We start from the raw sequence: 72,089 nt of genomic DNA on the forward strand, positions 1-72,089 counted from the left end.
ACTCTAAAACTTTTTGGATTAAATAAAATAAATTATATGTTTTTTTCATGATACTATTAGTCAAGTCATTTTTTGCTCCTCTCATCTCTCCACTTATAATTATTCGTCATCACCGAGAAAAACTCTTCCCACAAATAATGCTGAAGTGGCAGGGATAGAGAGTAAATATTATGAAACCACTTTATACAAATTCTTGAACTCATCAGCATCACATGCACTGAAAAAATGTAGCCAATATTCAGTTTAAATCTGACAGTCTCCGCCACTCTACTAACCTAAAATGTTTTGATTTCCTCGTATCTTATTATATAGTACCACGGAATAAGCATAAAGTGTGTAGTGTTTAAGTAGTGTTTCTTTCCTCTGTGATAGTACTTTATTGAGCAAAATAAAGTACTTTTGCGTACTTTATCTTGCTTACAATGTTGACGTCACGATGGGGCGATATGGCAGTAGATGTTGGCTTTATTGACTTTCAGTATTGGGGTGTGTCTATTCCATAACTGGTCTAAGGTTTGATTGGTATTTTCCATTCTGTATCTATTCTGTGATGTGGTCTTGTGTCTTGTCTCATCTGTCAAAAAATAGTACAGTAGGCCTACGGGTGCAAAATTCATATTTAAATCTAAAACTAGTTTCAAAGAAAAACATTCCATTTTTTCATTATCTACGGTATATTCATATATTATTAAATTCTTATCCTGACATCAGGGCTAGAGGTACGCTTATGTATTATGGAATTAATTATTAGCAAAATTGATACACTTTTTAGGTTATGTTTATCATTTAGCTTATCGTAAAAAAATATTCTTTTTCAATAATATTATTCATCTCTATATAATGACACATATTATATGCTGTATATCTTGTTACCTAAAATTGAAACTTTTCTTATTTTTTGAAAATTTCTCTTCCTACAAAAATTGTTCGGAATCAGTTGAAAAAATTGTACGTTATGATTCATTTTCTATTTTTGGTATAATAGGCCTATTAGTTTCTTATCAGTTTGCGGTGCTTCATCGTAGTTTCTTGTAAAAGTTTTCAATTACAAATTACTATAACAAATTCGTAGCACAATAGGTAGTTTATCAACAAATTATTTACCGTAAGTATCTCCTTTTACAATAACAGCTTATTTTTCTAACAGCCCATTTTAAGGTTTCTATTTACATATATTTATTAATAAATAAGAGTTTTTTCTTATATTAGATGAGAATTATTCAAATCTTCCTCTCTATTTTTATATATTATGTTTTATATATTACATATATTTATTAATAAAAAAGAGTTTTTTACATCATCATCATCCACGGCTCTACAATCCAAAACGGATCTTGGCCTCCTCCAGCAATCGCCTCCATTCTACTCTGTCCATGGCAGCTCGTCTCCAATTTCTTACACCAAGCCTCCTTGCATCTTCAGTGACTGAGTCCATCCATCTCAGTCTTGGTCGACCAGGGCGTCTTCTTTCTTCCATGTTATGCTATGCTATTATATAATAGGCATATAATAGCTATTATATGCCTCCATCATATAGGGGACTGATCTGGCTGCAATGTCAATGTCATCAGCATAAGCCAGTAATTGAATTGTCTTATTGAGCAGGATTCCTCTAGTGTCAATTTTGGAGTCTCGTATCACTTTCTCCTATGCGACATTGAAAAGCAGACATGCTAAAGCATCACCCTGCCTAAGACCATTGTAAGACTGAAATGGATCCGATAGAAGATTCTGTACTCTTACCTGGCATTGGACTGCACTCATAGTCATTTTAACAAGCCTTATACGTTTATGAGGTATTTCAAGCTCATACATGGCATCATACAGTTTCTTCCTTTTTACACTGTCATATGCAGCCTTAAAATCCACAAACATATGGAAAGAGTTGACATTGTAGGCTACTCTAACATCTTCTCCATAAGAAGTCGCAAGCAGAATATTTGGTCCACTGTGGATCTTCCTGCACGAAACCCTGCCTGGTAGTTTCCTATTTTCCCATCAGTATGAGGTTTCAGTTTCTCATAGAGGACATTTGAGAAGATCTTGTAGCCAACATTCAATAGAGTAATGCCTCTGAAATTCTTACAATCCATGGGATCACCTTTCTTCAACAGGGGGCATAGTATTCCCTGATTCCATGTATGAGGCATGGTCTCTTCTCTCCACGATTTGATGACTATTTGGTGCATAAGGTGCCACAGAGTATCTCCACCATGTTTGAAAAGCTCTGCCACTACTCCATCCTTCCCTGGAGATCTGTTGTTGTTGAGTTTATTTATAGCTGTGACAACATCCTCCAGTGTTGGCTCCTCCATTTCTTGTTGGTCAGTAACTGGATTTATTTGCTCCATGGATTCAGGCTGCGGCTTCTCGGTTCCATTTAGAAGCTCTTCAAAGTGCTGCTTCCACCTTTTCATCACTGCTCCTTGCTCACTCAGCAGAGTGCCATTCTTGCTTCTGCACACTACAGGTCTTGGCATGAACTCCTTTCTTTGATCATTCACCATGGCATAAAATTTCCTTGTCTCAGTTTGCCCTGCCAGTCTCTCAATATTGTCAAATTTAGCATTTTCAAATTCCCGCCTTTTTCTTCTGTGCATTTTCTTCTCCTCCCTTCTCAATCCCTTGTACCTTTCTATAGCACTTCTTGTCCTTCGCTGCTGCAATATTTTGTAGGCCTCGTTCTTCTTCTTAGAAATCTCATGACATTCATCATCAACACCATGTTTCTCTACTTTGTCTAGAAACATGTCCAAGAATCTCATTTGCTGCACCATCCAGTGCTTGGACACATGCTCCCCAACAATCATATCCTTCATTCTCCTCCATTCCCAGCCTCAGTTGTGCACTCACTTTTTCCTGGAACTTTTGTGCTGTGTTAGGATTATTAAGTAGTGCTACATTATATTTAGTAGTTGGAGACCCCTTTATTGTCCTTACTCTTGATATGCGTGCTCTTACTTCTGCTCCAACAAGATAGTGATCAGAATCAATGTTTGCTCCCCTTACATTTCCTCGGTCCTTACATTGATTAAGCTGGAAAGGTGTCGCCCATCAATTAAGAAATGATCGATCTGATTGAAAGTCTCTCCATTGGGAGAGACCCATGTAGCCTTGTAGATGTTTTTGCGAGGATGAAGTGTACTTCCTATAACCATCCTTTTAGATGCAGCAAAATTGATCAACCTTGTGCCATTCTCATTACTCTCTGTATGAAGACTGTTTTTTCCAGCTATTCTACTATAGACCTCCTCCTTACCAACTTTGGCATTCATGTCCCCAGTTATAATTTTCATATCATGTCTTGGGCATTCATCATAGGTTCTCTCCAGCAAGTCATAAAAATCCTCCTTTTCATCTTCTGTTTTATCTTCTGTTGGTGCATGTACATTGATAACACTCATGTTGAAAAACTTCCCTATGAGTCTTATCACACATAACTTACTACTGACAGCTTTAAAGTCCAATACCAAATTCTTGAGTCTCTTTCCAACAAGAAAACCTACTCCAAAGGTATGATCTCTCTCATTACAGCTATAATACATATCATCATTACCTTTCCTCATCATTCCTTGCCCTGTCCATCTCATTTCCTGAATAGCTATCAAATCTGCTGTATAATCATTCATTATGTCCATCAATTGTTTCATTGCACCAGCCCGGTAGAGAGTTCGTACATTCCATGTGAATATTCTCAAATCCTTTTCCATTCTTTTCCTTTTTTGTCTGCCAGGTACTTTATTCCATAAATCCAGTCCATTCCGAGGCTCATTGTGAGGTTCTGAAACTGTGTTTTTCTTTAAAGGACTCGCCACACCAAGCTCGCCAGTACCGCCGAGGTAGTACCGCTGGTGGTAGTTTTCTCGGCTGAGCACGCCACACCGAAAAACGTCCGCTAGCGGTAGTCTCCGAGTAGTGAGTCTAGTAGTGGGGGGAGGGCGTGACTACAGCACTCAGCACTGCGCTACCTCTTCGAATCGCCTGCCATGTATTCAGGTTGAGCGCGCCACACTGAGCTCGCTTTGTCCGCCGTACTACCTCTCAGCGAACTTTTGTTGAATCGCCTAGCAGGCGGTCGTAGGTGGTAGTGCGCCGTACTACCGCCGCGGTAGCGAACTCGGTGTGGCGCGCTCAACCTGAATACATGGCTAGCGATTTTTAAAACTTCGCTACCGTCGCGGTAGCGAGCTTGGTGTGGCGTGCCCTTAAAGGGAGGGGTTGTTGGCCCCTCGCCCGACCCCCAACCTGGAGGACCAGGTAGTTTTTTCGGGTTTCCTTCCCTAGCCTTTGACAATCCAATGCCGAGCTACAAGGCAGCAGCCAATTTCCTTTCAGGGTTTTGTTGCCTTATCCTTTGAGTATCCACTGATACCCGTCTGCAAGGCAGCAGTTGTGTTTGCTGGTTTTGATCCGCCCCGGGTATTTCATTTCCCCGGTACCACCTATATCTAGGAGGCATCCCCTATCCGCCACCAGGGGGGGCGCCCGTTAGGAGACCAGCAACTCCCACGAGGAGTTTTTTACACATTATATAAAATGAGAATTATTCAAATCTTCCTCTCTATTTTTATGTATTATGTTTAATGTACTTTTATCTTGCGTTCTCCATGCCAAAGTTCGTTTACACAGTTACATAAACGAGAGTAAGACAAGATTAGATAATTGATTCATTCAAGCCCGCATATTCAGTGAAAGCAGGTCAACGACTTGAAGCAATAAGAGAAAGACATAACATAGATTGAGAGAGAGAGAGAGGGAGAGAGAGAGAGAGACTGAAAAAGAAATAAACAGAGCTTCTGAGTCAGTGAGTGATAAAAAAGATAAATATTAAGGAAGACAAAGTGAGAGAGGGCAGTGCTTGCTTGAGCTCATGTTCAGAAGGTGAAAGTGGAGAGAGAGAGAGAGAGAGTCAGAGAGGGAGTATCGTAAGAGAATGAGTAGATCAAATTGAGTACAAGTCATTAGATGAAACAGTTTGTGTGTTCTTAGAGTGTTTACGATTAAGTTGCCTACAATAATTATTTACAGTGAATATACTCGTACTAGGCTACATTCTGCTTTTTTTAAATAATCCGTTTGTTGAGGTAACATTACTTTACTATTATTTTGACAAAGCCACGAACAATCGCTTATTAATCAACATAATCTTTCTCAAAAGACATACGGTACAAATCAATATAAAATACTATTCATTCATAAAAGGCTACATAAGCATATAATTTATATATGCTTCTATGAATAATTGAATTGACAACACAAAAGAAAGAAACACACACATTAATAAATATCTAGAATCAACAAAAACTTACAATATTGTACGACCTTTAAATGTAATGCTACTTAACACAATTTTACTGAATAAAAGCGTAAATCACATTAACACATGATATACAAAAATAATAATAATAGTAATTTACAAAATTTAATATAGCCTAATAATAATAATTGACATAATTTACACATAATATATCGTCATTGTATCCTGTACAAATATAAACCAACTCACACATTACAAGAAATTCTAAACTTATACTTACAGTACCTATCATCATAAAATACATTGAAAATTCATTATTATTATCTAAATTCACATCAACTTTACACATCTCAAACACTAAACAAAATATCTGCTGTAGATTAATAGAGATTACAATACTTCTTATAAATGGAGTCGAATTCATTTGTTGCAGAATTTTTAGAAATGCGATTAGTTATTTTGGATAAACCCAACGATGTAGCTGAATGGGCAGCCAAGTATGTGATGAAAAGAATCAAAGATTTCAATCCCGGTCCTGAAAAATTCTTCACGCTTGGTTTACCCACTGGTAAGTCCATTTTCTCCAAAAAAGAAATATAAATAATGATGGTTTCATGCTTTGCTGCTTCATGTGAATAATGAATGATACATTTTGATAGCGATCTATCTCAAATTACTACTATCCAATAACAGGATAATAATTATAGTATATAGTCTGTCAGCATTTTATATAGACAACATTCAACGATTGCTGGCAGTATAAAGTGAGTCCCAATCCATAGCTGAGTTGATAGCAGATTATAAGCTCAGTATTACTGTAATTCACAATCTTAATCAATTTTTTAGATTTTTTTTGTTCTTCCAACAACCATTACACTAGTTATTAGACTAGAATCCCATCTGTCATCTTAGATAACGCCTGGAAAATCTCTTGTCACAACGAAAATGCCTTAGGCTACCTATTCTATTCGATATAAAACTCACTATTTATCGTAAATCTATTAAGGCTATATGCCATAAATATTATTGTTTCAATGAAATAATGTGGTTGGACTTCTCAATCACCTGCCTGTAAAATAAGAACGTGTTTTTATCCTAAATTCTGTGAAATGCAGATTTGTTCTAAGTTTTTAGAGTACTGTATTGAAGTATATTTTATTGACTGAGCGAAGTGAGGTCTAAGATTCAAGTCGACAGTTTGGCATTTCTCTTAATGTTTAAATGTTTATATGTTGCGCATTTACGGCGAAACGCGGTAATAGATTTTCATGAAATTTGACAGGTATGTTCCTTTTTTAATTGCGCGTCGACGTATATACAAGGTTTTTGGAAATTTTGCATTTCAAGGATAATATAAAAGGAAAAAGGAGCCTCCTTCATATGCCAATATTAGAGTAAAAATCAGACTATAGAATTATTCATCATAAATCAGCTGACAAGTGATTACACAGATGTGTGGAGAAGCCAGTCTATTGCTGTATTTCCGTAAGGTCTATAGTTTCAATCAGGTACTTGTGGATGAGAATAATGCGTGAGGTCTACTGTTCACAGAACTACTAGTTATCATACTAGCGGCTCATAGGCAGGTAAAGTAGAGACAGCATGTCACTGGCTGCCATTGGGTCACTTTTCACCATTTTCTAAACATCTGTCTCTATGGAAAGTGACATAATGAACGCCGCCGCTGACATCCAGTAACTTTCCTTTTTCACTTTCTCTGTTCAGGTTATCAACATTTTAAATTGATAGCTTCTTATCATGCAATTTCAAGATTAATCATTCGGCGTGAGTATACCAGACGCACATAACTCGAATATTTAGACTATTTATGAGACACGATTAAGAAATAGTAGAAGTTTTTGGAAAGTGTCTGTTTTTAAATGCTGAATAATTTACCTGTTTGCTTCATTCAGTAAATAAATAGAGCCTTGCTAATCGTTTATGAATGAAATTAAAAATTAAAGTTTTTTGTGTGAGTCTAGTAATGATCAATCTGTGATTGTCTCAATTCTAGGTGGAACCCCTCTGGGCATGTACAAAAAATTGGCCGAATATTACAAAAATGGAAAAATTTCATTCAAGTATGTGAAGACCTTCAATATGGATGAGTATGTGGGTTAGTTCATTTTATTTTATATCAAATAATTTTCTATTTAGAATTATCTATTTCAGAAATAATATAATTATACAACTTGGATTCAGCAATACATCAACAAAAGCAGCTATTCATTCGATTGGCGTTTTAGTTCTAAAAGCAAAAGTAGTTTGATGATAGGAGTAGTTCTCATTAGGAATTGATCAGCAATTTTATCACAGAAGAACATTAGTAATATAGTTTCATGTTCCAAAATTATAGAATTCTTTATAGTAAGTACCTTAGGCTATTCCTTATAGCTTTGAATAAATATTTCAGATGGCTAGGATAATTTTGGGACATGACACATTATAATATCAAGAACAACCCAGCAGTACACAGTACAGTATTTATTTGTTCAAACCACGGTATATAGAAGAAGTTATATTTTTCATCTAAATACCGTGGTTCACACAACCTGTCTATTCTATCTATGTTTATATCACACTGAATTTAAGGTTATTTTTTATTTATTTATTTATGATACAAATAAAATTGATGTTTATCTCTTTTCTGTATAGTGCTAATTTTATAGAAATAGAAATAAAAATAAAAATCTTAGTACCCTTTTTGAAATATTTAGTGATATCACTTGAAAATGGCATCACTGTCCGAAACATGTTGTGATTAAATATTTCATAAAGGGTACGTAGATTTTTATTCTTCTTTCTAAAATTGATGTTATTTATAACATTTGTGGATAAAATAATAAGGTAGCCCTTGTGCTATTTTTCTTCCAAATTTATAGGTGATGACACAGTCCAAAATAGGGTTAGAATTTCAATTTGAAATTCTATTATAAATTTGTAATTCAAACAGTTTAGTGTGGAGCCACAGTATGTGGTATGAAATATGTTGAATATTCTATTATGAATTTGTGGTGGTAAAAATCACAAGGCAGCTCTAATCACAAGTAGGAACAGTGAATGTTTTGATTAGAGAGGCAGAGAGGTGTCTTGCTGAATTAGATTCGCGGTTTGTTCAGAATAGTCTTAGTTTAAACTACAAAAAACTAGAGTAATTGCTTTTAGTAGAGAGTATAAAAGTTTTGGAATAAACTTGAATACTCAGAGTAGAGTTGAAACTTCTGTTTCCACGACATTCTTGGAAGTAAAGTAAAATTTCTGGCGAGAGCTCGTATATTTTTAATTTCTTCCTCATAATTACTACATAGGAGTTGTGTTCCTACTAAGATAAGTATTGGACTAAGGGCCGTTTGCACAGTGTAAGTTTAAGCTGAAGCTTAAACCAAATCTGATTTTTTTTTGGTTTAAACTAAAATTCCGTTTTACAGTATCAATTTAAACTCTGTATTGAGTTTAAACTCTGGGAAAGTTTAAACCTCCAAAGCAGGAGGTTTAAACCAAATTATTTGGATTAACTTGACATCTGTAAAGATTTGATGAGGGAACAGCTAATAGTAAATTATTTCTTGATGTTTGTTTTTAATGCTTCTATAGACGATAATAATTGTTTAGGTTATAGTGAATCATTATTGATAGAATTGACAGAAGTTTTTAATTCGATTGATAAAGATGACTACGAAGAAATTTTGAAACTGAGATTGGGCAAAAAACAAATAATTTAAATTTCTGCGATGATAAAGAATTTTTAACGGTTTCGCTCAAGTACAGCAACTGCCAATTTAGTATTTTGATTGAATAAACCACTTGATAGAAATTAAGACAATTTTTAACAGTGGTCTTTCTTTGATTAGAAAAGATGTTTTTAATAACACATAACTGAGATATATTGCTTTCGAGAGATTTATAATAAACGAGGAAGACCGAAGTAAATTCAAGCGTAACAAAATAACTTTTTTATCTTACATTCTAAAATATATTTTCTGGTGCCAACTAAACATAAGTTTTTTGAGAATTTCTTGATCGCTTTTCACTTTTATTACCGTACAGCTTACAGCTCTGTGGATTTTGAACAAGAACAAGAAAATACTAAAATAGTAGCTACATAACCTCAATTTACTGATGGTTTGTAAACAAATAACAAATTCCCTGTATAAAATCAGCCTTCCTGATATTATAAACGATGACATTCTATTACAAACTTAACGCTAAACTAGTTTAACTTAAACTGGATTAGAAAATGCACTGAGAAAACCAATTCAAGTTTAAACTTTCAGATTAACTTAATCGAGTTTAGCAACCTATACTGTGAAAACGGCCCTAAGTAGACTATTCACGGTATACACTCATAATATATCACTATTGTGCATAATACAGCTTTTTGCGAGTACAATTTATAAATGTGAAAGTCTGATTTGAATGATTTTTATTTAAAAAATCCCAATTTTTTGCAGGTCTGCCACCCGATCACGTTCAAAGCTACCACTACTACATGTTTCATAATTTCTTCAAACACATTGACATAGACCCCAACAACGTTCATATACTTGATGGCAATGCCAGCGACCTGGAGAAAGAGTGTGATGATTATGAACACAAGATCAAAGAGGCTGGAGGAATTAGGCTTTTTATTGGAGGTAAAAACCTTAAGTATATATGAAAAACTAGAGATAAGAACCCAAAAGACTGTATACCTAAAAGTAAACCCAGTAAAGTACACCTGTAGAGAGTTCCACGCTATAAAGTGAGCAACATTGGTTTGCGGTTCTTTTCTGTTATTAGACTTAGCGGATAGCTCTTTACTTTTCTAACTCGTTTAGTTTTATTAATGAGTTTTTATGTTGCATGAGACTTGCAATTTTAATAAAATATGTATTCAGAGATGATTAGTCTATGAAAAAATAAAACATTCTCAGTAAAAACCACAACAAAATATTGTGTTTTTTATTTCATAACTAGCAGGTAACCTCTGCTCCGCAAGGGTATAATTAGAAACTTGACAAACTGAAATCTTGAAGAATTTAAAATAGGTAGGTCTTTATCCATTCTCGGTAAATAAAGAATCACTGAAATCTTGAAGTATTAAAAATAGGTCTTTAACCATTCTCGATAAATAAAGAATCAATATGCAAAATTTCAAGTTAATCAGTCCAGTAGTTCAGACGTGATTATGGGTCATTCGTGAATATCCTATCTCATGAATGTATTAGCCGATTCTTTCCTTTATTATACAGGGTGATTCTTAATTATGGTAAACCTATGAGTTATTAGTTCTCTCCTCATAAAACAGCAAATTTTTGTGGTGTAATGTACTACATAAGAATTCATTTCATTTAACTTTTATTTAAATTTAGTTTACACAGCTTACATCATTCTTTTCAGGATTAATTTATCTACAACTTTTATTCCGAAAAAATATTTGTTTACTGGTCATTAAAGAAAGTTATTGAGCATCAAACGTAGAAGTCTGTGTTTTTCTACTTAGATTTTTTTCATATTTCAACTTCTTTCTCAAAAACTACTCACACTACAGCTTCCAGAATAGTTTTATTCAATTTTTCAGATATTTTTCCATATAAATCCAGCATAAGTTTTTCAAAAACTAGTCCCCAAACAATTCAGCATCGGTGTATTTCATCAGAGAAACTGAATTCCGGGCGAAATCTTTCACTCTGTACAGCTCGCTAATGAAGCGTTTATGGATATATGTTTATAAGAACTTTTTTTCTTACTTTTACCTCTACTATCACGTATTAAATTATTTTACCATAATTAAGAATCACCCTGTATTATAGATGAGTTCTCAATGTTAATTTTCAACGAAATAACGAAGCTTTTATTATATTTTTTTTTAACAGGTATTGGCCCAGACGGTCATATAGCCTTCAACGAGCCTGGATCTTCACTGGTATCTAGGACTCGGGTGAAAACGCTGGCTCACGAGACACTGGAAGCCAATTGTCGTTTCTTCGATAATGACATCACAAAAGTGCCCACTCAAGCACTCACTGTTGGAGTGCAGACTGTTCTCGATGCAGATGATGTAAGTTATAAAACACTAAAATATATGCTTGAAACTAGTGAGTCGCCCGGGCAGGAGAACTCGCTCAAAATGCCGATAATTCTGTTAGCTGTTCTATCTATATCTCTGGTTGGAATAGATTTAAAATATCGCATTTGACTTTCAAAGGGAAAGATTCTCCTCTCGTGGTTATTTATTCTATCTGTACAAACAAGCATGCATGATATGCGGAGTGTTTCCAAACTCCCTACCAATATTCTGGGGCATTGTTCCTGGGTACGAAACATGTCTAAATATAATTTTCAAACTGTCCGAAAGTCCATACTCACACAGCCGCCATTTCTTTTTTTTTCTCTTAACAATGGCTGAACATCATGACAACTAGTCAGAACTACAAAAAATATGACAATTTTTCTAATTCATGAACAAAATGGCGGGCGTTTCAAATTATATTTCTTGAGTAAGTCGGTCAATCTTATTATTTTTTAGCCAAATCGATCTTTTTGATGGTTCAAAGGATGTGTTTCCATTGAATATTTGAAGTTGATTGATTTGATTAAGTTTTCTTTCTGGAGACTCTTTAAAGAGTATAGAAAATCGTCAAGGACTATTTGTCAAAAAATGAAAGAATACATATAAACATATATTATATACATCACATTCCACAAAGTACATTACAATTTAATCCTCCCAAAAGCCTCATTCTCCATCCATAAATTCTTGAATACTGTAGTAAACCCCGTTTGCCAAATTTTTTCACAATAGCTTTTTGAAAATATCCTTATTCTCATTTTCTCTCAAAGCTGACGGCAGTTTACTCATAAATTTCATACCCATATAAGAAGGCTTATTTTCATACTGAGCTGTCCTGTAGTATTGTGCAGAAAATTTATCAAACGTATGAAAATGTATGTCACAGTTTCTTATAAATTTTTTATCTCTTATATACATAATCACTACGAAAATGTACGGTGCAGGCAAAGTTAGTTAGTAGTCCTAGATCTTTAAAATACTCTCTGAAGGACTCTAATGGCTTAAGACCTTTAATCGCTCTCACAGCTCTTTTTTGCATTCTAAAGATTCTATCTAAATTTTTGAGACTGGAGCCCCCCAAACCAATATTGCATACCGAATATGCGACATTATGAGGGCATGATATACTGTACATGTTAAGATAGTGTTCCCAGTACTTAATCTTGAAATCTGCCTGAGTGCAACCACTCCAGATGATATTTTACAGCACAAATGATCAATATAGTTATCCCAATGGAGGCAATCGAAAGCTATCGTCCAACATACAAGCAAACTCACAAACGGGCAATTTACATATTTGTATTCTTTTGTTAAAATTTGATTATGTTTGAAGTAATAACATTTTAATTTTACTGAAATAATACGACAACTGAATATAAAGATGTGTACGGATTCATGCGCCACGAACATGCGCATTTCGATTTTCATTCGCTTATATAATTTTTTTTTGTATCTTACGCCGCATCTACATGTTGGGCCAGTCACTGGCCCAGCCTGCAATGTGACCAGTGCCCAATGAAGACCAGCGGTAGCCAGCGCTGGCAAACCACCCTTCCACACACTGGCGCTGGTCGACATTGGTCTTCATTGGGCCAACATGTATATGCGGCATTACTGTTTATTTACAAATACATATATATATATATATATATATATATATATAATATATATATATATATATATATATATATATAATAAGCTTAAAAACATCTGATAAAAAGTGATAAATGCGCGAGTTCGTGCGGCATATGTCTGTATGCAGCTTTAGAGGTAATAGTGGAATGATAATAGTTCGATTTTCAATCATGAACAACATTGAGGTTCTTGTAATAGTACATATATTAAATTATTTTTTGTATTTAATATGTATATGTATTATATAGATCATAATATATAACCTATTACTTATAGGTCTAGGTATAGGTTTGACTGTGATAGTTAAGTTCTTCAACTTGTATTTTCATTTTTCAACGAATAATGACGATTGTCTTAACATATTGTATATTTTATGACAATAAACGATGATTTGATTTGATATAAATACGTAACCCCAAACTAAAGGAGATGGTTCTTCCAATTTGTGACACACCATTTCAATTTTGTCAGTTTACAATATTCAATTTTGATAACAATAGTTTCAATAAAATAGCAAATATATTCATTCGTGAGTTTAGAAGTGGATTTTGATCCAGGAACTCACTTTAGAATATGTCTAGACTGACTGTAGTAGGCAGTGCATAGAATACTTTGAAATTTAGAAAGGCTGATTTCATGAGTAATGTATTATGTATTTATACAGAGTGGGTGAAAAGTCCGAGAACGGCTTAATATCTCTTACACAAAGGTTATTTGACGGTGGGTGTGATTGGGGATCTTACTCAAATTGAAAATACTACTTTACTATGACTTTAAAAATCTGGTCCACCATCTTGGATCCGCCATATTGAATGCAACTTTATTTTTTTAAATGAGAAGGTTGTCATGCAATACATGATTTAGATGCCGAATTTCGAGAAAAAATGAATGGCGAAAACCGCATATCGATATCTCAAACCGTTAATCAATATCATGCATATCAGAAATGAAATACATAAGTGGTATTGATTAATAGGCGTAATATGAATATCTTCTGAACGGTTTGAGTTATCGATGTGCGGTTTTCGCCATTTCATTTTTTCTTGAAATTCGGCATCGAAATCATGTGTCGCATGACAACCTTCTCATTTAAAAAAATAAAGTTTCATTCAATATGGCAGATTAAAGATGGCGGACCAGATTTTTAAAGTCATTGTAATGTAGTATTTATATGTATTCATATATATGAGTAGGATCCCCAATCACACCCACCATCAAATTACCTTTGTGTATGAGATATTAAGCCGCTCTTGGACTTTTCACCCACTCTGTATAGATCATGAATATGTAACCCCAAAGCAAATGAGATGATTCTTCCAATTTGTGACACACCATTTCTGTAATTTTATAAGCTTAAAATATTCAATCTTGATAGGTACCGTAGCAATATTTTTAATAGAATAGCGAATAGCACCGTTTATGAGTTTAGAAGTGGATTTTGGTCGAGGAACTTGGGTATTGAATATAAAGTAGGAATGCGGGTGCATAGAATACTTTGAAATTTAGAAAAACTGATTTCATGAGTTACGTTCCAGGTGCTAATCCTGATAACGGGCTCAGGCAAGGCATTGGCACTCCACCACTGCATCGAGCAGGGCGTCAACCACATGTGGACTGCATCAGCCTTCCAGCAACACAAGCACACCATCATGATTTGTGACGAGGACGCCACTCAAGAGCTCAAGGTCAAAACTGTCAAGTATTTCAAGGTCAGTTCATTCATTCATCTACTACTGTTTTATTTACTACTAGGAGGCAACCCATGCTCCGCAAGGGTCTACAATAGAAAAATGAATATTACTTGTTGGCACAGCCGGCAAGGAAAACCTGAGCACCTGCTGCGATTTCAGAACTAAAAATAAACCTTCACATTTGTGGAGACAAATAAAGAAAAGAAAAACGTTATAATACTAACTTCGGTTTTACCAAAGAGTACAATAAATATCTTACTATACATACTATATCTATAGTCATACTATAGTCATACTATATAGCCTATTCTGTGGTTCTACATAATTGTAGTTGTTATAATAAGAACATTGTTTATTACAATAATTTAGGTAATGAGAAGTAAATGTGCTGTTTAGTCAAGTGATTTATCTTCTTTAAGTTAGTTTTTGTGACTCTTATACTGATGAATTGGAAAGGAATTTTATTAGAGAGTAGATTACAGTAGTAGTGGACTGGTGTCTACTGACATATAGTCTAATTAAAAATTTGACAAACTGAAAACTTGACCTACTGAAATCTTGAAGAATTTAAAATAAATTACCATGACAATCCTCGGTAAATCAATAATATCTTTTTGGCAATAAATATGCAAAATTTCAAGTTGATCAGTTCAGTAGTTCAGACGTGATGATGCGTCATTCGTGAATTCCTATCCCGTACGTGTATAAGGCAGTTATTTCCTTTATTATATTATAGATTAACACTTCACTAATTTTTTTTCAGCTATGATAATATTTTGTATCATTCACATTTATTGCTAAATGAGTTTTGTTTCAATAGGCTAAAGCCTGGAAACCATTGTCACATTATCAAATATAAATTAAATCGACTAAAGTGAACCGCACGAAAATAGTCTGATGGAAATTGGGACAAATGAGTGCAACGTTGCCAAATAAGATTTGATCAACGTTGTCCACAGCTGATTATAAATGAGAATTAATCATTTTATAATACACCTGACGAATTGGCAACGTCTATGAGTGCGGGGGAATGAGTGGGAACTTATAGCCAGTTACGCACATCGATTTTTGAACGTTCGATTTTTTGCCGTTCTTTGCAGATCATGGTTGTCAAGTTTCGTTTAATCCGATAGAATTAATAGGGACGGCGAAAAAACCCCTACTATACTATTGTATATAAGATGAATGCATATTTTCAAAATAATCCTGTAGTGAATATTCTTCACTAATAATCTTTTCATAATCATCCTTGTTATACGTTCAAGTTGTAAGGTATTTAAAAGTCTTATGAAACATTATTTTAACAGATAAAATGTAACAAAATCGAGGGGTAGGTACTAAATGTCGTCTTTGATCAATTCCAGTCTTCTCCCCAGTGGCGCCATTTCACCAAACTGCTAGGAGGGGGCAAAAACCATAGGTATGAGGGGGGGGGAAGGAATACGCCCAAAGGATAGAGGGTCCTGGGTTTCCCCATAAATGTTACATTCAAAGATGTTATTATATGCTTCACTTTCTCCAGTTTTATACAAATGTGGTTGAAGTATCAATACAAGCATATAGGCCTACATTATTAGTTAATCATAAAGTATTTATTAGAAATATAGGCCTACAGAGAGGCCCTAAAGTTGGAATACACTGAAACAGATTTCTTAAAAATCATGGAAAAAGATAAATTTTTCTTTTACAATGACAATTTCAACAATTTCATTGGGGATCATATTCTAATTGGAAAATAACTTTCAGTTAGAAAGCTAAAGAAACATTAAGCTGTTCCCATAATTCTCACCAACTCTGTACATAAATTATTGATTGTCCGATTGTGCCCTTTCTTTTGCTTTCACTGTGACATCTTGCAACTTGTTCATTCTCACGTTGAAATTTATGCAATAGCTCACTTATTGTGCCCTCATCAATAATAATTGTACCCATTCTATATTTAAGCTTCAACTATACCACAGAGAAAAATATAACTTATTCTTTATTACTCCGTACGGTCATACTTTCAAGGCAATTGTGCTACATTGTTGATTCTGTAGAAGGAATTATACTACTACTGTTTAAAAAAGTATTAAATCAGTATGAGATTCTAAGGATTCGTGTAGATAGACCCGCATTTTCATTATTCATCTGATCCTTGAGGGGGGCCTAGGCCCCGTCATGCCCCCCCCCCTAAATGGCGCCCCTGCTTCTCCCTCCAATTATTGTGATCACTTATATTCAATTATTGTTTTTCTAAAAAAATTATTGTTTTTCTTTTATGCAGAACTTGAACAAGATACATGAGAAACTCATTGAGGAATATGAGAGTAAGAGAAAATCATCAATTATGCTCGATAACTGTGCAAAATGAACTGTGTGAGAATGCTGACTTTGTGGGATCTAACAATTTTTCATCCATTTTCATGTAACAATACGTGTACTTATCAATATTCTGCAAATCGTTGCACATTCACCACATATTTTTCATCTTAGTTTAATATTTCATTCATAGATTACTTTATTTTGAAGTTTATTCATGTTTTACAATATGTGTGCCTAATTTTTCTGTTTGCAAGCGTTTTTTTGTGATTTGTTGCATAATTTTCTTTCCCTTCACAGCTCGTTATTTCATTCATCTTACTCTTTTTTCCAAAGTACAATCATAAATTTGACCACCTTTCCAGTAACTTGTATGTTTTTGTGATGTGTTCGTTTGAAATTGCTTGTATTTTGTTCTTAGAATGTTTGCTTCTATTGTTTGTTATCACTGGACTTCTAAAGCTTATTTGAGAGAGTAGAGTGTTCAAAACATTCATAGATTGTTTAATATCATTTTAATACTGTTATTCATTGAATTCATAAATCTCAAATTCCATTTATATAATAATAACAATATTTATTTTGCCAAATACAAGAAAAATACACAAATAGAAATTATCGTTAAAATACAATAGTTTTTGGCGTGACTGGAAAAAGAAGCCTTGAGCTCCAGCCACGAGTTCTAAAAATAAGAAATAGTTTGCTACTCTTGAAAAAGATTGCTTTTGTTTATAATTGAAGCTTATTCACGAATGAAAAATATTTTGTATTTTTCGTCCATTTTGCTTTTTATGTTGTCAACCAATATGCATTCATTTATCATGAAAAATGCATTCACTTTTAGAATCTTTTTGCTGTTTTTATGTGTTCGACTTAGTTCTTAGCTCTGATGCATGCTCGTAGCCTACTTAGATGTTTGATTTCATGGTCTGCTTGTTATTATAATTCTTCAATAACAATAATAGATTAATTACTTGCTTCAATTGTTATTTGAAAAAAAATCTTTCTAAAAGTATACTCCATTGATTAAATAAAAATATCCTATACCATATAATGGGATAATTACTTGCTTATTGTATGAAAAATTGCTCTTGTTTTAGTATAGCCTATTGATTAAATAATAATAATAATAGCCTATTACACCCTATAATTTTACTTTTTTTTGGTAATATTACTTATCAATTGAATAGCTTATATTGGAAAACTATTAATTTCCATTGTACTGTATTAAATTATTTGTTCTACTGTGAATTTGATTGGAATATAATAAATTCTGGAAATTATGTTCACAAAATAAGGATGTGATGAAGTGTTTTTATGATACTTATTAATTAAATGAGTTGAGGGTGAAGTCACCCTTACAATGAGAGAATAGAGAGCATTCATATCAAATCTTGTACTTATATATCGTAGAAAGATTAAATTAATATGGAAATGATAAATCAAAAACATAAAATATACAAGGATCTATTATATTTATGTTTGGATTTGAAATTTCCCTAAACTATTTTTTTTTTGAAATTGAAATTGAAATTTATTCATAACACTGACAATTTACAAACAAAAGTAAATGAACTTAACAAATCAGTACAATAATTTTGAAAAAATAAAAAAAAACTAAAATACATAATATAATATTATCTTCTATTCCTATTTATATAAATGAAAATAATTAAAAACTAACAAAGACATTATGTAGCGTCAGAGTTATGATTAAGGTACTTCGTAAGCTATTAGCTGAGTTGAAGTTACCTACTCTGAAAATTAAACTATTTGACCTTTGCAAGAGACAGAAGCCTCGAAAAAAAATTAACAGAAAATCTTTGTCTATTCACAGAAAATGAATTGAAAGGAGTGAACATTACAGAAGTTATTTATAGAAACCAAAAGGTATAATACAATCCTAGGAAAATAAATTAAGAAGAATTTGAGGACATATACATTTTTATATCAATATATGAACTAAAGTCATAATATATCAATGAAAAAATAGATAAATAAAAATCCTGAGACAGAAAAATCGTTAGAAGCCTAGGAAGCAATAGTAGAAATTCCCAAAAGAATGTAAAAAAAATAATTCATGTGAAAAAGAACTCCTCAATCTCATCAAAATCAAAATTGAATAAAAAGTGCTTCAATTTCTTCAAAAATGTTATCAGTGAGCCTGTGGATGTAATATGTAGAGGTAACTTATTAAAGGAATTTGGAGCACTGTAATCGTAAAACCGTTTAAAGGCTTCACATGAAGGGTTTGCAAGAACAACCAAATTTCTGTCTCTCAATCTGTTTGAGAAAACTAAGGCATTCCCTGTAATCTGACCACTTCTTAAAAAGAATATTCTCAAGACCCTGAAAATATATAAATGCCTTAAAGGCAATATATCCAAGGCCTGGAAGTAGGGAAATGAATGAGCTCTCCTATGTAATGATGTCATCATTCTAATCAATCTTTTTTGTGCAATAAGTATAGAGTTTAAATTAGTTTTATATGCACCCCCCCAACAGCTTAGCCCATATTGAAGCTTGCTATTTGCAATAGCGAAATAAACATAAAAATTAAACACAAAATACATAAGTATTTTGAGAATAATATTTGATATAATTTTCTAATTGTTTTCAAACTTGGTATTTTTCAGGAGTCTGAGAAAGCCCTGACCTCTCACAAAAACTGAGACTGCAAGACAATAATATCACAATTTATTTTTCTTCATCAAGGACAACATATATATATATTTTCTATCTGTGATTTGAACCAAAATTCGACTAACCAAAATACTTGAATCAAATAATTTTCGCATCATATGATCTATCAAATGTTATTTATATTTAATCGAGTACAGTATAATTATTATATATTTTATATTTTAATCAAGTACAAGATATTGTATTGAGAAGGAACATTATATTTTCATATTATAACTTTATAAGTAAAATTTAGCTTTATGTGGGGAGAATGAGAGATTCATCTATATCAAAAAATTGATATTTTTATAAAAAAATTTCAATCAATATCTGATAATACTTATGGATATTTTATAAATTGTTGTTTTAATAAAATTACATTATCCACTTTAAGCGTATCAGACTATCATTATTCATCTCAATATTGTTTTATTATTTAAGTTAATCAATGAATGAAAATAGTATTAGTTAAAAAAGGGTACTATGGGATTATTTTTAAAACTTGTTTTCATATTTTAACAGATCAAGTAGCCCTAATCTAATGAAATACGTTATTAGAAAATAGTATTATGTAATTTTTATTGTATGTGAAGCTATGTAACAGTTTATTCCATTAGAAGCTCATATCACATAAACAATTACATGTTCTATTCATATTTATGAAATAAATAGGTATTATAACATTTTCAAATGAAATATCTTCATAGATATTGAGCTAAACAAAACTTCATAAAGATCAATACAATAAAAATTAAAAAAAGTTCAAATTCAATATTTTTTTATCTTTGCCTTCTTTGGTAGGATTGAATAGCCTATGATGTGATGTGTATTAAATGCAATGAGTAATAATAAAATGACTGAGTAATCTGGGTCCATTAGGAAAGTATCATTTCTTATAAAGGAAAAAAGTCCGAAATTAATTCATTTAAATGCAGTTGATATATAAGAATTCACTACTAATAATATATTGAGTAACCTCCTAAATTAACCTCATTTTGGATAATAAATAAACGTGACTTAACAATTCTTGACAAAGTGCATTTTTTTATCTATTATGGACATCTTGTATGTTACATTTTATATAGGTCTATTAACAGTCCAGGCTCAAAAAAGGGTAACCTATAATATGAATGCTCAAAAAAGGGTACAGAGGGAAAAGTTTTGAAGACAATTTTTGACCTCGCAGTTCTGTTCAGGGTAGTAAGGAGGTAAACATATCAAAAGTCCCCACCCCTCAGTGGCGGCTCGTGCAAATACTAATGGGGGGTTCACATTTAACATGAGCAACAAGATCTAGATCTTTAATAATTTGTTAAACCCCATGTTTCAAGTGAATTTTGTTCGTTTCATGTAGTAGAATGTAATTTTTTATTCCTAGAAGAGTACTAGGCCTATCATATTATTACGTAGGTAACAAAATATTCTAATGGGTTGTATTATATTAAGTACCTATATAATAATTTGGATTTTCGTTTAATAATAATAAGTATTTAGATATACTCAGGATTCTCAACCTAGAAGATGTACTCCCATACTCCATTGAATAATTCATGTACAAATCATAAATTATACAGAAAACAGCATTAATTTTTCCTCGATGTAAGATAATTTCCAATCAAAGAAATAAGGATTAACATGCTTTTAGAGACTTTGTTAACACTCACCCTCCTTCTAGTTGGCATTTACAGAGCATTTTTTGAAAATAAAATCAATCCTCCTCTCCTTCCTTGCTGCGAAAACATCGATCACCTTCTCATTGAAGTTAATGATATTTACTATCATTTCCTTCTCAATAGTCAGCATTGCTAATGCTGATAGCCTGTCCTGGTTCATTGTGGAGCGCAAAAACGTCTTGATTCGTTTTAGTGTAGAAAAACACCTCTCAGCTTCAGCTGTTGTCATTGGGATGGTTGAAATTATCAACAAAAGTTTATAGGTTTCGGAAAATGACGAAGTTAAGTTATTTTCAATGAAAAATTGTAGCAAACTGACAGCACCAAGCAAATTTCTGAAGTCTACTCTTCTAAAAATTATTTCAAGTTCTGTTTTTAGGCGATTTTTCTCAAGAAATGAGTAAACCTTAACAGTATCTTCAAGCAAGGTATCTGGGAAATCCTTATTGAAATGTTCAAATTTTTGTGAGTCCAATAAACAGATTGCTGAATAGAATGTTGTGAATGAGAACCGGGTTTTGATTTGAGTGGTGATGATGTCACAGGTTTCCTTGGCAGCCACTGTTCTACTGAGGTAGGTGTCCTCTTCGCGCCTTGAACGTTTGGGCACACTTCCTGCACAGTCTGCTACCATCTCCATCAAATCATTCATTTTAGTTCTTTCCTCTTCAACAGCTTTGATAAAATGTTCAACATTTGATTTGATTTTCATAGCATCTGTCTTAACTGTTTGCAGCTGATTATATAAAATGTCAACATGAGGCATTAGCCTGTGAAAAACCGAGAGCCAAAAATGAATCTATTATCTTTGAGAAGACGAGCAATAGCACCTGCTTTTATAATACTAGAAGGTTGTTTTGATGTGGATTGAATCTCCTCCATACACTCGATTAGCTCTTCTCTATATTCAAAAACTGTATTCACAGTTCTACTTTTAAAATTCCACCTTGTTGCTGACGCCCTAGGTACACGTTTGCCGACTACTCTGTCTAAAACATCTATTCTTTGAGGAGAATTTGAAAAAAAATTAGTAATATCACTCAAATCTGAGAAAAAAATTCTTACATCTTGATTTTGACTCGCTGCTTGTGCTACAATTAAATTGAGTTGATGTGCATAGCAATGCACAAAAAAAGCATGCTTATAGGTTTGTTGCACAATTGTCTGCACACCAGCATGTTGTCCACTCATCACATTCGCACCATCATAACTTTGAGAAATGAGTTTTTCTGGAATTGTTATGACAGTATCCAAACTTGAAAAAATACATTTTGCAATCGATTGTGAATCATGACCCTCAGGATTATCGAACTTCCAAAATCTCTCTACTGGTTGACCATTTGATAAAATATACCGAAAAACTAAAACTAACTGAAATGCAGACGAAATGTCAGTTGTCTCATCTGCTATTAGAGAAACATATTGAGCATTTTTAATCTCCTGTTTGATATTTTCTTGGCACACAGAAAGCATGCAGTCCAGCAATTCATTTTGAATGTCTTTGGAGGTGCCTTTGAAAACTGTAGCACTATTTAAATGTTCTTTCAAAGCCGAATCAAGCTCTGCAGTAAAATTCACAAGGCCTTTGAAAATTCCCGGATTTAAAGCATTGTCGTCCTCTCGATGACCCCTAAGAGCTAACTCAAATGCACCACAAAATTTAATGCAGTCTATAAGTTTGGAAAGCACATACCTATTTTTGGTGACTTGCTCATTATGTTTTCTGATGCTCAAACGATAAGCACTATCAAGCTGTTGACGAACATCAATTTTACCAAGTAAATTGAAATCCAATGAAGCACTAATATGCGCATGTGAGTTTTCATGCTTTTTAATTTTTTGAGTCAAATGAGCTAAATCACACACACCGTTCTTAATCCATGCTGGATCGCATTTTTCGCGAGCAAACAACAAGCACAGAAAACAATAAAGTTTGTTAGTTTCTTCACAACCACACAGCCAAGATGTCTTTTCATATTGTTGGTCTTTAAAATCTCTCTTGTATGTCCTGGATTTCGATGTAGAAGTCTGGTGTATATCAATTGTCGGTGTAGGCCTACCACTTTCCTTAATCGATATTTTTTCCTCAATTGATAAATTAGAGAACACTATCTCTTTTAAATAGCTAACTGAAACCTTTCTTGAACCCTCCATTCTCACTTTTCAAAACACAAGAAAGAAGAAACAAGAATTAACCTCAAAATCGACAACACATGTAGCGCGAACGCGAAACTGCAAACAGTAAACAAAGTAGTAGCCAGTGCCAGCTAGAACAGTTCATAAGTGGAAACGGTTCTAGAAGGCAATGGCGCCAATGCAAAGCACACAATCACAGCTATGAGCTGCTTGGAAAGCAGCTCACCGTAAAGCTAATGTAAATAGTCTCCCACCCCCCACGGGGAGGGAATTGAACTCGCCCAGCTACCATTTGAACCCATACTAACGCTTGGAGCAGTGATCCTGCTTGCTGTAGCGCGTAATTCAAAAGGTTATCTCAATGCGTGTACCTTGCTTGGTGCGCTCCTTATTGTTTTAATATTACAAGAAATTTGAGTATTACTATTACTTCAATCAATTTTCTATTGATTTGAACTTTAATTTATTGTAGCAATTTCATAGGGGGTTCACGTGCTCTTGTGCTCTCATGGACACGCCGCCACTGCCACCCCTACCCACTTGCTAAGGGGGTGGGGTGGTTCAAAGGTACCATTTTTTGGTTTCTCGCATAAAACTCGAAAATTATGCATTTAAGGACATGACTATTCTATAATAAATCGAAGCTTACATAATTTCCTACAATATTGATCTCTCAACTTTTTCTTTATCTCTTTCACTTTTCGAGATATCCGCTCTTAAAGATGTGACATTTTCGAAAAAACACATTTTCCTTAAATTTTTTGCTATTTTTGCACTTATACCTTTTGAATTCCGATGGGAAAAATCTATGCTGATCATGAGCTTTTAGAGCATCGAATTCTCTTCAATTTGATGTATAATTTCACAAGTTTACACACATCCCCACGACTGTTGCAGCAGCTTCAGTTTTGAGTGTGAGATCTTCAGTTTTACAAAAATAGACCAATATTGACAAAGGAATTTGGAGAGAATGTTTTGAACACAATTTTTGACTTTGCAGCTTTTTTGGGACCAGTTAGGGGATGAACATTTCAAAAGTCCCCATCCCTACTCCTTGTGCTAAAGGGATGGAGGGTGGTTTGAAAGTTGCATTTTTCAATGTTTTGCTTACACGCTATCTTGAGAAAAATGCGTTCAACCGACATGACCAACTATTCAGAAATGAAGCTTGATAAATTCTCAAAAATATTTGTTCTGAGGTGGTTTGTGATATTTCCAACAGTTTTCGAGGTATACGCTCTTAAAAGTGAAATTGTTAAAACAACAGCTTTTAATCCTATTTTTTGCTCTTTCAGGGCCTAAACTCTCCAACAATGCATCGCAAAAATGAATGCTCATCGTAGATTTGTAGTCTAATTTGTTTCTCTTTAGTTTGATGTATTATTTCACTATTTCATGTTTTCCTTCCATTGTTATAGCAGATTCAATGTGGGAGGTGAAATATTGTAGGAAATTATGTAAGCTTTAAATTCTTATAGAGTAGTCATGTCCGTAAAATGCATAATTTCGAGTTATATGCGAGAAACAAAAAAATGGTACCTTTGAACCTCCCCCACCCCCTTAGCACAGTGGGTAGGGGTGGGGACTTTTGATATGTTTACCTCCTTACTACCCTGAACAGAACTGCGGGGTAAAAATTGTCTTCCAAACTTTTCCCTCTATAACACTTTGTTAACTGGGCTATTACCTCATGAGATTAAATATATTTTGAATTCGGCTTACATGAGCTCACAGTTTGATTTTATATTAGAATATTATTATGATTCTTTCAAACAAGTTTGAAGAGTTCTTATAGAAAGTTTAATATAATCGACATGTGTGTTACTGTCAACTACATAATAAGCAATCTCCTCTTTTGTAAAATAAGAGTTGGCAGGACAGGTCAACAATCTTACCCGACGATTGTAAAATTTCATTTCATTTTTAATCACCAGAATAATTAAAAAATATAATTTCTTATCAAATGAACTACTCGTAATATTGACCTGCAAATTAAAGTTATTCATCTTATCAGAACACGGAAGGCGTGTTGTATTAATTTATTCAATGCAATAAGTTCATTATCAAGACGTATTTTGATAATTCTTGCCCATTTTGATAGCGGGTTAATGCTCTGTATAGTTATCTCTTGTTGCAACAAACAGCTATTAAAAACCTACTAGAACATTACTGTGATTTATTATTCGAGTTTTTCCGAAAATTAAATTGTACCTATTTAGTAGGTCTACTCTGATTAAGAGATTCAGTTACATTAAAAGTTATTTAGTTTATTGTTCATCAAATATTAGAAAAGAGAGAAGTTTTCGAAAGTGAAATTGCTATAATTATAGTAAGTGTGCAAAATAGTAGTACTTTTATACCGTGTCACGGTTGATGTTAAATACGCTATCTTGATCATGTTCCGTTTCATCGAGTTATATTAGGAAATTAAGAACAAACATTAATAGGAGTGACAGTGTGTAAGACATTTCAGGCCTCTAAATAATTGAATATTTTTGAATGAATGGTAAAAGCATTTTTCTGTCCATCTGTAGAAAAGCATTTTTGTTGTAGTCAGCTCTTGCTGCTTCACGCCTATCTCTCAAGTTGAAATGATCAAAATAGATTGGTAATCAAACTAATAACTTCACAGTTTGTGATAAAATCTATCAAGTATTTTCAAATGCTGTGAATTTAGTTCTTACTGATTTTGATACAACTGTACAATGGCTACGAATGAACTTGATCATTCAGTTCTGGAAATAAGTGAAAGGATCATTTCTGAGAGACTTGACAATTTGAAAGTGGTTTCAGGAAAGTATACCGCACTTGATACAGATGGACATTTTACATCTACTGTAAAGGCTTTAGAAATATGTGTTGTGAATGCTAATGGTTGTGGAGATAAGAGATCAATTAACCTCATAGCGAAGGTTCTGGAGAATCAAAAGGATGACTATTTGAAGGTAAGCTCCAATTTTACATTATTTATTTGGTAATTACAAGCTTTTCATGAATGGAATACCGTAATAGAAGTTTATTGATTTTGTCGAATAATATTCAGTGTTCTCTTCCTAATCGCTTCAACATTCCTAAGTAGTTCTCTGTGTGTAGTTCTCTGCAATATGGAGGATTTCCAAATATTGAAATCTCATAGAATGTACCTTTATGTTTTTGTTTGATAGATTTAATATTATCCCAGTATGCATTAACTACAACTTACATCCACAAACGTAATGTAGCCTATATGAATAAATTAATACATGAAATCCTTAATGCCTTGCTTTTATTTATGTGAAAGTGGAATATTTATTGCGTTGCTCTCTATAATATATTCCAGAGACTAATGTATTTTTCCACCTTTCTCATCTTCATTCACTCATCATCATACTATTTTTTCCAAAACAATAATATCTGGCAGGTGAAGTTGGAAGAAGAATTGTTGAGAACTATTTAAGAATAAGTTGAGAAATTATCACTCATGAATAAGAAGATTTCAATCATGTTTACTGTGTTTGATGTTATTCATTCATTGTTCCTATATTTTTCAGTTCATTTTATTATGGTAGGTACTCATATTGTTTATTTTATATTAGGCTGGTATAATTTTGTTCATTCATTGTAAATTGATATACCGTAGGCTAAGTAAGTTACCGTTCAAAGATTAATAAATAAGAAATTAATCCCCCTCATACAAAAATAAACACCTTGAAAGAATGACATGGAATATTTGAATGAATAAGTTTAAAAAATGAATTTAGTATGATTAAAATAATGGATAATAATAAAATTATTTCCAGTTGGCATTCAGGAAGGAGAATGAATTCTACTGTTCTCTAATACCCATGTACAATAGCATCAGTTTGAGCAGAAATATGGATGACACCTTGACTCCAAATTATTTTGGGAGCAATATTTCATCAACAGAGAATGAACCAAGTATAATTCTTCTAGATAATTTGCAATATTCTGGCTACAAGGTATTCCCTAACAGGTAAATACCTCGATTAAAATAATATAATTTCGAATGAGAAATAAGAATATGAAATTAATTACAATATTATCTAGTAAGATACATATTAGAAATCAATAGTTTTTGTGAATTCAGAATCGGAATAGTTATTTGTGCAACTAGTGCGCAAAGTGACAGTTTGCTGCACCGAAAGAAACGTTTACGCACGAGCCGTAGGCGAGTGCGGAATGGTTTCTTGAGTGCAGCAAAAGAACTTTGCACACATATTTCCCATTAAATTTTTCCTACAGTTACCATTGAATATGAAAAGTGAGTAATTATGGATAGAATGTCCTGAAATCCATCAAATGTTTGTCTGTATGACTTTGTGATTAATAACAAATTAACTAGTTTTAAAATTGATAATTCAATAAAAAAATGTTCAATTTGTGAATTCTCAAATTTCCCAATCTTTGAATTTACAATTTTTTCAATTTTTAAATTTACAAATTTTTGTTTCAAATTTTTAATTTTCTTGATTTTCCTATTTTTAAAGTTTTTGTTTTAATTTTTCAATTTTCAAATTTTTATATTTTTTAATTTCGAATGTTTAATTTTTTAAAGTTTGAAATATTAATTTTTTCAAAATTACATGAATAATTTCAATTGAAGTAGAGAATTCTTAGCCAAAAAAGAGACTGTGAATGGATTCGAACTGCCAACCTCATCATCCTTGACAATATTCCATTTACCAGTCCAGTACTACGCTCTTAACTGAGCTACTGAGCCAATCTCTGATGATTGACTGCTTGAAGGGTGTTTATCTCATGTAAGCATTGAAATGACTATAGTGAGGTCCACGTTATAATGACAGTATTTGATAAACTTTGATGTGGCTATCCTTGTCTATCATTCAACAAAGCAGGTAGTACTATCCTATTCTAGCTCCACAATGAAGCAAAATCTGTTTTTGACAATGTAGAAATATAATTAATCAAGGCAAATAATAAATAGGCAACGCTGTTCTCTACTGCCATTATAACGTGGACCTCACTATACCGAAGTCAGTGTTACCAACTTAATTTTGATTTTGCTGCACTGGTGCTCCCTATAACCTACTAACTATTTTGCATTGTCATGTTGCAAATCTGGAGTACGTAAAGTACTCACTTTGCACACTAGAGCGGAAAAGTGATTCTTTGCGGCCTGCAATCAGTGCAGAAATTGTAACTTTTCAAGGTAACTGTAGGAAAAAGATTTTGATGAGTATTACCATGTATTAAATTGATACATGTATTAAAAATATGGAAATTGCTGAATAGCCTACGTTGATTTAAAATAGTGTGGGATTCATTTTGGACTGCCAGAATTCTTTATAAATAACACCAATGCTTCCCATACATCCAATTGTGGCAGTTTGAAGTGAATTCCACTCTAATACATGTTGATTGGAAATTCATGCTTATTCCTATATATATTTGAAACTAGCAGGTGAACCGTGCTTCGCAAGGATCCAATTGAAAACTTGACCTACTGAGATCTTCAAGATTGAAAAATAGGCCTATTACCATCCTCGGTCATTGAGAATCTATAAGCAAAGTTTCAAGTTAATCAGTCCAGTAGTTTAGACGTGATGATGCGTCATTCGTGAATTACCTATCTCGTAGAGAATAAAAATAAAATATATGTGTATCCCGTATGCTTATTCTGTACCCTAATTCAATAATAAAATCGTTTTATTATTTGCTCTTGAGCAAGTATAGGTACTTATACAAACAGGAGTTGCTATATTATAATCAAATACATCATGAAATTTCATTACTTATTCACAATAAAATATAAATCACGATATAAAACGTATATTGGATAAAATTTGATGTTATTCTTACATGTTTGAAGAAAATTAAACTTAATTCCTAGATCTGAACGTATATGTTGTAGATTTTTCGACTGGGACCTCACAGAACTGATCATTGACAAGATGAGCCTCTTCCACGCTTTTGGAATCGCGCTAAAACAACTGAGAAGCAAGATTTTCGAAGAGGATTTTAAAGATGTGGTTGAGCCTGCTCTACGGAACAGCAATTCGATTGATAGATCGACTATTAACTTGAAGCTCAGAACCGAAATCAGAGAACTTCTACAGAAACGACCCGACATGGAAGAGCTGGTGCCGAGAGTCGATGCACTTCTAGAGAAAATCGACAATATGAGAATTCCTCAACCAAAAAACCCATTCTGCACCTTGATACACAACGATCTATGGAAGAACAATATTTTACTTAAATACTCAGATGAATCAATCTTAGTTGACGTCAAATTCATAGACTTCCAATTTGTTCTGTACAACTCTCCTATACGAGACTTGGCTTATTTTATTTTCTCATCATGTTCTCCTGATATACAAAAGGAGTTCAGGAAAATATCAATGTTCTACTATGAATGTTTTGTGGAAAATCTCAAAAAACTGAAATGTGACATTAGTGAATTCACCGAGAGTGGATTTGTTGAAGAGGTGAATGAGTTTGCGCCAACAAAATTTAAACATTTGATACTTTTAATGAAGAATACGCCAAATACATTTGAAGAGAGGCTGATTGAACTTGTAACAAGTCATGCTGAAAATGATTTGCTGTGAATAATGCTTAATGTTATAAATATTGTGATAATGTAGGTAATCCTAGGTATTTGAGAATCATTTTTCTCTTTTCGTCCTAGGATAACAGGGTACTCGATAATTTATTGATTTCTATTGAAATTTGAAAAAGATCTGTGTTACTGGGTCTTGAATAATTAATTTATCATTAGATATTCATTTTCAAATAAAAGTCTTATTAAATGAGATTCCAGTTTGTCTATGATGGATTATAGTAACATTTTTTGATAACAAATGGAATGGAAAATCATAAAAATAATTTAACAATGAGCTTGGGAAATTTGTAATTAGTGGAAATATCCTGTTTAAATTAATTATTCAACAGTATAAGATATAAGGAGGAAAAGCTCTCTCAACCGTAACAATTATTATTAAATTAAAACTTGACTTACTCTCATGAAAACAGTATTAAAAATGATAAGGTGTCATCAGTTATTTCATAGTTTGACAACTTTTTTTTCTCTTATCAACAATATGTCAAACGTTTTTGTATATGTAAGTATAATTAAGTTCATGTGAGTCACTGTAAAAACCTACACACTTATGCCCTCAATGTTCTAACTTGTTCTGACTTGAACAAATTTTGTGACAAAACTGAAATAATCATTCACAATATTACTCTCCAAGTCAACGCCTATTATGAATGGGGAAATCCTGTTATTAGTAGGCATACCTACATTTCACCTTCTAACTAGTTGTCAATTTTTTAAAAACGAGCTGTCAAATGTTTTTAAACAACTTTTCCTGTACGGGAAAAATCTGGAAACACAGAGTTAGTGTCTATTTGTCCTTCGAAATTTGCAATTGTCATAGTTTCAGTTCAAAACAAAATAAAAGAAGAGACATAAACTGAAGAAATGTCAGTATACCGCCAAGTAGGGTTAAGATTAGCACAGAACTACAGATACTGGAATTTGGATTATTAGTACCTATTTTAGTTTTCGTTCCTTGGGAAATAAGTCGATATCCACAGTGTGAGTTATCGTTATTTTGGTGAAATTTGTCAAAATTTTTTACGTATTTTCGATAGTTTATAGTTTTTTCGTGGGAATATTAGAAGTTTTCATCGACATAGTTTCAGCTATCTAAGAAACCTTGAGAAGTATGGAAGTATTGAGAATTCAATTGGATACTCTGTGATATATTTTGTCTCTTATCAAAAGTGTTAAGCTTTGTAGGGATAGGCAAGGTATCACAAGTTTTTTTTGCTAAAATGGGATTCCTTCCGATTGTGCTGATACCTTTTTTAGTGTTCTGTGCAGCCTTGGCTAATCCGACAGACTATGAAGTAAATTTGACCGATTATGATGGAGTTCATTTGATTAGAGTTTACTCAAAGTATGATGGATCTGTTGATAGATTAATTGATAAATTGGCGGAGGAAGATGGTAAGAACATGTTTTTTATAATTCCTTCAATCATATATAATTTTATAGCCCACTTAATTAAGGAAATAGGTACTTGATTGTGGAATCATATCAAATTTTAAGAACAAAATATCTGAAATAAATTAGCATAAACAAAATAAAAAATTACTAAGAAATTTAAATGAAAACTGAGATCTAATTATTGTAATAGAGAACTAAAAATTCACGTACAAAAAAACATTATGCACAGTTTTATTCGAATCGTCTGAAGCCATTTTTCTGAAGGTCCAAAGAGTTTTATTGTAATCACAAACAAAAAATACACCAAATTGATAGTTTTTCAAAGATGTAATCACATTCCAATTTATTCAATGCATAAATAGTTATACTCAACTTAGAAAGAATAAACAGTAAAATATAATAATATTTCATTTTTGTTATTTTATAGCCCAATCACCAAAAGGTGGATGTTGGAATCAAATATTCAAACAATGTAATTGATATATGAATCTAGGCTGTTTTCCAATAATACTGATTGTTCTGTCGAGTCCACTTTTTTAATTAAGGTCCTTATTCAAGCCTACAGTTTTCTCAATATTATTGAAGAGTTCCGAAATATCTGTACCGGTATGTTGAATATATTCTATAAATGTTTAATCAATATTTAATCAGATTTAACTTGATTAAACTTTTCCAGACGTATCAATAATAAGAAGAAGCTTAGATTCAACAGATATACTTGTTGTTCATGACAATGTAAAATGGATCAAAAGGGACTTTGAGAACAAAAGTATTCGCTATGAGATTGTGATTGAAGATGTTGGAGCTGCTATCAGGGAAGAAACTGGAATCGCACCAAAGCCCGACAGACGTGAGTTTGTTTTCAATTATAAATAAGATCATAATGTGATACTAATACTACACTTGTCAATATTGAACCTTAGATAATGCATCAGGCGCAGGTCTAAGGCATGAGAAGTTTGTTTTCAATTCTAAAAAAAATCTAAATGTTATGCTAATAATACACTTGTCGATATAGAACCTTAGATAGTGAATAAGGTGTATGTACAAGGCATAAGGTATTAAAACTAAATCGGGGTTTGAGGTTTAAATTTATAGGGTAGGCCTACCCATACACTTTAGGAGAGGGATAAAGAATGATTCGATTACGGCTGTGAAAAGGCTAAAAAAACTTTTTACTGGTGACATTTCTTGAAATTTTTTGATTTGTATACAATCAAGCTATCAAAATGAAAAAGTTTTCTCAGGAAATTTTTTTTCTCCGGTACATTTTTTTCAATAATAGGTTTCTAAAATATATGGTTTCTAAATATATAGGTTTGAAAATATATTTTTTCAACATTACCGTACTTTTTGAGATATGAGCGCATGAAGTTCAAATTTTTGGGACAGGTCATTTAAAATTCGGTAAGAAATAAATACATAGGGACAAATTCTTCATTGTATTGTTGATCGAATAAAACAAAAATTTTCTGAGAATAACAATTTTTGAGAAAGTTATTCAATTTACCAAAAATAACTTTTAGTTGAGTAAATTGAATAACTTTCTCAAAAATTAATATTTTTAGAACTTTTTTATTTTATTCAATCAACAATACCATGAAGAATTCATCCTCGAAGTTTCATGGATTCATCTTTTACCGAATTTGAAATGACCTGTCCCTAAAATTTAAATTTTATGCGCTTATGTCTCAAAAAGTAATGATCGGAGAAAACATTTTTTCGTGAGAAAACTTTTTCATTTTGATAGCATACAAATCGAAAAACTTTGAAAAATGTCACCAGTAGAAAGTTTATTTCAGCCTTTGCACAGCGTCAAGGCTCTCATAATGAATTTGTCATACCACTTGGAATTCCTTGCATAATTTCAAATCACACTTGTTATTTGTCCTCTAATGGCTTATTATTCAAATGATGTAGGTAGGCTACTTATAATATATTCAATTAATTGATTTTGTTATTTTCTTGATGTTTGGAGTGTACGTTGTAGCCGCCATTCTGATGCAGTTGTCCAAATGATCATCAGTCAGTCTGATCCTATATAGATTTTTTATGAATTTCATACTTGGAAAAGATGCTTTAAACAAGTAGGTAGAGCTGAACATAGTTTTCAACCTCAATGCAATTTGAATAATATTTGGATATTTTTCTTTGGTGACTTGAGGCCAAATATTCTACAAATAAAGATGTAGAAAGTGATCTGAGAGACAGATCATTTTTAAAATCCACAAATTCCATTTCAACTGAAGCCTGATCTCCACCAAAATGTTTCACAACACAAGCTGCAAAATCTTCTGCATAGATCTCTGCAAAAGAGAGTTGATGAATTGTACCTTAATATACTTCCAAAATTTTGAAATCGTTGATCGAGCTGTTGTCTCAAGTCTGATAGAATTGTAACGTATTCTTGGTTATTGCTGCGGTGCTGTGGAGGACTTCTCTCGTCATTGATTTTCTTCAGACTGAAAAGTGTTTATATTCAAACTGGACTACATCCTTTTCTACGAGCATTTCTGTGAGCTACCAAAAACTACCCCACGAGCTACCGGTAGCTCGCGATCGACTGTTTGGCGACCACTGATGTAGAGTGTAGAGTGGATATGCTTAAGGACACGTCAAGGATCAAAACTTTTAACACTAATAACTTCTGACAGAATGATCAAATCTCCTCGTACTACAGCTCGTCAAGGCGGTACACCTTCTCAGCTCGTCAAGGCGGTACAAAATCATGTATCATAACTAAAATATCATGAAAAATAAAAAAAATCCTTCTTGAGTGTATTTCAGCCGATATTCCTATACACAAAAAATGGCCAATTTCTATATTCAAAACTGTTTATCTCGGTAACCGGAAATGATAAAAAATGAAACTTGGTCTTGATTTGAAGAACGGAATCTCCTTTCATGTGAGGTGAATGATTTTTGTAAAAATATAATCGTGAAGTGAGATACGTTTGTTTAAAAAAATCGAGAAATTTACGATATTTTTCTCATTCTCACAGTCTCGACAGTTTTTCGATAATAAACATTGATGCAAGATGGATTTGAGGCATCCAATTGCAAGTCTCTATCATTTATTATACTCGTGATAGGGACTCTTGAATAACAGTAAAATCGCAAGAGAAAAAATCATTTTTCAATTGACTGTAACTTTTGAACGGTATTGAAATCAGAAGTATGTTTCATGGAAGTGAAAAGAGGAGAAAATTCTCTACTACCTCGACTACTCTTCGGATTTTTCCTCTGAAGTGGTTTACAACTTTGAATATGCAAGAAATTTGTGATATTATTCCCATATTCACCACAGTCTGGCATATTCAAAGTTGCGTATCTTGTGAAACACTTCAGATAAAAAAATCGAAAAGTAGTCGAGGTTGTAGATAATATTCTCTCCCCTTTTCATTATTACTAGAAAAAGATCCATGTTGTATATGTATAGGGTAGAAGTGGTAGGTTTGCATAATTTTGAAAACCCCTTAAAAATACACCTCTTTCGAAAATTCGAAGCTTCGGAACCAAGAATAATAGAGTCCTGCGCGACCACTCAATCTATTGGAAATTTTATTATCCTCAATTTTGTAAAGAATGCTTTTTCTCGAAAAACTCAAGGTTCTCGAGATTAAATGGAAAAATTAAAAAAAGTTCTAAATTTTTGAGGGTGAAACCGCCCTTTGGCGTGTCAGCAAATTTCAGATTCGAATTCAGCGCCCCAAAATGCATATAGAGAACTGTCGAGAAAAATTCTTTCTGGGCTGTTTCCTGAAAAACGACCATTTAACTATTATTATTTAATATTTAGAAATTATGATCAAATGGTCCCCTCCACATTCTTTTCTTTCCGATTAATCGCTTGCTGTATGAACCCCGGTGCAAATCATCTTGTCGATTTATATCCTTTGCAATCAATTTATACCCTTGGAAATATCACACTGTTCTGTACACCGCCTCGAAGTGGGTTCTTTTTACCGTATGATTCAACGACTAAGAAGAATACTTCAGGCACTTATGGGAGTGTTCACACGATCGCAACCACTATGTGAACGTGTGAACAATCTCATAAGAGCATGAAGTATTCTTCCAAAGTTGTTGAATCATTAGGCCTATTTTCCACAGCGGCTGCGAACGCGTGAACTTTTCTGAGTTTGAAGTATTCTTCCATACTCTTAGAATTATTTTTATACCGGTACGCATAAACGAAAATCCACTTTTAGACAATTAGTTTCTATTTCAGTTGATAGATCTTTATTGTTGATTGTTGGCTAATAATTAATGAATTGTCTTATTCCAGCTAACGTTGAATGGGATTGGTGGAGCTCATCCTGGGCCCAATGGTGGAGGAACTTTGGCTGGAAAGAACATAATCCCAAAATGGTGGAATTTCCCGAACACAAGGGACATGCCACATACAGGCATAGTGAGTGAAAACAATCATTGTATCAGCACGAATTAATGTCCAATAAACTATTTCAATACGCTTTTGTGAAGTCCAAACTTTGTTTTGTCCATGACACTTGTCAACATCTTCCAAAGTACGGTACCGTAGCTAGCATTATTAAAGGCCTATCATGGAGAAGCTGTGAAGCTTCCCAGACTCTATGCAGTAAAATTAAAGTAGGAGTTTTAGCTTATTCACCAAGTAGGCCTATAGTGAGGTCCACGTTATAATGGCAGTGGAGAAAGATAGAAGAAGAGCGTTGCCGATTCTCTGCGTTACCACTGTCTTCTATAAAAGATAACTGATTCCAGTATATCTGATGTAGGCCTATTAACTGAAATTTCTTGTTTAGAATTAGTCAATCAATTATATTTTTTCGCCAAGAAAATATATTTTTCAATGATTTTATAATTAATTTTCATAATAAATTTAGATAGAATATATTCCGTTGATTAATCATATCTCTACATGATTTAAGAACGATCTGGCAACGTTGCGGAACTAGAGAAGGATAGCGCTATCTGCTTTGTCGAATGATAGACAAGTATAGCAATACCAATGTTGATCAAATACTGCTATCATAACGTGGACTTAACTATACCGAGTGATTCACATAAGGTGTAACAATAGGTAACTTGTTAACCGTTCATTTTATAGAGAACTTCTCCTCTTGATGTGCAACTTCCCTTCTTTTTTTGTGGCATTTTACGACATGCCATTTTAAATAGAAAATTTGGCCGCCATCTTCCAAAATGGAAGACAACTTTATTTATTTGAATGGCAACCCCAATTTTTATGATACTTTTGGATTCTACATAGAATTTTAACACATTTTTACTCCTGTCATTTTTTTGATAAACCTAACCGTTTAGGATGTATATCCATAATAAGCCAGTAATGCAATCCATATGATTTTATGTGTGGTTTATTATGGCTGTACATCCTAAACGGTTAGGTTTACCAAAAAATAACATGAGTAAAAATGCCTTTGAATTTTACGTAGAATACAAAAAATCATAAAAATGAGGGTAGCAATTCAAATAAATAAATTTGCCCTCCATTTTGGAAGATGGCGGCCAAATTTTCAATTTAAAATGGCATGTCGTAAAATTTCACAAAAAAGAAGGAAAGTTGCCCATTTAAAGTTCTCTTTAAAATGAACGGTTAACAAGTTACCTATTGTTACATCCTATGTGAATCACTCTGTATATCGGCTATATTTTGCTGAAACAAATCCGAATTGAATGAATTTTTCGTAGAATATGATTCCTGGGTAATACGTGAGTATGCTAATATTAAACAACTTGAATACAAGATGTGAACCTTCCACAATCCACAAATTGAGACCAGTTACAACTTTCTGTCTCAAATAGAGTTCCACATGCACTTGTTAACAGATTTCCTTACATTCCAAGAAAAAACATAATTTCAAGATTTAACCATCAAAACCAACTTCATTATCCTTGCAGTGATATTTCACACATATATGTGAATATGTAGCTTCAAGTACAAACTAATAATCTCAAAGAGACTGTGAACTTTGTATTCAAATAGTGACAATCGAAAGATATAGTTGATAAAAGCCTCAATTTTCTCAAAGTTCTCTGAAAATAATACTCAGAATATCCATCCCAGTAACTCTCTACCAAAAGATAGAGAGTTGTAAATTATATGATCCCATTAAAAATAGTATTACCTAGGAAAGGTGAGAATAATATTTTCTGTCCGATGGCATGATGTAACAGAAATTGGAAAAATAAATGGAAGTGAAACTACAAATTCGAGGTGTTTGGGCCACTCTGTGGAGAGCTCCAGATCTAAAAGGTCAACTTCTTTTATTCAAGTTGTGAAATACTCCAGAATTAACTTACTGCCATTCAGCACTGGAAAATCAGGGGACTGTTACAGTGATGGAATTAAACAAACTTTTTGTGTAGTTGAGAAGTTGATATTGTGGTAATTATTCATATTAAATGAAAAAGACTAAGACAATTTCTTAATCTTTTATCATTCAAGAATTAAACAAAGTTTTGATCAGATATGATCAGATGCGGCAACCGCATCCGTCAAACGATTGTTAGCCTATATAAATAATTCGCGTCCAAAATGGCTGAAATTTCAGTGAGTGATTATTGAAATATGATCCAGAACATACACCACATGAATATGTTGCTCACATGCGCTGTCATCTATTCATGATAAGGTCGGAAACTTTTCAAAATACCCTCGTTTTAAATAAATTCAAAAAGCAACACGTTTCAAGTTTTTGTAGGCCCAATGAATGGAGAATTCATTTTTACAATCTTGGAAATAATATTATTGATAACTCACCTATAATAGGAAGATTATCATATTCTTCAGAAGATAGTTCTTGTCTTCAAAGAGGAGCTATTCTAACTATCCCAGTAATGAAAGACATTACATGCCTCAAATGGAGTTAAATTCAAGAATACAGTAGCGATAGAGTCTCTGCACATCAATCACATCTTCCTCTCAGATTGAATCAACGTATGTGTTAAATTATTCAATTAAAAATTTTCAAGTTTTTCTATTACCTTCATTTTAATATCTATGCAATTGCCTACTGCCTGCGAAGGAAGTGGTTAGCTCTAATAAGTAAGTTTGTATTGACTCTTGAGATATTGTCTGGAAAGGAGAAAAATATTAAGCACCGGATTTGGATTAGTAACTTATTGCTGTGTTCTTATTGAAAATATTCATTTAAGTAACCTACAAGTAGAATTTCACCTTACTAGTGAGGTATAGCGGATTTAGATATGACAGTGTTCTTTCCTTGTACGTCAAGTGAGAGTTTAAAATTATCCAACTGAAAACATGATTATTGTGTGATTAAGAAGGATATTTCGTGAACGTTCATGAAGATAACAAAGCAGAAAACCCATGGATTCAACTGATTTAGGCTCAACTCACACTCACGCGACAAAGGTCGAGAAGAGACTCGACTCTAGTCGAGAGCATGTTTCCATATGATGACACTCAGACCAGTCGATTCTAGTCTCCGCGACTGTCACCATTTTTGAAAACACATGCTCTCAACTAATCGAGTCTCTTCTCGACCTTAGTCGCGTAAGTGAGAATTGAGCCTAAGATATCCTACAGATTGAGAATTTATAAGAGAGAACTGAGAAATTGAGAATATTCGAGTTGAAGTTATTTGAAATTAAGAAAAATAAGCTGAGTACAAGATGAAAAGATAATAAAAGACAACATATTATTATTGTATATTAACATTTCATAAACAATAAGGAATGCTTCATCTATATATGTTATAATTTCCTTCTGGGTAATATAGGTAATTTATAATAAAAAAATATTATCAAATATAATATTAATGAATCAACTCCAAATATTCTATTTTCTAGTAAGTATTTGAAGTAACAAATTCCACAGGTGACTTCATAACATGGGACCGCTATTACAATTTCGACGATTTCAACAAATACTACAATTATTTGAGGGAAGTGTACGGCAGTATTGTGTCAATACTTCTGGCTGGATACTCGTATGAAGGGAGGCCAATCAGCATTATAAAAATATCTTCTGGCCAAGCTAACGCTACAAAGGTGTGGATCGATGGAGGTATGACAGTAATAAATTATTACATATTTCAACATTTCATTTTATACCGAGAAATTATACAGACCACCTTGCCCTCCAATATATTCGGCAACTATACAAAATTGACATGCTTCGACAAGTGGAATAAAGTATAGCAGGCTATAGAAATTTTGAACTTTTTTCTTTTCACTAATCATCATCATCATCGGTATTGTGCCCTAGGGCAGGTCCATACATCATGATTCCTCTTTTTCCATTTCTCTCTGTTCTTTGCTGTCCACTCTTCAGCATGAAGTGTTTTCCCTATTCCCTGACATCATCCACCATCTTCTCACTCCTCCGCCCCAGCACCCTCCCTCACTCCACTGACCCTTCCATTGCCGTCACAAGGAGGCCGCCATGTCTCAGCAAGTGTCCCAGCCAGTTCCACTGCCGTCTCCTTATCACTGCCATAATATTCCTTTCCTCTCCTTCTCTACGCAGTACCTCCTCATTCCTCACCCTATCCATCCAGCTGATCCTCTCCATCCTCCTCCACACCATTTCAAAAGCCTCCAATTTCTTCTCCTTTTGTCTTCTGAGCGTCCAGGTTTCTGCTCTATATAGAGCCACTTTTAACTAACACAACTTTTCACTAATATAGGTACTAATCTCCTTGAAGATAGCCTCAACTTATTATCTTTGAGATAAGCGCTCCAACTTCTGCAATTCAAACATGAATGAATTGGAAAAAATGGGAGAGACAACAGGCTGGAATCCCTTTCAAATTCAGGTAATCAATTTTGACGTTAAATATATGACTTCGCTTTTCAAAATTAGCTCGTCGTATTTCCAAGACAATTAATAACTTCATAAGTTACTGGTGAAATGAGAAATCAATAGGTACTAAGTGAAAAATACACTCAATGACAATTGAGAATTTAGAGTAATCAGGTTGGAGGCGAGAATATAACATGTACTCGATAATTGTTCAAAATACTTGAGTTATTAGCTCAGTGGATTTACTTGTATTATTTATAGGAATCTTATTGAATTTAAAAGAACGTAGATGATAGTTTTTTCAAGGTTTGACCTGTCAATCCACAGGTACTCAAGGTAATTAGCTTAGGCAAGCTATTAGCTTAGTGGATTTACTCGTATTATTTATATGAATCCTAGTGGTTTTGAATGAACGTAGATGATAATTTCTTCAAGACTCGTACTATTCATCCCCAGGTACTCAAGGTAACGAATGGATATCACCGTCGGCAGTCACTTTTGTCATGAAGGAACTAGTGGAGAACAGGCATGCCCATGGTAGTATCATGAAGAAAATCGACTTTTACGTAGCTCCCTTTCTAAACCCTGACGGCTACGTGTACTCTCGGCACAGTGACAGAATGTGGGCAAAAAATCGAAAGAGATTCAAGGATGACGAATGCTTAGGGGTTAATTTAAACCACAACTGGAATTCTCGTTGGGGAGAGGAGAGATTGTATCGGGAGAATATTTGCTCCTGGAAGTATCCTGGACCTTTCCCTTTCTCAGAGCCTGAGACCAGAGCTGTTTCTGAATTTTTAGTGAGGCATGCAAAAAATATGAAGGTAAATAATAATGTAATAACTTGATTGTAAGAGAATAGATTTTGTGGTATTTCTTCATAATTGAAGGAATGAGACTTTGATGATGTCAATAGATACTACTATCATAAACTATGTAAACGCATTATATCAAGCACATTATATGCTTAGATCTGTGCTACTATATTCACTAGAAATATAGTGGTATCAACATCATCGATGTCTCATTCTTCTATAATAATATAATGTTATGTAATACTATGTAATAGTTATGTTAAATTATGTGTAGGCTGTTTATATGAGACTAATTATTGGCTTATTCATATTAAGTGCTTCTCTATAATTTATCCATAATTCAAAAAGAATACATTTTCGATTATTACTGATATTGATGATTGGTCAAGTACTGTATAACCAAGGAAAAATAATCATTAGTAGGACACAATAAATAGGGATCAATCTGGCTTAGACGCTGACTTTGTAATCGGAGGCCCCGGGTTCGAGGCTAGAACTCAGCGAGGCTAGATATTTTTCTCGGGTCACTCTTGTGTTTCGGATGGACACGTTGATTCATCGAACCCGGCTGACTAAAAGCAGCCGTTAAGTCATGCCAGAGGCCCTGAAATTGATCAGATGCAACCTGAAAACAGACCTGAGCAAGCCAGTTCACTCGAAGTTTATTATTTTTTTTATTCAGATCAATCTCGAATGCTTGTGTAATGTTTGAGTCTCTGTTAACCTTTCAGTTATAACTGTTATGAGTGAACTCTAAAATACCTGAACAACTAAAATGTTAAATAATGAATAATATGTAGTTATTATAGACTGTTTATTAACCGTTTATGAATAGTCTACATTCTATAGAGCATCTCATTTTCTACTCCAACAGGTATTCATTTCATTCGCAGCCTACGGCCAAACTTTGGAATATCCATTTGGATACACTGATAAAGAGCCCAAAGATGCAAATGATCTTGAAGAAGCTGCACAGTCAGCAGTCGAGGCTGTTCAGAAAATTGGGGGTCCCAAATACAAAGTCTCTACCATGTTTGAAAATGATGGATATAGTACAGGTATGGACTAGAATTCTGCTAGGCCTACATTCAATTCTGAAGCTTCAGAAACAATTTAATGTATCTTGAAAAGATGTTATCAACCAATTTTTCAATCAGAATTGTTTTCCAGTTGTTTAATCACTTGAATTTGTGGATTAGTTTGATAGAATAAGACATGTGCAGAAATATATGGAAAAAGCCATAGAAATACTGGTAATCAGAAAAAAACTAATTCGTATTTATAGAATCCTTCTCACTATTGTATATTGTTAAATTTCAAAATCCTTCAAGTTGAACTTAGTGGCATATGTGGCATATGTGTAGTCTCATATATAACCTATTTGGGCAATATTATAAACTGAATTCAGGGAGAAAAGAAGTTTTGGGCTAGCGCCTGTTTTCTTTCTCTGCAATATTATATTGTTTTTGGCCTTATAAATTTTAATAAGTTTGAAAATATTCTGTCTGTAAAGGAATGACAAAAACTCGAATGCTATGTAGTTGATGATTCATGATTGTAAATTAATATTGTATTTGTATTATTCTCATTATATTCTTCGTATCTTGTTTGGGTTTCACAGTTATGTTATTGATTTCAGGTAACATGATAGACTGGGTGAAAGGCTCGCTTGGAATAAAATATGTCTACAACGTGCAGTTGAGGGATAACAAACAGGAATGGTTCATCACTCGACCAGAAAATATTCTGCCAACTTCAATCGATGCTCTCCAAATAGTCAAGGGTATTGTGGAGTATGTTACGGAATAATCCACACAATCGACTGAGAAACGAATTCAGTGGACATAAAAACTGGAATTCAATTGAGAATTTGTATTTTATTGGTGGATTATGATTATTATTTTAGTTGGGTGATATTGTGAAATGAATAAAACGTTTTGATATAGACTTGTGTATTTCTATCAAGAAGTTCCTGAAACAAAAATTATTATGCAATAAAATTTTCTCCACCATTTTATCACTCAAGGCCCATTCATCATTTATCACTATTCATCATCCATTCTACTAACTATTTACTACTCATTTGAATTGCGGAATATTCAAATACATACAATGGAACTGTTATAAAATTACTGGTACTATTATTGTGGAGTTCTACTTTAATAGTTCACAGTACCGTACTGCTTCTAGCTGAGTGGTCAGAGAATGAATTTCACCCTTTTCTCCAAGCTCGTACATCAAACGCAAATAAAGATGGCGGCTGCTACACATGAATTTAGCGCGGGAATAATTGCGTGCCAAAAGGCAAAAGCGCGGGAAATATTCTCCCGCCAGAACCAGACATTATGAAAAGGATGTGCAGTTAGGGCCATTAGAATAAGCACACCTGTTGTACCTTTGAACACTTATTCTAATTGTTGAGTGGGGAGAGGGGCAACTTGTCGTATGTAGGGTGGAAGAGTGTGGATGGGAGAGTGGGGTAAGGCTGAGAGACTTATGAGGTAGCTCTCCAAGATTATTGTTGCATGTACTTGGTGTAGTTGTGCATGTTTTGTAAATGTTCTGTTCACTTAGTAGTCACACTAAAAGGTCGCAAAACTATTATTCTGATTGCTTTGAAGTGTGAGGAGTTGGACTGTTTAAAATGGAATTCAAATTAGTTTCAAATGAAATTGATTCTCTACTCTGAAATAGAACTTTACATTTCAGTGAATAATCTTTTTAAGGTATTGGTTTGATCTTGAAATAATGCTAGTTCATCTCCATCATGGTAAGTACGAAGAGAGTAGGAGATATGTGGCTGACAATAGCCAGGGATTGATTGATTGAGTACTTTATTTATGTAGATTACAATATATACTGGCTTATACATTTATATAAAATAGCTTACAATACAGCAAAATTATAGATGAATTTACATAATATAGACTAAGAGAATAATTATTGAACTGTATATGATATGAAAAAGCAATTTGTAATATAATAACTATAGATAATAATTATATTGTTATGCATCTACATAAATTGGCGGAGCTTTGGACATATCGATGTCCATTCTTCGGAAAGAATATTAAAAATATCCTACCCACTAACTCTCTACCAAAACGTTAATTTCATTAATTAAACTAAGGGATCGGAGAAGGTAGAGAAGAATCATGGACAATTTGCAAATATATTGTAAATTGAGTTGGTAAATTTTGATCTTTCGAAGATGTTTTTTGGTAACTGCCAACTACAAACTACCTCATTTGAGAGGCTTTTGTCATTTAATGGATGTCAATAAAGCTATTGTTATTATCAAGTACGAAGAGAATGCAACCTGAACTAAAATAGAGACCAGGCTACTGAAAAAACTTAATGAATAAAAACTCAATCCGCCGATTGATTCTTCTATCTAATTCCATGATGTAGAGTAAAAGAAACATAGCCTCAAATTACAACTGAGATACTCTCAAATCAATTACCTAGAGATGGACCAGAAATGATTAAACAGTGAAGAGAAGTAGTTCTAAAAAAAATAATGGAACATGGAGAAGAAGAATTAGTCGAAAGTAAAATAGATGGAGGAGGAGAAGGAGAAGTAGAAAAAGAAGAAGAAGAAGAAGAAAAAGAAGAAGAAGAAGATGAAGTAGTAGTAGTAGTAGGAGGAGAAGAAGAAGAAGAAGAAGAAGAAGAGGAAGAAGATGAAGAAGTGGTGAAGTGGAGGGGAAAAGGGGGACATACGATAAAAAGAATTCGATCGTTATTGGTATGGAGTGGGAAGTGCCTATAATTCATAAGTGAAACGCTTCTAACATTTTAATAAGATGTTACAGAGGGTCCCAATACAGTAGGAGGAAATATATTGGATACTCGTGCCTCATGCTTCCTTCAGAAATATTCACAATACCATTCAACGTTTCAATTCTTTCAGCTTCCCCTCATCAATCTCGTTTTTAATAGGCAATTTTCGCATTTTCCTCTCAAATTCTCCGATTGCTCTCATAAATTTATTTTCTGAAAAGTTTGATTTGTCAATATGGTTCATAATATTATTTTCCATTCATCTGAAAGGAACTCGAAAGATTTCATTATTACCTGGATGAGGATTGAGCTCAACTATAAAATAACTTAGTAAATATCAGTTTGATTAATCTACTGAAGTGAAGTAGCTAGGATTTTTATAGAGAGCGACTTCCTTCTCCAATATTTCTTTATAGAATCACTCTACTGATCTGGATATTTGCGTGAAAAAAGTGTCAACTGGTCCCTAGCTGAATCCATGCTGAATTTGTCAGCATCAGGTTTGGTTTCCATTATTTTTTCTAACTGATGCGGAGAATTATGAAGAATTCTTTCAACTGATATGATACACCCAGCAAACATTATTTTACTTATTAAAATATTCAGCCTTCCTTTTCGGATCTCAACCGTCAAAACTCATTTCCTTCAAACCCACTCAAGGAAATCCTCTTATTATTTTGATGACTTTCATCGCAAATAAGCTACTTACTGAACATTATTGTTAAGAGAAGAAGCTCTTTAAACTCTCTCTCAGCTGCATTTCAAATAAATTGAAAGTGGTCATGATTGTTCTACCATTAGATAAATAGAGCATTCATAAATACGGAATGGAGAAGCATATTATGCAGTAAGCCAATACTCGTAATTTAAACTGGTGAACTTATAAAAGAGGTTCAATATAATATTATGCGCTATAAAGTCTTATATCGGTTTAATACTCATGCACATCTACACATTAAATGTACGTTAGTAATCAATCAAACTGATATCAATCAGTCGAATGATTTGTCTCTTGGATTCTAATCACAAATTGAAATTTGTTGAGCTACTAGTACGTGTTTTAGGGATTCACAGATTTAGCCATGCAAATGAGATTGATTCTAGAGATTTGCCAAAACTACAGGCTCATATACAATATTAGGTTTTTTGGCTAATACTGTATAAACCTGAAGACATTAGAATGCCACGTTCTCGCGATCGAGCTTATAAAGTCAGTTGGACATACATCGATTTTTGGATTTCTTGCCGTCCTTATAAATCATACTACCAGATTCAACGGAACTTGTCAAACACAACATGATGTGAGTTTTCCAAGTTATGTTCAATCTAGAATAACATTTATAAATTGAACGCTCGAATATCGATGTGTGTGTAATTGGCTGGTAAAACGTGGAATTCGGCCTCTAAAGGTGAGTCTTAAAGGTAATCAAGTTTTAGAGAAAATATAAACTCCAATTTAGGATTAAAATAAATCACAATTGTGAATTGAAAACTAATTCTCAAGTGAATATCTTATGGAATGTATCTTTTTAGTGATAAATTGTACGCATATTCAGTGATAATAATCACTTCGAGTTCCACATCATGGATTTTCACATAAAAATTCCTAGAAATTCTAGAGAAAACTTTGATGAAGCTGTGTCTCCAGGGTTAAATGTATTTAACGGAAGATTCACAGAAATGGAAGTGCCTTGCTACTATTAGTCTATTCTATCAATTGAATATAATTATCTTTAACAATGTAATGTAATGAAGAATTTGAAACTATGAATGTTGAATAATATTATAGTTCCATGTTGGAACTCTCTATACTCTAAAGATGATGGATGTACAACTATGGTCTTGTGATTTAAAGTATCAGATTTAATGGAATTGACAATATCATCCTATGGGAAGATATGTGATCAATATGATAGAAAGGTTCCACAGAATCAAAATTTGTTCTAGAACTTCTTCAATTGTATCTACTTTGAGGCACATTTCTGTTGCCAAATAAATGCATATTATGCCTTTCTGACGCTCTCACTGATCATTAACATGCAGCATTCATATTTATACTATAATATCTTGATTATATTGTAACTCCACTTATACCGATTCCATCGAATGTGAAGCTGTTACACTCCCATGAGAGGATACAGCTACAAAAGTTTAACCTGGTGTTCAGAACAAACAAGTTCCAGAAAGATGTCGAGTACTTTCAGAATAGTCGCGAGTTGTGGCACGTTGGTTGCGTGAAATCAACTAAAGAGCTCCATGAATCATGTTGCTGGAGAGACGAGAGCAGGTGAATGGGACACAAGATGGAAGACAAAGAGAAACGGATGATAAAAGTGCAGAGAATGGGATATAATTAAAGAAGACCGACTGTTTTTGCCAGAAAGAAACGCGCAAATATGTTGTGAGACCTTAATTCCTTCTTGAAAAACATGATGGATGGAGGAGCTTCTGTAACAAAGACATACCAGCACATGTTGAGAAGAGAAGCTGCCTCATTTTGCCCGCCATACAACTGCAAAATTGTTATCATTTTGCTCTCTCATTAAATTAGTGAAAAGATGTGGGTCTAATTATTTATCTGGACTTGCTTAAATTGTTTTGCAGAGGACTATAACGTTCCCAGTATGATTTTCTAATTAAAACAGCTTAAATATCAACTCAAAAATATTGCGAATGAAGGAAATGAGAAAAAGAATTTTGTTTTTCAATTCAACAAAAATTGACAATGATAAATACTATTACTAGTATTCAATAGTATAAATACTAGTATTAGTTTAAAAAAATAAAGGATGCCACCCCTGAGAGAACTGTGCGGAGTCGATCATATTACAAATAAACATTAAGGGCCGTTTGTACAGTGTAAGTTTAAGCTAAAGCTTAAACCAAATCTGGATATTTTTCGGTTTAAACTAAAATTCCCTTTGCACATTATCAGTTTAAATTCTGTATTGAGTTTAAACTCTTGGAAAGTTTAAACCTCTAAAGCAGGAGGTTTTAACCAAATAATTTGGATTAACTTGAAATCTGTAAAGATTTGATGGGGAAACACCTGATAGTACATTATTTTTGGACAGTTGTTTTTAATGCTTCTGTGGACGATAATAATAATTATTAAGGTTATAGTGAATCATTATTTGAACGTAAAAAGGATTATTATTGAGGAATTGATAGACGTTTTTAATGTGATTGATAAAGATGACTGAAGAAATTTTGAAACAGAGAAATTAGGCAAAAAAACTAAACATTTAAATTTCTGGGATGATAAAGAATTTTTTGAACGGTTTTGCTTGAGTAAAGCAGCTGCCAATTTAGTATTTGATTAAATAAATCACTTGATAGAAAATAAGACAGTTTTTAACAGTGGTCTTTCATTAGAAAACATGTTTTCGCCACACTGCACAGAAAGCAGCTGTTTTCCAGTCCCTACGTAGATCTGAAAGACCTTGTTTGCAGACGACGTCAGAAAAGGGTTTCTTTTCCGGTCTAGGCCAGAAAGTTGTCTCTTTCCAGCCGCTCATGGAAGTAGTTAATAAGTCATCCGCTAGATCGGGCGAGTGTCCACTTTCATCATCAGCTGAAGTCGCCATGATTTCAGTTCCAGTTTCGAATCAAACTAATTCGCTTCGCAACCAGTTTTATTCAATTATTTATTGTTGATTAGTGCATTCCGAATTTTCAAAAATGCTTGAAGATGACTGTGGTATTCCAAGTGAAATTTTAAAAGAATCTGAAATCCTGACTGCAAAACTTCTACCACTAAAATCAAGAGATAGGTACGATAGCTTAACGAGTATTCTTTATTTTGTATTCTTTATTTATTTTGTCAGCAATACCTGTAGTGTGGCGAAAAATATCGTTTGCACCACGGGCAAAAATGTTTTTCCAGCTCTCAATCTTTTCTAGTCCTAGGCCTACGGCCTCGGACTTGAAAACCGATTTCGAGCTGGAAAAATCTCATTTTCTGCTCTAGGTGCGAAATATACTATTTTAATAACACATAGGCCTAACTGAGTGAGATATTTTGCTTTTTTGAGATTTTTATTAAACGAGGAAAACCATAGTAGATTTCTGCGTAAGAAAATCACTTCTTTATCTCACATTATGAAATATATTTTTTGGTGCCAACTAAATATAAGTTTGTATTCAATATTAATATAGCAATTCATCGTTTTTTGAAGAATTTCTTGATAGCTTTTCTCTTTTATTAACGTACAGCTCACAACTCTGTGGATTTTGAACGACGAAATAGTATAGCTATATAACTCAATTTACTGATGTTTTGTGAGTAAACAAATAATAACAAATTTCCTGTAAAAATCAGCCATCCAGATATTATAAACGATGACATTCTATTACCAACTTAACGCTAAACTAGTTTAACTTCAAGTGGATTAGTAAATGCACTGAGAAAACCGATTCAAGTTTAAACTCTCAGATTAACTTAAACTCGATTAACTTAATTGAGTTTAGCAATCTATACTGTACAAACGGCTCTAAGTCATTATATATCATAACTTACCAGTATACAGAAATGGAACGAGTATCATAGAAATCCTTCGATTGATAGTCTCCGTTATCAACAATCATTTAGCTTTTTTTTGAAAATTTTTGTTCTTGCTGAAGTCTTCAGATTCCTCAGCGACTAATCACAGTGATGAAACTTGTTGCAACGAGATTTGGAAACACTAACATTCTACATTTCAAATTTCGAAAAACATTTTACGTTGCATAATAGTACAATAGTACAATAGTACAATAGTACAATATTCTGGCTCAAAGTTTAATCATTGATAGAATTCAGGCTCAATAAACAATTATTGATCGCATATCAGAGCATTGGGATGGAATTGTTGAATGAAATATTCCATCATTATTAAGAGTGCTATACTGTTCTATTATACTACGTAGAATGTTTTCGAAATTTGTAATGTAGAATGTTAGTGTTTCCAAATATCGTTGCAACAAGTCTCATCACTGTGATTAGTCGCTGAGGAATCTTCTTCAAAGAATAGTTTCTGGATGAAAAAAGAAGCCTTAGAAGGCTAATAGATCTTGAGTAAAGTCAATACCATTAATAATAGTTTATTATACATCCAAAGTGTAGTATAATACGTTCCATTTGAAATGTATTATTCACTCTAAATATATTTTTTGGGACTTTGTATTCTGGAAAAATGGAAATTATTATATCATGATTATCATTATTATTATTATTATAATATTATAAAAGGCAAGATAGATAATTAGACACCGAATCTCTGCAATATAAGTGACATACAGTACATCTATTATATTGTAGTAGTGGATACGATGATCATGATGTTATTAAATTAACAATTGACAATTGATTGTTCATCAATAAATGTCTCCAATTTCAAATATTTTCCGATCTCGAAACATCAATTCTTCAATTTTTGTATTGAAATCGACCTGCTCGTATACTTTCGTGAGAAGTTTTCGTTGTTCTTTACCTGTGAAAACTCATCTGGCCAGGTTTAGCTGAGTCCAAATGACGCAGACGGAGCTTACAAAGTACATTTCCCTCGAGAAATTTACTGTCGATTCTTGACTCTGGCTCCCATTGACTGAGTCAGTCAACCCTCCTCCCAAATAATCACAACTAAACGACATCGTGACAAATCTCCCACAGAAAACAAGTAGCTGGTTCCTCTCTATTTTTATTGTTGTTTGCTTCCATGGTTGTTTGTTTTCGATGGTTTATGGTTTACAAGACTTTTGAAATCTAGCTATTCTAGATAATTTTTATAAAAGAATAGAATTATAGTATCTTTTTCCGAAATTAATAAAATAATAGAATAAAAATACAAATTAAAACAACTAGTCTTTCTAGTATCCGTCTATTGTCTGTCTATTGTCTGTCTGATGTCTTTCTAGTATCTGCCTATTGTCTGTCTAGTGTCTGTCTGATGTCTTTCTAGTATCTGCCTATTGTCTATCTGATGTCTTTCTAGTGTCTGTCTATTGTCTATCTAGTGACCGTCTGATGTCTGTCTGATGTCTGTCTGATGTCTGTCTGATGTCTGTCTGGTGTCTGTCTAGTATCTTTGGGGTCTCTGTCTCTTGTCTTCTTGGTGTATTATAATAGGAACCTTATTTGTCATAAAAACACAAACCATACAGCTTAAAATACAAAAAATATGAGTTTGTTTATATTATTTGTCTGTTGTCTGTCTGTAGTCTGTATAGTGATCCTCCAGTGTCGATTCATGTGTGACTACAGTCACCTAGTTTTTGGAGAGCAGAATGATGTAAGTGTTACACAATAAAATGTACTCGGGTGACTGAAAGTCTCATTTCGTGCTCTACTAGTTGGGCACATCAATTTGAATTGTCGATTTGAATTCGCAGTGCAGGTCCAGATAAACGGGATAATTGAGGGAGACTTATTCAAGGTAATCAATCCTGGTAATCGATACATACACATACGGAGCTGGGACAGACAGCCATTCGCAATAATTTTGCGTTAAATTAGAATCGATAACTTTAAGCTTATTTACGCTGCAACATACGTTGCTTAGCCCATTTGACAACATGTTTATATTATGTGGAATCGACAATATGTCACACTACAATTAAGTTTTGTATTTAATCCACTATTATAAACAGATAAGTCACACAACATACAAGTTTTGTATAATGTACTCCACTATGAAAGTACAAAATGTCACACTGTTACACTACAAATGAGTTTAGTATTTACTTCACTTCTTCTTATAATAAAAACACTAGCTGATATAAATTAGCTGAAATCAACGAACTTTTATTGGTGTAGCAGCCCTACCTGTGCTGACATCTCACGAATGCACTACGGCTTTGTTTACGGAGGTGTTAACTACCTCCAATTATAAAAGTGATTCAATTGGAAAAGCACGGTGATCTCAAGTGTTATAGGGTATTGTTCACTTCTCTAATGGATGGTAGTGAAGCATCAAGATCCAAACTCAAGGATCAATAGTATATAGATTTTTCATATTCATCTCTTGAACTTTCACTTGAATTAACCGAATATCCACCCAAGAATGAACAGATTAAATTAGCGTAATAACCTTTTGAGAATGAATATGCTATTATAAGAATTGTTGCAAAAAAATCATTCATTTCTCATTGTTCCTCTTACTAAATTTTGATTTAATAAAATTTACTGCTCTTCCATCCCAAATATCAGCCCTCACAATGATTCTGGAACAAATGAAACCTGAGGAATCACGAGACAAGTTTCTTAGTGCCGCTTGCTTCATCCGCCAACTAAGGCAAGCAATAATGTTCTCGAATGTTGTGCTCATATTCATTAAGCTCTCAAACAAGGCAGTGATATTTTGCCTCTACCAAGTAGTAAGTACAACCATGTATTCACATTGAGAGGCTTTTGCCTTCATTCCTTGGCTCCGTATTATCGTTTAACTCTACTCCAGCTTCTCCTTCTTCTTCTTCTTCTTCTTCTTCTTCTTCTTCTTCTTCTTCTTCTTCTTCTTCTTCTTCTTCTTCTTCTTCTTCTTCTTCTTCTTCTTCTTCTTCTCTTCTTCTTCTTCTCTTCTTCTTCTTCTTCTTCCTCTTCTTCTTCTTCTTCTTCTTCTCTCTCACTCTCTGTTGTTGCGCCTACCACCACGAATATTCAGCCAACTTTGAAATTAGTTCAATCTTGCAGCTCTTCTGCATTATTTAGCCGCACAACAAATTCATGTAGAGCGATTATAATAGAGTAGAATGCCTATGCTAATCGCAATATTGGTTTGGCATATTGTACTGTTGCTTATATTGTGTGTAGCGTACTTATGTTTGCATAATGAAAACAGAAATAATCGTATTTTCAATCACTTTACTTCCCTTATTCGTTTGATTACCTTGATTGAGATCATGTTCTCATGTTTTGTACATATTATAATCAACAACTTTAAGCTTATTTACGCTGCAACATACGTTGCTTAGCCCATTTGACAACATGTTTATATTATGTGGAATCGGCAATATGTCACACTACAAGTAAGTTTTGTATATAATCCACTATTATAAAACAGATAAGTCACACAACATACAAGTTTTGTATAATGTACTCCACTATGAAAGTACAAAATGTCACACTGTTACACTACAAATGAGTTTAGTATTTACTTCACTTCTTCTTATAATAAAAACACTAGCTGATATAAATTAGCTGAAATCAACGAACTTTTATTGGTGTAGCAGCCCTACCTGTGCTGACATCTCACGAATGCACTACGGCTTTGTTTACGGAGGTGTTAACTACCTCCAATTATAAAAGTGATTCAATTGGAAAAGCACGGTGATCTCAAGTGTTATAGGGTATTGTTCACTTCTCTAATGGATGGTAGTGAAGCATCAAGATCCAAACTCAAGCATCAATAGTATAGAGATTTTTCATATTCATCTCTTGAACTTTCACTTGAATTAACCGAATATCCACCCAAGAATGAACAGATTAAATTAGCGTAATAACCTTTTGAGAATGAATATGCTATTATAAGAATTGTTGCAAAAAAATCATTCATTTCTCATTGTTCCTCTTACTAAAATTTTGATTTAATAAAATTTACTGCTCTTCCATCCCAAATATCAGCCCTCACAATGATTCTGGAACAAATGAAACCTGAGGAATCACGAGACAAGTTTCTTAGTGCCGCTTGCTTCATCCGCCAACTAAGGCAAGCAATAATGTTCTCGAATGTTGTGCTCATATTCATTAAGCTCTCAAACAAGGCAGTGATATTTTGCCTCTACCAAGTAGTAAGTACAACCATGTATTCACATTGAGAGGCTTTTGCCTTCATTCCTTGGCTCCGTATTATCGTTTAACTCTACTCCAGCTTCTCCTTCTTCTTCTTCTTCTTCTTCTTCTTCTCTTCTTCTTCTTCTTCTTCTTCTTCTTCTTCTTCTTCTTCTTCTTCTCTTCTTCTTCTTCTTCTTCTTCTTCTTCTTCTTCTTCTTCTTCTTCTTCTTCTTCTTCTTCTTCTCTCTCACTCTCTGTTGTTGCGCCTACCACCACGAATATTCAGCCAACTTTGAAATTAGTTCGAACTTGCAACTCTTCTGCATTATTTAGCCGCACAACAAATGCATGTAGAGCGATTATAATAGAGTAGAATGCCTATGCTAATCGCAATATTGGTTTGGCATATTGTACTGTTGCTTATATTGTGTGTAGCGTACTTATGTTTGCATAATGAAAACAGAAATAATCGTATTTTCAATCACTTTACTTCCCTTATTCGTTTGATTACCTTGATTGAGATCATGTTCTCATGTTTTGTACATATTATAATCAACACTATTGTGATTTAATTTACTAACATTCTTAAGCAAATCAAGAATATAAATCACACACAATGAAATTCCATACTGGCTATTAGTATATACAGAAAAATATATAAATAGTAGCTTAAAGGCTATACTACACATTATAAATGGCAATTCCACTATGAGTTCAAGTTGTGAATGTGAAGGTGGATTGAATCAGTTACTCTGCAGCATCCCTGCCAATTTCTAATAACCATCTACTCAAATGTTGCTTGTAGATGTTGATACTGTAATTTTCTAACTGTTTTGAATGATTGGGAACGTTTCTATACAATATATTATGACAAATGTATTTACTATTATTTTTAAAGCAGTTAAGTAGGAGTCGGGGATGGGCAATACCAAAGGTAATTAGATTTCTTTTATTATGATTATGAACTAAATTATTGAAAATGAAGTGTTTGTTGTAGTATATGTGAATCATTAAAACTCGTATGTAAAGCTGTATAATATTAAAAACTTGAAACTGTTGGTAAACAAGATTAGATGGGTAGCGATAGTCTCGCCTGAGACACGTCTTGATGATTGCTCGCTGTGCCACCGCCACAGGTGGCTTTGGTTGTTTGCTCAGGTGGTTTGGTTGTTTTTTTCAGGTGGTTTGCTCCAAGGCAAACGAGGAGGCTCCACCCCAAGCTATGATGCCATACATGAGAACTGACTGGATATATGCGTAGTACGCCACCCGCAGTTGATGTAGAGGGAGGACCTCTCTTAGCTGTCTATAGGCATATATCATTTTGCGCATCATATAAAATCATGAATGACATCATATAAAATGATGTCATTTTATTTTCATTTCACAATAGTCTATCATAGAATGCGATGAAAAGGACATGCTGTCCTATAAAAACCATTGACTTTGAAAGGTGACTGTCACTGTGGAAATTCATATTCTAATCAAAATGTACTGGGCCACTAACTATAGAATTGAAAATCTTCTCCATTCTGTGCTGGAATTCATTGCAAATGATAGGATAACGCATACTTATTTATTCCGACAAATGGAGCTCCATACTTGAAGTGGGTTTTCATACTACCGATTGGTTTTCAAAATGAGTAGTATTTGGTTCAAATGAATTTTTGTATAATATTTAAAAACTATCATTTAATATAATTGAAGGGACATGGAAAGAGTGAGAGGTGAACCGAGAGTGAGACACCTTCAGCTCATTACCAAAGTGTCACCCAGGGAGTTCGGGTAGAGAGAGCTATAAAGAGAGACAAAAAGAGAGATACAGAGAGAGAGAGAGAGAGAGAGAGAGAGAGAGAGAGAGAGAGAAAAAAAGATTAGATTAGATTTCTTTATTTATGTATGTTACAATAATATTACTGGCTATATAAAGAGAGAGAGAGAGAAGAAAGAGAGAGAGAGAGAGAGAGAGAGAGAGAAAGATAGAGGAAGAGAGAGAGAGTGAGAGTGTGTGACAGTGAGATAGAAAAGTGAGGAAGAAAGAAATAAAGAGAGAGTCATGAAGAGAGTGAAAGAGGATAACGGAGAGAGAAGAAAGGGTAGAGAGAGTAGGCTACATGGAGACTGCAACCACAAAAGCATGTTCTTCACCAGATGAGACAGAAGAGAAATTAATAGCCGAGTTAGGCTGCTCCTGTGTATCGATGTCCCTAGCTAGACTGAATCCTGCTCTAGAGAGTCGAGAATAAAGCTGACTGGACGTTTGACAGCTAGCAACAAAAGTAGAGCAGGTGAATTCTGTAAAGAGCACTTACTTTTGACTAGGAGACGGTGTGAGGAACAGAAAAAGAGCAAGTGAATTCTAAAAAGAGTACTTTATTTTGACGAGGAGACGGTGTGAGGAATTTTCAATTCTATTTTAATTTTTTATAATTCTATTTCTAAATTTGCTTTTCATTCTCACCTTCCTTGAACCTCTCCGATTAGTTGTCTCATTTCATTATCATCAATTTTGATTTCCGGATGAAGAAGTACAAAGAGAAATGCGAATTTAAACAGAAACCTTGAATCTGGTTGAATGTTTCTCTTCTCTTTCCCTCATATCTCCACACTTGAAATTTTTTATCATCTCCTTTTCGATTTTCCTCTGATCAAATTTCCTTCATTCACATTTTGATTATGATGATTTTTGATGTTCATATTATTCCTCTTTATCTTCCCATTACTCCTCATCCTCCTCCATCTTGTCCGCCCTCCTTCACCCCCACATACACCACCTCCTCCTCTTCCTCCCTTCCTCGTCCTTCTCCTCAATTTTCTTGACTAACTACTCTTTCTCACCCTCCACCCTCTTTCAAGTTCTCTTTCACCTCCTCATCTCCCTCCTCCTCCTCCTACTACTATTTCTCCCCTTCTCCTTCTACTAATTCGTCTCCCCCTTTCTCCAATTCTTCTCTTCTTCCCTGTGACTTCTTCTTCTACTCCTCCTATTCTCTCACCCTCTGCTTCACATTTTTCTCCTACTTCTCCTCATGTTCTCCTTCTACTCCGCCTTCTCCTATTCTCCTACACCTCTTCTTCACCTATCCTCCTTCACCTCTTACCCTCCTTTTTCTTCTCCTCATATTCTCTCACCTCCTGATCCATTTTTCCTGCTCCTCCTCTTCCTACTTCACCACCTCTCATCCTCTCACTCTACTTGCTCCCCTTCACCAGTTCTGCAACTCTCCCCCTTCAACTTCGTTTTCTACTCCCTTCACCACCTCTATTTCCAACCACTCTCTCACCTCCTGCTCCATCTGTTCCTCCTCCACAGTTTACTCTTCCTTCCCTTCATCAAAATCCTTCTATCTCCTTCTAACTCCTTCAACTACTACCAGAACATCCACCTCCACCATCACCACTACCAACATCTCCTCTACTCCATTCTTTTTCTCCTCCTCCTTTTTCTTCCTCTTTTATCACCTTCTCATCCCCCTTCTATCCACCACATCATCCTCCTCGTCTCCTTCCAACGCCTCACTCCAACTCTCTTCTATTCCTCCTCCTCCTCCTCCTCCTCTTCCTCCTCCTCCTCCACTACCTCACGCTCGTCCACTCTCTTTCCTTTCAATTTTATCTTCCTCTCTCACCACTCACTGAAATCCCCCACCTCTTTCAATTTCTCAATTTCTTCACCCCCTCTCACTCACTAACCACCTTCAAACCCTGTCAAACTCCGCCACAAGACTTGCTTGAACCAGGATAGTCGCTATCCGACAGAACTGGCTATCAAGAATTTCAGGTCCTTGATGTGCGACAGCTATACATAAAATCACTTTTAACTTTCATCCGAAGTAATAAAAATGCAATATTTAATCCTCTTATCCATCCCTATCAAACATGAAATATGAATATATTTGGAATTCTACAACCCAGATTAGTTAGCAATTGCAATAGATTTAATAGTCATTACATATGCCACATTCTTTATAGAAATATATCCGCCTACATAAAGCAAATAGAACCCCTTAGCCTTACATATACAAACGATTTTTAAATATGTGTTATTTGAAACCGGCAGGGATGTCGCTGATCAGCTCATCTACTCCTCTTACCGATTTTGATACTATGTATATATTTTTCTTGTATTCATCATCATATATATGAATTAGATAAAAATCTTATCTATCATCAATAGTATAGAGATTTTTCATATTCATCTCTTGAACTTTCACTTGAATTAACCGATATCCACCCAAGAATGAACAGATTAAATTAGCGTAATAACCTTTTGAGAATGAATATGCTATTATAAGAATTGTTGCAAAAAAATCATTCATTTCTCATTGTTCCTCTTACTAAAATTTTGATTTAATAAAATTTACTGCTCTTCCATCCCATATATCAGCCCTCACAATGATTCTGGAACAAATGAAACCTGAGGAATCACGAGACAAGTTTCTTAGTGCCGCTTGCTTCATCCGCCAGCAACTAAGGCAAGCAATAATGTTCTCGAATGTTGTGCTCATATTCATTAAGCTCTCAGACAAGGCAGTGATATTTTGCCTCTACCAAGTAGTAAGTACAACCATGTATTCACATTGAGAGGCTTTTGCCTTCATTCCTTGGCTCCGTATTATCGTTTAACTCTACTCCAGCTTCTCCTTCTTCTTCTTCTTCTTCTTCTTCTTCTTCTTCTTCTTCTTCTTCTTCTTCTTCTTCTTCTTCTCTTCTTCTTCTTCTTCTTCTTCTTCTTCTTCTTCTTCTTCTTCTTCTTCTTCTTCTTCTTCTTCTTCTTCTTCTTCTTCTTCTTCTTCTTCCTCTCTCTCTCACTCTCTGTTGTTGCGCCTACCACCACGAATATTCAGCCAACTTTGAAATTAGTTCAATCTTGCAGCTCTTCTGCATTATTTAGCCGCACAACAAATTCATGTAGAGCGATTATAATAGAGTAGAATGCCTATGCTAATCGCAATATTGGTTTGGCATATTGTACTGTTGCTTATATTGTGTGTAGCGTACTTATGTTTGCATAATGAAAACATAAATAATTGTATTTTCAATTACTTTATTTTCCTTATTCGTTTGATTACCTTGATTGAGATCATGTTCTCATGTTTTGTACATATTATAATCAACACTATTGTAATTTAATTTACTAACATTCTTAAGCAAATCAAGAATATAAAACACGCACAATGAAATTCCATACTGTTTATTAGTATTTATACAGACAAATATTTAAAAGCTTTAAAGGCTATACTACTCATAATAAATGGCAATTTCACTATGAGTTCAAGTTGTGAATGTGAAGGTGGATTGAATCAGTTGCTCTGCAGCATCCCTGCCAATTTCTAATAACCATCTACTCAAATGTTGCTTGTAGGTATTGATACTGTAATTTTCGAACTGTTTTAAATGATTGGGAACGTTTCTATACAATATATGACAAATGTATTTACTATTATTTTTAAAGCAGTTAAGTAGGAGTCGGGGATGGGCAATACCAAAGTTAATTAGATTTCTTGTATAATGAGTATGAACTAAATTATTGAAAATGAAGTGTTTGTTGTAGTATATGTAAATCATTAAAACTCGTATGTAAAGCTATATAATATTAAAAACTTGAAACTGTTGGTAAACAAGATTAGATGGGTAGCGATAGTCTCGCCTGAGACACGTCTTGATGATTGCTCGCTGTGCCACCGCCACAGGTGGCTTTGGTTGTTTGCTCAGGTGGTTTGGTTGTTTTTTTCAGGTGGTTTGCTCCAAGGCAAACGAGGAGGCTCCACCCCAAGCTATGATGTCATACATGAGAACTGACTGGATATATGCGTAGTACGCCACCCGCAGTTGATGTAGAGGGAGGACCTCTCTTAGCTGTCTGAAGGCATGTATCATTTTGCGCATCATATAAAATCATGAATGACATCATATAAAATGATGTCATTTTATTTTCATTTCACAATAGTCTATCATAGAATGCGATGAAAAGGACATGCTGTCCTATAAAAACCATTGACTTTGAAAGGTGACTGTCACTGTGGAAATTCATATTCTAATCAAAATGTACTGGGCCACTAACTATAGAATTGAAAATCTTCTCTATTCTGTGCTGGAATTCATTGCAAATGATAGGATAACGCATACCTATTTATTCCGACAAATGGAGCTCCATACTTGAAGTGGGTTTTCATACTACCGATTGGTTTTCAAAATGAGTAGTATTTGGTTCAAATGAATTTTTGTATAATATTTAAAAACTATCATTTAATATAATTGAATTTGGTAATTGTATCAAAGTAAGTAAGAGAAGAAATGTTGATTTTGTAATTTGTTATTCATTGTAATGATCGAATATTATAAAAAAAATGGGTGCGCGGATAGAAGTTGGTAAACTAAGACATAGAGTAGCAGAGAAGCTCATAGAGTATGTCAGCTATGGGTGACCATGTAAGCTATGTTAGCTATAACTCTGTTAGCTATGGGTGATTTTATGGAACAACTCTGCAACCGGGCATAAAGAGAAGTATAAATCTGTTACGTAAAACACAAATATCATTCATTTCCAGTCATTAATTGGGTGAAAAGCATTCTAAAATACTCGAAGGGACATGGAAAGAGTGAGAGGTGAAACGAGAGTGAGACACCTTCAGCTCATTACCAAAGTGTCACCCAGGGAGTTCGGGTAGAGAGAGCTATAAAGAGAGACAAAAGAGAGATACAGAGAGAGACAGATAGAGAGAGAGAGAGAGAGAGAGAGAGAGAGAGAGAGAGAAAAAAAGATTACATTAGATTTCTTTATTCATGTATGTTACAATAATATTACTGGCTATATAAAGAGAGAGAGAGTGAAAGATAGAGGAAGAGAGAGAGAGAAGAGAGAGAGAGAGAAAAAAAGATTAGATTAGATTTCTTTATTTATGTATGTTACAATAATATTACTGGCTATATAAAGAGAGAGAGAGAGAAAGATAGAGGAAGAGAGAGAGAGTGAGAGTGTGTGACAGAGAGATAGAAAAGTGAGGAAGAAAGAAATAAAGAGAGAGTCATGAAGAGAGTGAAAGAGGATAACGGAGAGAGAAGAAAGGGTAGAGAGAGTAGGCTACATGGAGACTGCAACCACAAAAGCATGTTCTTCACCAGATGAGACAGAAGAGAAATTAATAGCCGAGTTAGGCTGCTCCTGTGTATCGATGTCCCTAGCTAGACTGAATCCTGCTCTAGAGAGTCGAGAATAAAGCTGACTGGACGTTTGACAGCTAGCAACAAAAGTAGAGCAGGTGAATTCTGTAAAGAGCACTTACTTTTGACTAGGAGACGGTGTGAGGAACAGAAAAAGAGCAAGTGAATTCTAAAAAGAGTACTTTATTTTGACGAGTGTGAGGAATTTTCAATTCTATTTTAATTTTTTATTCTATTTTAAATTTTACTTCTTATTTTCACCTTCCTTGAACCTCTCCGATTAGTTGTCTCATTTCATTATCATCAATTTTGATTTTAGGATGAAGAAGTTCAAAGAGAAATGCGAATCTAAACAGAAACCTTGAATCTGGTTGAATGTTTCTCTTCTCTTTCCCTCACTTCTCCACACTTGAAATTTTTTAACGTCTTCCCCTCGATTTCCTCTGATCAAATTTCCTTCACTCACATTTTGCTTATGATGTTCATATTATTCCTCTTTATCTTCCCATTACTCCTCATCCTCCTCCATCTTGTCCGCCCTCCTTCACCCCCACATACACCTTCTCCTCCTCCTCTTCCTCCTCCTTCTCGTCCTACTCCTCAATTTTTTTGACCAACTACTCTTTCTCACCCTCCACCCTCTTTCAACTTCTCTTTCACCTCCTCATCTCCCTCCTCCTCCTCCTACTACTAATATTTCTCCCCTTCTCCTTCTACTAATTCGTTTTACCCTTTCTCCAACTCCTCTCTCCTACCTCTCCTCATGTTTTCCTTCTACTCCGCCTTCTCCTATCCTCCTACACCTCTCCTTCTCCTATCCTCCTACACCTCTCCTTCTCCTATCCTCCTTCACCTCTTTCCCTCCCATTCCTTCTCCTCATATTCTTTTACCTCCTGATCCATTTTTCCTTGCTCCTCCACTTCCTACTTCTTCACCTCTCATCCTCTCACTCAACTTGCTCCCCTTCACCAGTTCTGCAACTCTCCCCTTTCAACTTCGTTTCCTACTCCCTTCACCACCTCTATTTCCAACCACTCTCTCACCTCCTGCTCTATCTGTTCCTCCTCCACAGTTTCCTCTTCCTTCCCTTCATGAAAATCCTTCTATCTCCTTCTAACTCCTTCAACTACTACCAGAACCTCCACCTCCACCATCACCACTACCAACATCTCCTACACTCCATTCTTTTTCTCCTCCTCCTTTTCTTCCTCTTTTATCACCTTCTCATCCCCCTCCTATCCACCACATCATCCTCCTCGTCTCCTTCCAACGCCTCACTCCAACTCTCTTCTATTCCTCCTCCTCCTCTTCCTCCTCCTTATCCTCCACCTCACGCTCGTCCACTCTCTTTCCTTTCAATTTTATCTTCCTCTCTCACCACTCACTGAAATCCCCCACCTCTTTCAATTTCTCAATTTCTTCACCCCCTCTCACTCACTAAACCACCTTCAAACCCTGTTCAAACTCCGCCACCCACTCCAGTAATCTGACAGTCATCTGTAAAACCAACTCCACCAATAAGGCCGGGACTTCCTTCTCGAACCGAGATCTCGAACGTGAAAATTCGACCGCAGCCCCTTGATGCTGACCGCGACACGTTCTGCTTCGAGACTCCCGTTTTGCGGTTGACATTTGTCCTCTCGTCGAACACGTATTTTCTCTCGTAAAATGCGATATTAACGACGGTCATCAAGCTCAACGAATCTCTCCAGAGACGTTGTTACGCTAGTCAATGACACGCGTTTTAACACGAGAAGCGCTACAAATTGATTTCGTCTACAAAGTATCATTGGAGGATAGAGAATGTAGGAAAGACGTTATGAGTGAGAGAGTGATAGCTTGCTCTGGTCCTTTTCTTACTAGTAAAGGATAAACTATTCCTATTATTTCTCACTACTATCCGATCACTGGTTATCCGACGGGTGATATGAAAATACTTGAAATTTCCTAAAAACTGAACCTGTTTTGTATTCAAGCGATTTGATATTTCAAGTGATTAATTGGTCCGCCGCAATCAATTTTGAATCGGACTTTTTGCGACTGTCACCAGCGGTCAAAGACTTTTCTTTAGCTGGTGTTGTGGTGCCTGAAACAATTTTTAGTTTTTTAGTTCTGGGAAGTTAATTTAACTCTTGTGATAAGTGTTTGACTAATCAACCTTTCATTTGTTACGTTGTTAAATTAAAGCAATAAAGAATTTTGGTGCAGTATAATATTCCAATAAATACAAGATTTGAGCTACTGTACCTAACATCGTGTCAATATTCAATAGAATATGAATGAAAGTCAAGTGTATACAAATAATTTTACATACAACACGTACCACTAAGCACTGTAGGCCATAATACAAAATTCTTATTACCTCTTCACTTGAGAGCTAAAGTAATATCGGTTATCTGGATTATCAGTTATCAGTATTAGGTATCTGGATGTTCAGTTATCTGAACACGGCCATTCATTAATTAGGCCGGATAATAATTGGTGCTCTACTGTATTAATTAAGTTTTTCATGCTAATAAGAATAGATAATACAGATACTTATTATCATAACAACCTACTGTTCATTAACGCCATTATGAGAGACCTATTTTTTCTTTTGAATACCTACCAGTTCCCGATGTTGGCTGTAAGTAGGGCTTTATGAGAAACTCTCGTATAACTTGGACTTTAAAATTCAATAAGACCCAAATGCTTCTGAAGTGTGGTGTTACAGGCGAATGCTCAAAATGAAACTGACTGACCGAGTCACGAATGAGGAGATATTCCAAAGGGCGGTGGAGATCTCTTCTGAATTTTCTCAGAGACAGACGACATACTTGGATTGGAAACATAACGCCACTACAAATAGCGCCTCCTATGTTTCATGAAGCGGCACAGGCAACAGCGCCACCTATGTTTTGTGAAGCGCCACAAGCAGCAGCGCCACTACGCTTTGAAGCGCTCGTTGGCTATAAATCGCACAATTTACACTGCTGCAGTAATTTATCGACTGGTCTACTCTACCCGATGTGCTGTGGAGATGGTCTCGAGAGAGACCAGCTTGAGAGAGAAAGTGAGCAGAGAGGAAGAGGAAGAGAGAGTGGACCCTTTACTGGTGACACTCTCTCAGTATGCAAATTGAGAGAGATAGAGAGTGATAGAAACAGGCAAAGGAAAGTGAAAATGAGTCATGGAAGTATGCAGAGAGATAAAGAGGGAGATAGTGAGAGAGAAAAAGTATGTATGAGAGAGACGAACAGGAACTGAAGAGAGGGTAAGGGTGAGTGAAGACAGGGTGTGTGTGAGATAGAGAGAAGAATAGGTAAAGAGCATGACAGAAATAGGGAGTTCTTGAAGAGCAATGAAAGTGATTGATTGACCAGCTAGTAAAAAACTATTGCGAAAGCTTCAGTTTTTTAAATGCAGTGGAAATTTGTTATTCTATTGAGTTGTAATACTGCAACTAGTAAAAAAGAATAATTGAATCAACAACTTAATTTCATAGCAGTTACCCTACTTCAGAAAATCCCTAGTTGAAATCATCAACCTGATTTATTAGGGTCGAGGCATAGCAACTCAAGGTGAATCCCAGGTGTACCTTTACTTAACCATCGAACAATCTTCTTAACTCAAAACATTGTAATACAAGTTGGTTAATGCAAGGTGGGAATTGTATTACAACCGTAGTTATCAAGCAAGTTGACTGGTGCTACTTAATTACCAGAATTGTAATCGGAAACAAAAAAGTGGGAAACTTTCTCGAATACAGAGAAGTCAATTCACAATTTAGGACATGGTGGTCTTTGGGGAACTTTCTCAAGTAATAAACACTTTCTTTCTTGCTACTCTGTACAAATGAATAAAAACTCCTCACTTTTAGATTTATTCATTGAAAAGTTATTGAAGCTTGGAAGGTATTTTCTACGATGAAATAACTAATTGATGAATGAGGACTATTCTACCAATCAGTGAATTTTATCACGGTAGAGAGTATGAACGATAGCTAGATGTACTCAATAAAGATTTTCCAATAACTTAGCAGTTCTTCAATGTGATCTAAGTCACTTATCACTATTGATAAGGATATTGAAATATAGGCAATGAATTACCGTGACCGTACCGAAAACAGATAGACTCATAGTTTCCGGACTCATAGAATCATGGAAATAATAGTTTCCAAGTAAATATGAAAAATAGAGATATACATTGTCGTAGCCCGAGATCGAGGATCTCAAATCATAAAGTAATAAATATGAAACTTTATAAGATGTTTTACCTTCTTATAATGTTGGAAGATATCTTCCTGAAATTCATACTATAATGATCTACCTACTGTTATTCTCTCTGACGTCCTTTGAGCAAAGGCCTAATGAAAACAAATTAGTACTTTTCTCTGTATAATAATAAGTACCTTCAGAATGCATTTGATTCCACTCTTCAGATATTTCAGATATTATCTGAACCATTTTAAGGAGACTGAATTGTTCATTCAATGATATCTGAATCCCTCCCATTTTTAATGAATCACAAAAATAAGATCTGTAGCCTATAAAACGTTTATGGTGACCGTACCAAAGAACTAAAAGTGAATAGCACAATTTTAGTCTGTAGTCGAAGTCATAAAAGTGCAAAATCAAGAGAGTAAACGATTCATAACAAATCAAGTAATTGCAATTTCTGATAATATGCTCAATATCTATGATTTCTATACCGAAAGTTCGTTTTCAAAGTGAAATATTTTTTCGCAACTTATTACCAACCCCGCAATAATGTTCTATCTGCAGCGCTTTTGCTCAGAGGATTACAACAATCCTACAGTGGGATCCCCTCCAAACTTTCAGAGTTGGCTATATGAGAAGTGTAGCTGCTTCTTATAGCAAAATGCTGCCAGATTCTAGTGAATCTCACAATATGAAGCAACCAGACAAACTTCACTGACAGCGGGAAACCATACACTGAGATTCATTTTAAACGGTCAGCATTAGTTGGATGAGAAGCAGTGATGATGTTTATGAGGTATGCTGATTGGTTCAAGTGAAATAGAACATAGAAAGTCGTATTCTGGGAATATGTTGGCTGTTTGGAACAAGGTGCAAGCCGTATCACGTATCGAGGTTTTCACTTGTTGCACTTTCAAATGTCAGCATTCCTTATAGAAAACATTACTACTTCCCATTCAACCAATAGTGTCTGTTTGAAGTGAATACGACGTTAGTAGTCTAAGATGAATATCCAAGTTTTCCTTCTGCTAATTAAATCTTAGCAAGCGAGAAAGACACCTCGGGGAGTTACTTTGCAAGGTTCGAAACTCCGCCTACAATTCCCACTGGTTTCAATGTCAGTTTTCTCTGTGTGTTCATCTCGTTCCTTGATTTCCTTCTGTTTTCACTTTCTCATCTTCCCTCCCTTGAAGTTTTTGACGAATGTTCTTGGATCATTTCTATTATATTCTCTTACTAACAAACTATAATAAACGAAATTTTTATTATCATTCTATCTAAATTTGAAATTGTTTGACTTATTCTGATTTATAGTTTTAGATTGATGATTTGGTGTAAAAACTGAAATGTTCATAACCAACATAATATTTAAACAATTTAATAGAAGGAGTTTTGGGCAATAGCCTGTTCCATTCCCGACTATTGTATTATTCTTTGATCTATCCAATAAATAAATAAATCAAATAAACAATATCATCATTGGAGTACACCATCCTCTCTTGTGGAATAATTCTCTTCCTGACTCTTATTCTTTCTACATTCTTTGTTGAGGATCAATCAGTTTCTGTTGTCAAAAAAATGGCCCTAATTATACTTTTAATTTAAAGATTTGCTCATATTCGAGTGTTGAAAATTGATTACCGTAGTTGATTAATTGGTTGATTTGTATAGCTTTGATTGTCACGTGGTATTTTAGCACCACAAAATATTTTTTGAAATGAACTATTGAACTTTAATAGAATTATAAAATGGAAAGGAAAGATAACCTGGTCAAAGAACCACTCAAGTAAAATCAAATGTTGTTAGTGATAAAGAGTAATCGTATTTTCTAAAGCGATAAGAAAAAACATGCATAATTGTAATTCAACAATAATGAGGATCCATTGGCAGAATTAAAAATTATAAAGCGGCTTATTTATTATTGGCAGATCATAAAAAATAAAAGTTTGCATGTACATTTGAGGGTTAGAATTGTTTGTTTACACTTTCAAATGAATCAATCGATCTAGGATAAATCGATAGTTATTTGAATCAACACCTAACAAATCAGCTGATTGTTCGATCAACCAGTACAAGTTGAATTATAAAGTTTACTCACAAAAGATTTATTATGTATACTAAGGAAGGTTTATGTAAATAAATAGGGACAACTATTATTGCTGCATAAATATTTATTACAATCTAAAAAAGTACGAAAATCAAGAGTATACAAAACTCGTATAAAAAATTAAATATATGTTGCATGATCGTATCGTATATCGTGATTTATTTATTAGAATAGTCTAAGACAATCACTCCATATATTTTATATAAAAACTTTTTATTTATTTTTCTATTATAAAGTTGACGAAACCCTGAATCTTAAGTAACCAATTGTATTGAGTTTTGCTAAATTAAAAGCCAATCAGAAAGAGGCTTACAAATCGTTCAAGGAAGAGATACAATTTTTCTGAAAACCACTTCCTTCTGGCTTGTGATCTCGTTCTGAAAGGATGCACATGGAGATTAGGGTCTTCCTTCTTGTTAAATTTTAAAATTATCAAGCCAATCCCTCTTTTAAATGTGAACTATTTGTAATTAATGTTTAATTATCTGTGAACTCAGTGTTGTTGAAGAGTTCTTAATTGTAATCAGTTCCCATAAATATATCTTTAATACTGAAAGAAATCTATAAGAAATCTGGACCACGCGCGTACCCAGCCGAGACGAAAAGGACTTGCATAATTAATTATTGGAAATAATTAATTTATTCTACAAGACCTCCAAGAACATCATTAATGTGAGTGTAAGTTCAAACGAGCTCGTTTCATGAAGGCCTTTTTATTAGAGTTGGGGAATTAATCAAAGCGCTATATAAATAAAAATCAGCCAAAGAAAAATTCGCAACGTGTTGAGTGCTATCCTATAGTCTATAAGAACGTTTATGAATTTATTTGATTTATGTAGGAAGCTTACTTCCATGCACGGCACGGACTCATTAAAAACCATGAGATTTTAAATATTAATTTAATAATTATTATTTGCTAATTGGTCAAAGCATGTCCTATTAAATCTACAGACCGAACAAGTTTTATATTGTAGAATTCTGAATTGACTTGAAGTCCAAGTATCAGTATTAAATATAATATATTCATAATTTTTAAAGCTCACAACTGTGAATGCTAGTAAACCTTGTGATAATTGTTTAAATATTAAATAATTTATATATATTGGAATTATAGATATAGAATATTTTATATATATATTGTTTTATGGGAATATATTTTGTGTTTTATGTCAGCATACAAAATCATAGAAGTTTATTTTTTCCTAATTCATCTCGTGATATACAGTTTGGGCTGTCTCAGTACCAAGAAAAAATATTCTGCAGCATATAAAATTAGTGAATCAATTAATATTGATCTTATTAAGAGCATTCAATACTTATCATCCTTTGATGATAGTCATACTAGTTCGCCAGAAAAACATATTGATAATTATATTAATAAGGTTCCAGTTATATCATATAAGGATCCAGAGAACTTCCAGAACTGGCGTTGTAAGTTCTAAGGAATTTCAGAAGGATAAATTGGTGGATACCTGTATTCATAGTCAGCGTTTCAAAAATCAACTAGAAAAAACCATAGTTGGTCTTCATTATTCTCAATTGGATACATGGTTACTGGTAATCAGTCATCAACTATCTTTTTGGTTTCCTTATTGGTATTCTTCAAGAACTTCATAGAAGCGGCGGTAAGGATTATTAATCACCATTCATTGAACCCTGTGGCGATTAATTATACTTGGGAAATTCATGTATCTACCACTGAGCTAGAGCTGCGGTGTGAACCCAGCGATTTTGTGAGCCGGACGGCCTTAACTTTTTGTGAATTTATTCGCAAAATAGGGATTTTAACAACCGCTCTTATAAATATCAAGAACACCGTATTATCTATAAAGGATTTACAATTTACCACTTCACATGTTCCAGTAACTCATCAAGGATGATGCATCATTGGAACCTCTCACTGATCTTTGTTTTCAGCAAACCCGTATGACTGATCATTCATGCATCTACCCATCGAGTTGATCAAAAGAAAACTTTTTTCGTACTTCTCAATCTTTCTTGATAGATTCAGTACTAAAATTATAAATAGAATTGCTGAACATTTTATTGAGTGAGCCCTTTTACTAAGTAAGTGAAAATTATAGCAACAATTGGCTTGAGAGCAATAATTATTTCCACAGAATAATTATTTGTTTGTGACATTTTTTTTGAGTTTTATTATTGTGTCAAATTGTTATTTTTTTGTTCAGATTCCTGAACGATTGCTGCAACATTTCAGCTGGGATATTGTCAATTTCATTTCGAATTGTCTGTTATGATTCATCCACAGTTAACGTTTGATTTTGAGATAGCTCCACAAACAGAAAATCGCAGGTGGACAGATCATGGTACCAAGAAACGCAGATGTTGCAGAGATCAATGAGGGATCGTTACCAAAGATTTTAAGATTGTATTCGTTCAGGAGGAAGCCATCTTAAAGATATAATTGTCGTAAAGTGATAGATGTTATTGATAATTCTCAAATGGCAAATCTTGAACTTTACATTATGCGTTTTTAAAAGTTCCCGTTATTCTGTGTCACCCTATATAAGCTATCACTTGAATAACTCTGGGGCTTTTAGGATTGCTTGCTGACACTTTTTAATCCTTCTGTGATTCTTTATTTTTCTATACTGTATTATTATTTTGTTTGGATAAATATCTCCTAGTCCTTATTCCACATTCGATCATCCCTTCCTGGCATACCTACATTTCCTAATTCCTTTCATACTCTTTCAAGGATTGGAGGATTCTCTAGTACATGGTTGTTGGAATTCCTAAAAATATTTCCCTTTATCATCACACCCCAACCTCCACGAAGCCTGTCACTTTGTATTCGATATTTGCACTTGGTTTATATTTTAATATTGTATTTTGTGAGTGTGTTTTGAAGCCTGTCACTTTGTATTTGTTCTTGGTTTATATTTTAATATTGTATTTTGTTAGTGTGTTTTGAATAAATTTGAATTTGAATTCCATTATTCCAATCAAATCAATTATATTTTCCCAGTTTTCAATTTTCTCATTATTATTCCACCCCCCTCATTATTCTTCGGCTTTTTGGTTTTCATCCCCAGAGTATATATATATATCCTTTGCTAGAAAAATGTTATTATTGTATAACTCTATCATAGGTCTATTTAGAAAGGCTCTAAAGCCGGGTCAACACCGAAGAAATGTTTGAAATACTTGTTTGTTGAAACAGTTTGGGCAAATTCTATTATGTTTGACAAACAATGTTTGCCCGTGGGCCAGTGTGGACTCGTCACCAAACAAATTATCTGTAAGTAGGGAAGACAGGTTTTATGTTTTACAGCTGTCAGCACTGAAAATATTTGGAAAAACAGTAATTTTTTGTTTGACAAACAATGATTGTCCAAACTTTTTAAACTGTTTGTTCCTGAGCTCCACAACAAACATGTTTGCCGAACTTGTATGTCATGTCAGTGTGGACACGGCTTTATTTTGAAAATATAATATTGAATTATTGATTTAATTCAATTTAGGAGTATTTTTCTGATTCAAACATTATGTTTGTGTGTTTTGAATATTGTATACTGAGTGTGTAACTGAAGAATGTTGAAGTGACACATAACCCAGTTATTTGGTATGTTTTTTGAATTAGAATTGGAACCGTTTTGGGCTTATAAGCCTGTGGTACTTTTCTGTAAGTTGTGTAATTCTGAATGATTAATTGAATAAATAAATGCTTACTTGAATTGAATGTGTTATTGAATCACATACTAAGGAGTAGCTTCTTGGATTGTGCCACGATGGATTTTGGACAAGAGAAGGGAGTAAAGGGAGAGACGGTGAAAGTGGTGATGAAGAAGGAAAATTAAGAGAAGTAGGAGGAAGAGGAGATGAACGAGTAGAAAAAAAAGACGAAGGAGAAAAAGTGAAAGAAATTGGGCAGGTAGTAGTTGAGGAGCATTGACATTGCAATCACGTTGCTAACTACAGGGGGCAAATTGCTAAACCATCACAATCGTGTTATCTGTAGGCGGTTAGACATGTGCAATGAGAGGGCAGCCCCAAAGATGACCCTGCTTTTCCCACTCCTCTCCTCCTCCTGCTTCTCCTCCTTTCACTCATCATCCTCATCCTCCTACTCAAATCCTCCTCATCTCCTCTACTTCTTCATTCCCCTCCTCCCCATCTTCATCCTCTACTATTTTATCATCCACCTCCTCTTCCTCCTCCTTATCCACCATTTACCTCTCCTATCCACCTCTTCCTCCTCTTCGTTCCTCCTCCTACCAATGGAGCAAAGGTAACCCAAGTCATCCCTGAATCATCCCCAATCTTACCAACTGTTGATGCTGGATATCGTCAATACCTATCTGCAGCTTGAGAACCATTTGAAAATCAAGATTCACACATACGTTGAGCTTGATAACCTATGAATTTCCCCTATCCATTCTTATGTTCCTTCTCTAACCGCTTATTCTATCATTGATTATTGAGCTCTTGATTATATCGTCATCTCTTTTTAACATCTATTTCCTGAGAAGGCAGACTATTTCTATTGCTTTCATAATGTTAGAACTACTTGGGTCTGAAGCTTCATACTTTTTCATATTGTAAAAGTATGAAAGAATAGTGAGATGAAAATTAAGGGTTGGTCTCTGAGACTAGTTTTGATCACAATCAACATAAAATAAGTAGAAGGAATATAAGATTTTGGACGGGTTTTTTGCTCCAAAACCCCCTCCCCCCTCGCCCCTCTCCCCCCTCGTCCATCCCGTCACCCCTTCCCCCCGCCTGTAGGGTTGGGGGTGTTCTAAAAATAGATTTCCCCTTCCCCTTGCCCAGTGGTGGTGAGGGGGTTGAAAAGAGAGAGATATATCTTTCTCTCTCTCTCTCTTTCTAAAAATAGATTTCCCCTTCCCCTTGCCCAGTGGAGGTGAGGGGGTTGAAAAGAGAAAGATATATCTTTCTCTCTCTCTCTCTTTCTAAAAATAGATTTCCCCTTCCCCCTGCCCAGTGGTGGTGAGGGGGTTGAAAAGAGATATCTTTCTCTCTCTCCCCTTCCCCCTCCCCAGGTGAGGGAAAAAAAAAATTCCCTTTTAGGAGGAAAAATTCCCTCTCTATACTGACAGATTAAAGTGAATCCATAT

General features: G+C 34.2%; 2 protein-coding genes across 9 annotated transcripts; both read left to right on the forward strand.

Moving 5' to 3' along the window:
- Positions 1–483: 483 nt before the first annotated feature.
- LOC111043553 (glucosamine-6-phosphate isomerase) lies at positions 484–20,652 on the forward strand. 6 transcript variants are annotated; one of them, XR_005572647.1, is made up of 8 exons: positions 549–719; positions 5,691–5,825; positions 7,272–7,373; positions 9,709–9,891; positions 11,113–11,297; positions 14,480–14,653; positions 16,902–17,042; positions 19,573–20,652. XR_005572647.1 is itself a non-coding variant. In XM_039439087.1 (8 exons), the coding sequence occupies exons 1-8, from the start codon at positions 551–553 to the stop codon at positions 19,578–19,580; spliced, it is 999 nt and encodes a 332-aa protein (XP_039295021.1). In that variant the 5' UTR covers positions 549–550; the 3' UTR covers positions 19,581–20,652. The 6 variants fall into 6 exon arrangements, 4 of the variants coding, with proteins under 4 accessions (XP_039295023.1, XP_039295021.1, XP_039295022.1 ...); XM_039439087.1 differs by having other exon boundaries at positions 16,902–16,944; XM_039439088.1 differs by lacking the exon at positions 549–719 and adding an exon at positions 4,837–5,084 and having other exon boundaries at positions 16,902–16,944; positions 19,573–19,598.
- Positions 20,653–24,726: 4,074 nt separating this feature from the next.
- Positions 24,727–42,823, forward strand: LOC111043555 (carboxypeptidase B). 3 transcript variants are annotated; one of them, XM_039439092.1, is made up of 8 exons: positions 25,603–26,372; positions 29,300–31,402; positions 32,079–32,252; positions 35,691–35,816; positions 39,249–39,437; positions 40,632–40,999; positions 41,865–42,048; positions 42,630–42,823. In XM_039439092.1, the coding sequence occupies exons 2-8, from the start codon at positions 31,228–31,230 to the stop codon at positions 42,797–42,799; spliced, it is 1,386 nt and encodes a 461-aa protein (XP_039295026.1). In that variant the 5' UTR covers positions 25,603–26,372; positions 29,300–31,227; the 3' UTR covers positions 42,800–42,823. The 3 variants fall into 3 exon arrangements, 2 of the variants coding, with proteins under 2 accessions (XP_039295026.1, XP_039295025.1); XM_039439091.1 differs by lacking the exon at positions 25,603–26,372 and adding an exon at positions 27,206–27,400; XR_005572649.1 differs by lacking the exons at positions 39,249–39,437; positions 40,632–40,999; positions 41,865–42,048; positions 42,630–42,823 and adding an exon at positions 27,207–27,400 and having other exon boundaries at positions 24,727–26,372; positions 35,691–35,893.
- Positions 42,824–72,089: the final 29,266 nt, after the last annotated feature.

The sequence above is a fragment of the Nilaparvata lugens genome, chromosome 12 (genome assembly GCF_014356525.2).
Source record: "Nilaparvata lugens isolate BPH chromosome 12, ASM1435652v1, whole genome shotgun sequence".
Classification (NCBI taxonomy): Eukaryota; Metazoa; Arthropoda; class Insecta; order Hemiptera; family Delphacidae; genus Nilaparvata; species Nilaparvata lugens.

Coding starts and splice junctions, on each gene's coding strand:
- LOC111043553 (XM_039439087.1), top strand. CDS start 551: ATGTGGTCTTGTGTCTTGTCTCATCTGTCAAAAAATAGTACAGTAGGC. Junction 720..5,690: donor TCCTGACATCAGGGCTAGAG/GTACGCTTATGT, acceptor CATTTGTTGCAG/AATTTTTAGAAATGCGATTA. Junction 11,298..14,479: donor CTGTTCTCGATGCAGATGAT/GTAAGTTATAAA, acceptor GTTACGTTCCAG/GTGCTAATCCTGATAACGGG.
- LOC111043555 (XM_039439092.1), top strand. CDS start 31,228: ATGGGATTCCTTCCGATTGTGCTGATACCTTTTTTAGTGTTCTGTGCA. Junction 35,817..39,248: donor ACATGCCACATACAGGCATA/GTGAGTGAAAAC, acceptor CAAATTCCACAG/GTGACTTCATAACATGGGAC. Junction 39,438..40,631: donor AAAGGTGTGGATCGATGGAG/GTATGACAGTAA, acceptor ATTCATCCCCAG/GTACTCAAGGTAACGAATGG.